This window comes from Panicum virgatum, chromosome 1K (genome assembly GCF_016808335.1).
Source record: "Panicum virgatum strain AP13 chromosome 1K, P.virgatum_v5, whole genome shotgun sequence".
NCBI lineage: Eukaryota > Viridiplantae > Streptophyta > Magnoliopsida > Poales > Poaceae > Panicum > Panicum virgatum.
Window position 1 is genome coordinate 12,194,014 of NC_053136.1, and position 69,566 is coordinate 12,263,579.

Genomic DNA, 69,566 nt, shown 5'->3' on the forward strand with positions numbered 1-69,566 from the left:
AACCACCCAAGAAAACCGTACAACCACAATACTATATGGCTCTGGTCTTGGCTAAGTAACTAGATGATCTATATGTCGTGCTGGGGCAGTGATTGGTGGATTTTTCGGGTTATCGTGCTTTGAGGAGCGGGTGAAGGAAGCTTCGTCTTCTGAGGCACCGCAGAAAAAGGGACCAATGCGTACATATAGTGATTCTTTGGAAAGGCCTCGTAGCGTCCCTATACAATCACACCTCGGAAGTGTGGTATTGTGCCTAGCTAGCACATTGCGTGGTTGGGTTCAAAGTTCTTCGGAACTTTTACGCGAATTGTGGTGAAAGTGTACAACCTCTGCAGAGTTAAAACTAACCGGTTAGCCGTGCTCACGGTCAAGAGCGGCTTGGACCATCACATGATTAATAAACTTAAAGATGGATTTAAATCATTTTCTGGTTATTTCTTGTGGCCTTGCTGAGTACCAACCATAAGTGTACTCACCCTTGCTTACTGCTGCTCAGAAGGAGAAGGTGTGAGAAGTATTTTGAAGATGATGCTGAGTTCTAGGCATGCGCAACCCCCAGTCGATTGCCTATGAAGTTTAGAGCCTTCGTTTCCAGAATAAGCTGTAAAACTCTGATAGTCTTTTATTTGTTTTAGTTCTCTTTTTACGTAATACTGTTACTGATTATTCACTTATAATGTCTCTATATGTATGAAACTTGATCCTGGCATACATATAGCTATGCATTCGGTTTTGTTCTTAAAATCGGGTGTGACAGAAGTGGTATCAGAGCTGTGTCGACTGTAGGACGTAAGCCTAGATAGCAATGGTCGCTTCCTAAAGGGATATTTTATCATAAAAACAATTTCTACTTTATCCTTGACCTCTTTGGTGAATATTCTCACTCCTTAATCATTTCTTTTCTCAATCAGCCTTGATAACTCACCTTTCTCACCTGACCCTCTTTTCATTGGACTTATTAATTGCAAATGTAAATTCTCAATCTTAAATATTGACCTACTCTCTCCTTGTTAATTTTTTTCCTTTTGATACTTGACCCTTGGTCAATTACTCTTCTTGTTTTTCGATACACTCAACCCTTGTCTATTTATTTATCTTTTTCCTGGATCACTTCTTGATTTAGATCATACATCTCCCTTGATTTATCCAGCTCACTTCCCTTCTCATGTGCTGGTGATTTTGCTCCTTGAATTTTTCCCTTAAAAAATAATAATATACATCTTCTTTCTTCCCAAACAAATGCCGCTTTGGATTCATCCCTTGACTTTTGATTCCAAAGTATTTGTTCTAATTCACAAAAAAAAATAGATGATCCGTGCCCCGTGTCCTCATGCTTGTCCAAGTCATCTGAAGAATGGAGCTGCTAGTTCATCAAGAGCAACAATAAACAAGTTGAAGGAGGCACGTGTCATCAATGACGAAGCTGGAAGATATAACCATACTTAGGAGGGTCCCTTGCAGCCCTATTAACAACGTTTAGCATCGTTTCTTGACTGTGTTGACTGATGGAAATTCAGTGTTTGCATGATGATGCCTGTCTTTATGACCTTGTTTGTTTCGCTTCTTTGTAATGACTGTTGGTGTATTGTGGGTCTTCTACCTACAATGACATCAGTTGCCTAGATGGGTTTTTCTTTTAAACCTCCCCCCTCCTTGTTATCCTGTATCTTTTTACCTAACCCTTTAGAGGATGACCAGAAAGGAGTTCATGGCAACACTCGTCTACAATGATCAACAAATGAAAGAAACTGAAGACAAGAATGCTCTCTTTTCCTTTTTGTTACCCCCATGTCTTTCTCCCCTCTACCTTGATTTCTTTAAGTTGCGACCACCAAGAGTTGAAGAGGATATCATGGATTTTGCCTTGCTAATTCGATCTTGCTTTTTCATTCTCCCTACTGACCTTATCCTTACCACACAACTAGATGGTGAGTCCCAGCAAAAAGAAGAAAGAAGACCTCAACATCCCAGCACAAACTCAGGGAGCACAAGCAATGGTTCCAACCAGGGTTAATATCCAACAACATGTTACAGAGCAAGCCTCATTTCCTAGGAGCCACAACCCTGTTAGCAGTGATAATCAAGTCCCAACCGGTCTGCCACCGTTTGATAAAGAGAAGCTGTTAGCTATGCAAGCTCGTGTTTTACAAGGAAAGTTGCAGCCTAATAAAAGATCACCCCATAGCATGGACTTGACCAAAGCAAAGATTCCTACCGGACCAGTGAAGAGGCAAGTAGCTGAAGCATGGAACAATGAAAAGCATAAGAGAAACTATGAAGCACCAAACCACAGATAGAGGAACAACATGAGATTAGTAAGACTTCAGAAAAGTGCCAATGTTGTGAGCATTATGGCCGTCGATGTCTACAAGAAGATAGCTTAATGACAGCAGAAGCAAGGCAACGTTATCATTCAGATATCAATGGAAAGTTATCTATGCATGTTCCAAACCAAGAAGGAGTTACTCAAGCTGAAGATAGAAATCCGACTATAAACCTCGAGGATTGGACTATCACTTTCAAAGAATATCAGCCTAAAAGAAGCAAGCAGCCTAAGAAACAAATTAGTAAAGCAAGCCAAGAAAAGTTGGAGTTACCGCAACCATTGGCAGATAGCCGTACTCAATCCAGTTTCAACCAACCACAGCCTAAAGCTGTTCAACCTCCGCATGACCACTCTATCAAGAAGAATCATGATGTGCAAAGAGTTATGGTGGAGCAGAAAAATAGCCCAGATGGATGTCTTGCTATTTCATGTGAACAGGGGAATATTTCACAACAGTGTTGCAACCGTAGCAAGTTAGGTCATCACACTAGAAGATGCCCAGCAAAGCGAGATGTAGACAATACTCAGTGGTCATGCTACAATTGTGGTAAAGGAGGGCACAATGCCCATAGTTGTCCAACAAAGTATAAGAAGACCAGGTCCCATGATCTTGGGTTGTATTGCCTCAAGTGTGGAGAAGACGGACATCTTGCCAGTTGGTGTGAAAAAAATGATAATTAATGACAGAATTACATGAAGACTTGAGAGGTGATACAAGACTCCAAGCCAGAAAGAAACAATCAAGCTCTATTCAAATCACTTTATCAAGGTACGAAGGATGTTCTTCGAAAGATGTGCTAACGAAGCTGTGGAAAGAATGGAAGTTAAAGGAGGAATTAGACTGAGTCCCCGTGAAGCGTTTTGTATGAGTTACCAGGAATTAAGAAGAATACATTGCAAGAAGGAATAATTGAGAAGGAAGTTAATGTGTGTCGGATGCTACCCACATAAACCTTTGTCTCTTGCTAGCTTTGTGAATCTCGGGACGAGATTCCTTTTAAGGGGGTAGTTCTGTTAAACCCTGAAATTTTTGAATTTCAGGATGTGATTAAAATTAAAAATAAAACAACAATTTTCACATCATTTTTTTAAAATTTTGTCAACATTTATTTTTCGTTACAGGGAATTTAGTATAAAGAAAATAATCGTTTGCCTTTTAAATTAAATGAGGTTGTTTGTTGGTTATGCATTCATGCTGTCCTTGCATAGTTTTATTGTTTGTTGTTCAGTTTGAATTTGAATTCTTGAATTCAAATTTGAATTGAATGTGTTTGAATCCTTTAAAACAAATAGAAAAGACTTTCCTTTACCCCTTCTTCTTTTCAGCCCAGCCGGCCCACTTCTCCTTTCTCCCTCTCTCTTATTTCTTCTTTCCCCGCGGCCCAAAAATCCCACTGCCGGCCCAGTCCCCCCCCCCCCCGGCCCAGCTCGCGCCCCCCCCCCCTCGTCCCTCTGTCGCCGACGCATGGGGCCCGCCCGTCGGGCACGTCCTCGACTTCGAGACGGACTCTGGCTCGAGCCTGTCCGCCGCCCCCGCGCGCGCCTCACCACGCCTTGCGTGGCCCGCACGCCGAGGCCTCGTCCCCGCCCTATATAAGCATCGCCAAACCCTCTTGAACCCTTCTTCGAAGCCGCCGTTGCCTCTCGCGCGAAACCCTAGCGCGCCGCCTCCATTGGAGCCCGAGAGCTCTGTGCCGCCGCCGATCCGCCGTTCCGCCGCCTAACCTCGTCGGCCACGCAACCCCGGAGCTCCGAGTCGTGGTGAGCAACGTCGCTAGCCCCTTTTCCCCTTCTTCCCTCTCTGTTCCGTGCGGGATGGCTCGCCGGAGCGAGCTCCGATGGTCCGCGCCGCCCCTCACCATTGTGCGCCTTCCTCCGGTCTCCCTCTCACCCAACAGAGCACCCAGATGAGTTCACTGCGCCGCTCTCGTCCTCCCCATCCAAACCCGAGCCTAATCCAAGTCCAAATGGCCGATTTTGGCTAAGTCCGGCCATGCGCCGCCGTAGAAGCTCGCCGCCGGCAGCCCAGCGCCGCCACCGCGTCCCCGACCTGATCCCGTCCGCCCGATCCGCTTTCTACGGTTTAGATTAGATTAGTTTCTCCGATCGATCCAAGCCGTTAGATCCAGATCCGACGCCCCAGAACCCTAGATACCGGTTCGTGTGGTTGTTTTGCAAAAGAGACCCTCGGTTTTATGAGAATCAACCCGCGGTCCAAGATAGTTCAAAAGTATTTACAAACCAGTCCTTCGTTTTCCGTTTTAGCCCCTGAACTTCTCCAAAATAGAACCCGCAGTCCTGCTTAGGTGTTTTTACGTGCTAGCCCTTGAAGTCTATGGTTAATTAGGTTTTAGCCCCTAGTTTCTTCAGATCTAACCCCTGGAAGCTCTGTTTCCTCACAAACAAGCCCCTAGAACCTTGTTTTAGCTATAACTTCTTCGTTTTAGCTCCGTTTTCATCGATTCTTGCGCTCACGTGATCCTTGTGACGTGTGCAATAGCTTTATAGCCTTTTTATCCTCTATGAGCACACTTTGTTGTGTCTCACAAATATTTTTTTCCATTAGTCCTTAACCCTTTGGTTAATCGCGACTAAATCTTTACTCATTGTTTATCCCATAGTTTCCACATCCTAGCTCCGTTTTCCGTGTTTCTTGCGCTCTCGTAACCGTAGCAGCGAGCCCTATCCGTTAGTACGCTCTCTTAAAGCTTTTCTTTTGTTTGGTGTATTGTTCTTAGATGTATCTTCTTGTTTACTTTGTATGTTTGCCTGAAGATTATTCCGAGTAGAAGGATCGCTGTTTGAAGATTGAAGATCAAGAGTTCCAAGTGAGCAAAAGCTGAAGAGCAGTAAGAGTAGCTTTTCGTTGGAGAAAGGCAAGTGACCCTAACCATACTTCTATCTATGCTTATTTATGAGAATACTTGATTTAATTGGAACATGGAGAACCACCCAAGAAAACCGTACAACCACAATACTATATGGCTCTGGTCTTGGCTAAGTAACTGGATGATCTATATGTCGTGCTGGGGCGGTGATTGGTGGATTTTTCGGGTTATCGTGCTTTGAGGAGCGGGTGAAGGAAGCTTCGTCTTCTGAGGCACCGCAGAAAAAGGGACCAATGCATACATATAGTGATTATTTGGAAAGGCCTCGTAGCGTCCCTATGCAATCACACCTCGGAAGTGTGGTATTGTGCCTAGCTAGCACATTGCGTGGTTGGGTTCAAAGTTCTTCGGAACTTTTACGCGAATTGTGGTGAAAGTGTACAACCTCTGCAGAGTTAAAACTAACCGGTTAGCCGTACTCACGGTCAAGAGCGGCTTGGACCCTCACATGATTAATAAACTTAAAGATGGATTTAAATCATTTTCTGGTTATTTCTTGTGGCCTTGCTGAGTACCAACCATAAGTGTACTCACCCTTGCTTACTGCTGCTCAGAAGGAGAAGGTGTGAGAAGTATTTTGAAGATGATGCTGAGTTCTAGGCATGCGCAACCCCTAGTCGATTGCTTGTGAAGTTTGGAGCCTTCGTTTCCAGGATAAGCTGTAAAACTCTGATAGTCTTTTATTTGTTTTAGTTCTCTTTTTACGTAATACTGTTACTGATTATTCACTTATAATGTCTCTATATGTATGAAACTTGATCCTGGCATACATATAGCTATGCATTCGGTTTTGTTCTTAAAATCGGGTGTGACAGCTGCCGATGCTAATGGGGGGATCGAAAACGGCTAAGTCCCCGATCCCCCCTTTATTGCAGACAGTTTAGTACCGGGCTTTCTCCTCGCCCGGTACTAAACTGTCGCCACCGCAGTTAAGTACCGGCTAGAACCAGGGCCCGGTACTAAATGGTGCGGTTTAGTACCGGGCCCTGGTTCCAGTCGGTACTAAACTGCCCCAACACGCGAAAAATTTTTGGGAGGCAGTTTAGTACCGGCTGCAACAATGGCCCGGTACTAAACGCCCAAAATGATTCTGCCTTTTTCAATTTTGTATTTGTTTTGTAATTCGTTTAAATATATTTTATGTGCAATTAAATTCAATAAATGATTAAAAAATAAATATATATATTATTTTCACCATGCAAAAATATATTATTTTTGTTAAACATACGTTAATCTTAATAAGTATTAGTCTTTGCACTAAATTCAAAGTATTAACACTAAATTTCAAATTTCAATTGGTTCAAATATGTTTTATGTGCAATAAATTCAATAAAAGCCTAGAAAATAGATAAATTCACAATTTAAGCACTTAATTTATCGTACTGAGATCAAAATTTGTTATATCAGTGTGTCAAATGTGTTTTTAGTGTGTAAAGTATTATACAAATGCATAAAATGCATATATTTAATATTTAAGCACTTAATTAATCGTATTGAGTTCAAAATCTGTTATATTAGTGTGTCAAATGTGTTTTAGTGTCCAAAGTTTTATACAAATACATAAAAAATAAAAAAAATATTATTGTAACTATAAAAATTAATAGTATTATACTTTACATCACAACATCAAATCGAACGTTGATAACATATTAATTACACATCATAGTTCAAAATAAGTTTCAAATATATTACATCAATCACTTTGTCACATAAACATCAAAGTACAACATATTAATCACACATCATTGTTTAATGGAATGTTGATAACCTTTCTTTTTATGAATGTCCCTTGATCATGATCACGGCGCAAGTAAGGAGCATCCTCTTTGGATAACAGGATGCTGGGGTCAACATCGACCGAGAATGGAGGACGGTCATCAAACTGATCAAAGTCTTCTGACTTATCCGAAATGTCTTCAACTCCAATGATTTTTATTTTTCCTGGAAGAACTATGTGGAGTTTTGGCTCATCGTCGGACTTGCCTTGATTTCTCTTAGTTTTGTTTGCCATGTCCTTCACATAGAACACATGCGTCACATCCTTGGTGAGGACGAATGATTCGTCTTTATATCCAATTTTTTTGCAGTCCACTATTGTCATCACATACCGGTCTGTCGTTACGCCGTCTCCAACTCGATTCACTCATTGGCACCGAAACATAGGAATCTTCAATGGCCCATAGTCTGGCTCTCATATTTTCTCTATGACACCAAAGTAGTTGTACTTATTTCCATCATGGCCTATTGCATCAATACGTACACCACTATTTTGGTTCATGCTCTTTTCATCTTGGCCTCTTGTGTAAAATGTATATCCATTGATCTCATACTCTTGGTATTGGATGATTGTAGCCGATGGTCCCCTAGCAAGCCATTGCAGTTGTACATCAATCATGCTATCACCCATGAGTTTCCTTCTAAGCCAAACCGCAAAGCTATCTATGTGATGACGTGTAATCTAGGCCTCAGACTTCCCTATGTTTTAAGACCGGACAATATCCATGTGCTCATCCATATATGGGGCCACGAGGGATGAATTCTGTAGAACGGTGAAATTTGCTCTACGGATTTCACTTTTAGGGATGTGCATATTAGATTTCTTACCTAGTGTGCCCTTTTCTTTCAGTCGCCCATCATAGCGTGATATGGGGACTCCAATCAGACTAAGTTTGTCAATGAAATCAACACAAAACTCAATGACCTCCTCTGTTTCGTAGCCCTTGGCGATACATCCTTATGGCCGAGAACGATTCCGAACGTACTTCTTAAAGACTGCCATGTATCTCTCGAAAGGAAACATATTGTGTAGGAATACAGGGCATAAAATATTTATCTCTTTCACAATATGCACCAGGAGATGGGTCATAACGCGACTGGAAGTAATTGGGTCATCAGAACGTGGCAATCATGAGACTTTAAGTTTGTGAACTTTTTCTCTTTCATATTAATTCTTCCCTGCATATTCGAGGAGTAACCGGACGGTACCTTCATACTGTTCAAGCAATCAAACATGCTTTCCTTCTCCTCTTTGCTAAGAGTGTAGCTAGGAGGACGTAAGTAGTGATGTTCATTTTCTCTCTTCTCAGGACGTAGGTCTTCTCGTTGTTTTGTTTCTTTCAAATCACGTCTTGCTTCAAGTGTATCTTTCGACTACCCATACATACCGAGAAATCCTAACAGGTTCACGCAAAGATTCTTCGTCAAGTGCATCACATCAATTACGTTTCGGACCTCCTGGACTTTCCAATATGGGAGCTCTCATAGTATGGACTTCTTCTTCCATATTGGGGCATGTCCGTTTTTATCATTCGGAACTTGTTTGCTTCCACGGCCCTTTCCAAACACGACATGGACATCCTTCACCATCGAGAAAACACGCTTCCCATTTCGGAACATAGGCTTAGCACGAGTTTCTGGTTCCCCTTTAAAATATTTTCCTTTTTTCTCAAGGGGTGGTTGAGGGGAAGGAATCGACGATGACCCATGTACACGATCTTCTTACAATTTTTTAGATACAAGTTGTCGGTTTTTTCTAGACAATGAGTGCATGCCTGGTATCCCTTATTCGACTGTCCGGATAGATTGCTAAGTGTAGGCCAATCGTTGATGGTAACGAATAGCAATGCTCGCAGGTCAAAACTTTCTTGTTTGTACTCATCCCAAACACGTACACCTTCCTCCTTCCACAGCAGCAAAAGTTCATCAACCAACGGTCTTAGGTACACGTCAATATCATTGCCCGGTTGTTTTGGGCCTTGGATAAGCACCGGCATCATCATGTACTTTCGCTTCATGTATAGCCAAGAAGGAAGGTTGAACACACAGAGGGTCATAGGCCATGTACTGTGACTGCTGTCCCACTCGCCGAATGGATTCATTCCATCCATACTTAAACCGAACTTTATGTTTCTTGGGTCGTTATCAAAATCTGGGAATTCTCTATCCACATTTCTCCACTGGGACCCATCTGCAGGGTGTCTCAGCATCTGATATTGCTTACGCTCTTCTTTGTGCCACTGCATCAATTTAGTATTTGATTTATTTCTAAAAAAGCGCTTCAAACGTGGTATTACTGGAAAATACCACATCACCTTAATGGGAACTTTTTTCTTGACGGGCTCCCCGTCGACCTCACCAGGATCATTTTGCCTAATCTTGTACCGTTTTGCATCACAGACAGGACAAGCATCCAGTTTCTCATATTCTTCGCCTCGATAGAGAATACATTGTTAGGACATGCGTGAATTTTCTGTACCTCCAATTCAAGCGGGCAAACAACCTTCTTTGCTTCGTCTGTTGTAGAGGGCAGTTCATTCCCCTCTGGAAGCATGTTCTTTACGATTCCAAGTAGCTCCTCAAATTCCTTATCGGTGACACCATTATCTGCCTTCCACTGCAGCATTTCAAGTGTGGTACCCAACTTTTTGAGCCCCTGCTTGCAATCTAGATACAATAATTTTTTGTGATCCTCCAACATCTTCTCAAACTTCTTTGACTCCTTCAAAGTTTCACAGTCTCTTTGTGAATCCACTAGAACCTGACCTAATTCATCAGGTGGTTAGTCTTCTGAAGCATTTTCTCCAGCCTCGTCCATTTCTTCAGCATCGTCAATGGGTTCATCTTCAAAGGCTCCCGCTTCATATAGATGAGACCAGTCTGCAATATTATGATCATCATCTTCTTCACCATCTTGCATCACAACTCCAGGTTCACCGTGCTTGGTCCGAAGAGTATAGTTATCCATGAAACCCTTTTCATAAATGTGGGCGTGTAGAGTGCTTCTCTTAGAGTATTCCTTTTTATTTTGGTAAACGCGGCACGGACAACACATAAAACCTTTCGATCACTTGTGGGCCTCCGCCGCATCGAGAAAAGACTTTAGACCATTAATCCACGCTATGGTGCACCGGTCGCCGTACATCCATTGTCGGTCCATCGATCTATAATTTTGAATTAAGTAACAATATTATTTTACTTGTATTCATATCATTTAATTTGGCACATAACATAATGAAATACAAAAGCCATTTATGTGAATTTAACATTGAAATACAAAATTAATAGAAGTCCAAATTAATAGATACATTACACTACATGCTTAAATTACACAACATGATAAATAGAAGTCCAAATTAATATATACATTACGATACATGCTAGCTACCTAATACAAACTACTCATCATGAGATCTTTGGACCAATGCCTCGTGAACTGCCTCGCGAAGTCTTGACACAGAACGGTCATATTCCGCCAACCCCGACTCTTCACGTCTTGCATTATATCGAGCCATCTACTCACGATCATCATCAGTACCATGCAACTCGACATTAAATTCATGATAAAATTAACGGCTTTCTTTGCCAAGGGAGAATATATGAAAAGCTTTCTTAATCAAACAACGAATACAACCGCTAACAAGACCAACTCGCTCTGCATGGTGGAACTCAAGCGAATGACCGGTGCGCTCCAATTGATTGCGTACCGCCGCCCGAGCCGCAGCTCGACACTCAAAGACATCATGTTGCAAAGGCATTTCTAATAAGTAATATTAATAGCAAGTCAATTATATGTCTCATTGAGAAACAAAACTAATTTCAGTCCACTAATCAAATAAATATAAAAATTTGAACAAATTAATAGAATTAAAATGAAAACATAAATTGTAAACCATACTTATTTTGACACTCTTCAGATCAACGCGAATACGTCGTTTCACGCCATAAGGGATGCACAATCAATGTTCGCGGCTTTGTTTCAGGCTCACTTTCTCTAAAACCATCAAGAAGAAAAAAATGTTTGTTTCGAAACATGTCTATGTCGTTAACCTTGACCCTGTGGTGATGACACTGACATTCGAGGCTAGTATTGACATCCACGACACAGTGCGGTACAATAGGACCCGATGAAGGATTTCATTATTAGGACCAAGACTGTACTCATTCATCACGTCCTCATATATACCGCACTGCATCATGGATATCGATTCTAGCTCCAAATAGCAGAGTTTTCACCGAAGGATCAAGGATAACGACATATTCATGATCTGAAACATACATTTTTTAAACTTCTCGATGGTTTCCATATGAGCCCCAATAAATATATCATTAGAGTGCCAAAATAATGCAACTAAATGCATAACAAATACCAAACTAATTAACCATGCCACTTGAAAAAAAATTGAAAAAAATTCCTATAAAATATCTACATTGAAACTATCCAATACACCTTCTCCAAATTTAAGTAATGGGTTCTATGCATCTCAAATCCATCCATAAATCATAGAAAACGTGCTCATTCTATATATTTCTAAAAATCACAAATATCTCAAACTACAGAGCATGAAACAAATAATAAATACCATCAAACAAGAGAGGAAGAAGTTGCAAACCTTTAGTGCACTTGGATGAGTGAAATCTCCACAAACCTTGAGAAAATGGGGCAGCACCTCCTCTCTAACTCGCAATGGGAAGAAAGCCTGAGCTCGGTCAAATGGTTGGCTCGGGCTCGGGGAGGAAGAAGATGAGCTGATTTATAGTGGGCGGATTAGTACCGGCTGGTGGCTCCAGCCGGTACTAGAAGTCGCAATTTAGTACCAGCTGAAGCCACCAGCCGGTACTATATTGGCTTGGCTCCATTTAGTACCGGCTGGTGGCTCCAGCCGGTACTAAGTGGCCACCTAGCCGTTGCGCCCAGCTGTCGGTGGCGCACTTTAGTGCCGGCTGGTGGCTCCAGCCGGTACTAAATGACTCCAGGGGGTTTTGTAGCTTTGGCCCGGTACTAAATATGCACGTTAGTACCGGGCCAAAGTGCGCCCGGTACTAACCTTCGCGGACGAATGAGCAGTTTTCTGGCGGTGGACTTTTGAAAAACACCTCTGAGGCGGGCAGCAATTTCAACCGAGGCGGTTACTTTTTATTAACCGCGATGGTTACAAATAACCGCATCGCAAAATCATTAACCGAGGCAGGCATTATAATACAACTGCCTCGGTACAGCCCACCCAAATTTATACCAACCCACTAGACATCTTCAGTGTATAAAAGTAAGATCAAACCCTAAATCACAACTCCCTCCCCTCACCTGTCACCCCGGCATCCACCCAGTGGCGGGATGGGCAGCCCTCCCTCTCTTCTACCTCACTCTCTTCCTCCCTCTCTCCTTCCTCCCTCCCAGGGATCTCGACGGCGGCGGAGAGATGGGCACCGTGCTCCTCGGCGGCGGTGTGGTGGGCGCCTCGATCCCCGGTGATTGCGGGGCGACCTCGGTGGGGGGGTCGCGCACCCCGGTGCGCCCCGACGGCGGCGTGGCGGGGGCTCACGAGCCTTGCGTGGCAGCGCAGGCCGGGGCTCTTCCAGTGGTGTGGAGCTCCTCCGGCTACAGCTAGCGCGAGGGGGCAACACCGGATCCGCTGCCGCCGGACCGGATTTGAGGGGGCAGAGCCGAGCAGCCTACGGCGGTGGCGGGGTGGAGCTCGCGGGGCAGCGGCCGCCTTCTGCGGCGGCGGCGCAGCCTCCGCCGGCGCGGAGCGGCTGGCCGCAGCGGCCCGGCCTGCGGCGGCGATGGGCTTGGCGGGCTCATCGATTTTTTTATTATTATTTTTTATTTGATTAATCAAGACAGGCAGTAAACCGCCTCGGTTAATGCCACATTAACCGTGACGATGACTCCAAGGCGGTTGCAAAAACCGTCCCGATTAATATTTTTTGCTCGCCTCAGATTTTTATAGTAGTGTCAACTTCAGCTTCACGGCCGGGAAAGCCAGGTTTTGAAGGCTTTGTATCCCACTTTTATGGCGCTGTTCATAACGTGACGGAATGAGAAGCCGGTGAAGCCAGGTTTTGGAGACTTTCACCCGGCTTTGTTATAGTGACCTAGTGTTGCTACAGTCACGAAACCGAAGCTGTCTTAAGCCATGCCAAAAAAAGCCTAAAGCTCTGTCTTACTTTGCGAGAACCTTGTTGAGATTTCTGTCACAACACACGGGATGTGAATATGTGTCGTGCCAATTGCAATACATGTTTGTGGATGTATATTGGTTGTTATATAGTTAAGAATTGTTTTTTGCTGTTAAAATGGTTTAGACTGTCCTGATCCTGCATTTCCAAGTCTCAATGGGAGTTTCATAGAGAGTTTTATAATGTTTAATATCATCAATTTTGCTGACATGGCAAGAAGAGAGAAGGATGGAGTTTCTTGTGATATGAAGAGAATTTTATCACCATGAAGTCCATCTGGCACAGTTACCTTGTTCTCAATCTAGGTAACTGTGCCTATGAAACTCCCACTGAGACCATATGCTAGTGCTCTCAGTGTTGATCCTAAGCTAAGAAAGCTTCTTGAGCTCGTTTTCTAATTCCTTTCACCATTGGCCTCACGCATAAACAGATATGTAATTAATTAACTGAAGCATAAGTCTCCTTCTTGTCACTCCATTTTAGGTAAATTTTTTTGGCAAAATGCAACTTGCAGTTACAGAACGTCCATAAATCACAACATATTTTACAGTTATTTTACCGTCAGATTGATAGTATCGTTCAGTCCAATGCGATTTGACTGAAGTTTGCGGTTTATAGCATTGAACTGAGTCCGCGTACTAATTAAATTTTGGGTCAATTTTTATTGTTTGTCCAGAGGTTTAGTCAGTTTACCTATAAGCTACAAATCATGATCTGAATTCGTATTTTGCATTTCGCTGTGTCATCATCAGTGCTTGCTATCACATCAAATTAAACACGGTTAGTTTCTGATGAGGGGTCGTCTTTATGATTATTTCATTTGAGTACACTTGGTTATTTCTGAAAAAAGCAGGATTACAGGCAAGATAAATTGCAGCTGACATATGGTCTTCAGAATTTCTACCCAATGCTCGATCTCCTCTCCTTGCCTAGCTTCGTTCTTTCCCAAAATCCCAATGCATGTTGATGAATTGAAGCCGAAAGATCTCTAGCTAGTCCAAGGGCAGTTGATCCATCCTATGCCCGGCTCTGTAGCAAGTCCCGTCCTTGGGGTGCTTGATGGCACCATGGCACGCGAAGCAGCAGCGGGCCCCATCAGCACGGCTGACAACTTCCCACGGCTCGTCGTCGTCGATCCCACCGACCCGGTCGTCCTCCGCGTCGAGGGAGCGGAGGCAGGTCGGGACCATGGTGTCCCTGTGCAGCTGCTCGTGCACCTCGGCGATGAAGAGGCGCTCCTTGCCGGCGCCGCCGCACGGCCTGGCGACGAAGTTGACGTGGGCGTACCACTGCTCGGCCAGGATGTAGTTGCTCTCGGTGGCCTCGACGAGCTCGTACTTGACGGCGGTGCCCGGGTCCGCGTTGTAGTGGTGCAGCGCGTACCCGGCCAGCTCCTCCGCCTGGCGCCGCGCCGCGGCGGGGTCCGAGGGGGGTAGTCGTCCTTATAGAAGTCCTCTTACTCGTACAAGCCGTCCGCCCCGCCGCCTCGTCGGAGGAATACCCGGCTGCGGCGTCCGCCATGTCGTCGTCCTCGCCGCCGTCATCTGGGACGACGATGGGAGAGGGACTGCGAAGACTGTATGACGGCGAGGTCGGGAGTTGTGGCCCGTCAGCTGCTGCGTAGAAGGCCTTGTCCTCCTCGTCGTCCTACATGTGGTACTGCACCGGCGGCGGTGGCGGTTCCTCCCCGTGGTCTCCCAGTCCTCCGCCTGCCGCCGCCATTGCTGCTGCTGCTGCTGCTCGCGGTTCCAAATTCCAAATACCTAGATCGATCGATCGATCGATAGCTTGATGGGAACGATACCGCGGCGGCAGACATCCGTTGCGTTCCATTAATAATTATATATATGGGCCCCACGGACACGTCGGAACTAGGATCGATTCGATCGACGCCGAGTCGAAGACGAGTTCGAGTCCGATTCAATGTTGAAACTCAAATCCTAGTGTCAAATAGAGAATTTTGATCTTTCAAGGTCAATAAAGAAATTAGCAATTTTGCTAGTGTCAAATAAGAAATTATAAAAGTAAAGTCCATCACTAGTCCTTCAACTTGTAATGTCGTGTTATTCCGGTCCTTGAATTTAGAAAATAAACATATGACATCTCTAAATTTGCTAATTGTATCACTAGAGTCCTAATTCTTCTACTACTACGAAAATGATTTGTAGAGATAGATAAAAATGTATTTCTAAGAGCGGATGCGATGCCCATCCCCTACCACTTCTCGTAGCTATAAATGTTGTTTATAGAGACGGATAACGTACTCGCACCAAAAAAAATAAATTTGTAGGGGGCGGGTGATAAGGTTACACTCCTTAGAAACCGATTTAAAAAACGGCGCTCGACTGGTTGCTCCTCGACGGTCGCTACGCCCGAGCCCCGTAGGCTGCAGCGCCCGGCCGTTTGACAGGGAGGCGCCCATCTCGGACTACCGTTGCTCGTCCGTTGTAGTGGTGTACTCTGTCTGGCGCTGCGCCGCAGCAGGGTCCGAGGGATATTTCTCATACTCGTACAAGTCGTCGGGCCTTTCCTTCGATCCTCATCGTCCGACAATGAAGATGAATAGGAACCGAGCCATCCCAACAAGCGAATATTTACTCAATATGCGAGACGAACTCGTTCCGAAGAAAAGACCGAACGAGTCCGCTCCAGTCGACCGTCGTCTCTTCTATCTCGTACTTCCTCCATGCACTATCATTCTTCCCCGCGATCCTCTACTTCCCATGACGACTGCCTACTTGGAGCCAGACCTCACGGCTCCTGCCTGCCCGGAGCGCGGGTGCACTGGGCGGCGACAAGCCCAAGCTCCGGCTCAGGCGGGCAGTGGTGAATCGGGTGACATAGCTTCGATTAAAGCGGGGACGTGATGAATCAGGCAGCAGCGGGCCGATTTGGGCTGCGGCGAACCGATTTGAGCAGCGGCCGACAAATTCAGCAGCGGAGGCACGACGAATAGGGCGGTGATGCGCCGAATTGGGTGACAGGGTGACCGATTTGGGTGGCCTCTAACCGAATCAGGTGGCGGCGGACCCTCCCGGCGACCACACCGTTGTTGCTCGAGTAGAGGCCTTGGTGCGGCAGTGGAACAGTTATGTTGCAGTGGGGTTACGCAGCAGGATGCCAACCATGCCCATGGCGACGGGCTGACGGGCAGCGGCGCTCAGGAGGGGAGAGGACGGAGAAGGGCGCCGCAGGCATCGGCACTAAGGCGAGAGGGCCAGAGGGGAGGGAGAAGGGCGCAGCAAGCGTCGGCGTTCAGGAAGGAGAGGATCGTAGGGGAGGGAGAAGGGCACCAACCATCAGTGCTTATGAAGGGAAGGAGAGGGAGAAGGATAGTGTATGACAATGTTGACATGTTTTTTTGACACGTGTCAAGAAAGGTGATATTGTTAAGGAAGGATTGCTGATTTGGAAGAAACCAAAAACATGTACAGGGTCAGGGTCGGCCGATGGTGATGCAGCTGATGGGCTAGAGGAATATTCCATAAAGATGTTGATCCGCACGGTTTGGGAATCGGCCGATGAAGAGTTGCTGATAAATCAGGAAGGGAAAAGGAAATCCGAATTCTGTGAAGATTTTGTTGATTCGGTTGTAATTTTTAATATAGTTTAAATTAGAAAGTCTTTATCTTTTAGGTCAAGTAAAGTGTTTGCCGTAATCGGCTAGGACTTGTTAGCGTCGGCTATATATATCAATTGTACGGGACCGGAAAAAGTTGATACACATCCAATACAACAACTCTTTACAATTTCTTGCACTTTACTTTTTTTTGTCGGCGACTTCGCTATTTTTTCGACGAGTTCTTTCAAGTTGATCAAGGATGTTTCACATTCGAGCGATTTGATTTGCTGGTGAGTTTTCGTTTTACCAAATATATTTGAGCTTTAGCTACCGGGTGTATCATTGTGGCTTCGTTCAAATCTATTCAAAAGTTATCGAGTTTATATATGCTTTGATCTCGGGCGCATCGTTGTTTTCTCGTCTAGGTTTATTCATAATTTATCGATATCGGCTAGATTTGTAGGTTCTTTTCTATGTTTCTAGCCATTATCACATTTATCCACTTTGAAACATATTAGATCGGCTATAAAATTTGCAATAACACCTTGTTATTACAAAGGCCGGTTTAGATCTGTTTCAAAGTCTCATTGTTTAAGTTACACATTTGTAGTTTAGATCGTGTCATACACGTACAATCGGCTGCCTTAAGCTGATTTTGTTGTTTTCTGCATCGGCTGAATCTGCCGACGCGCTCGTTTATCCTGCACCCACATTTAATATTCTTTTGTCCTTTTCCCTATCGGCAGAGTTTGCCGATACGCCTGTGTGAGAGATATTCGAAATCCGAGCCGATACGTTCTCGAATTTGATTTTGTTTTATCCCTTGTCAATTACAGGTCAAATTGACTGGTACATTTGGTTGACTTTCCGGAGCTTGACGAACACTTGCCCTCGAATTCCGGTGTGTTAATTTTTACGTCAACACACAAGCAGGCAACAAAGCGGAGGTTAAGCGAACAAAAGCTAGTTGATCCTCGTCTCCAACTAAAAAAATAAAGATTCGAACTAGACAGAGAGATGGAGCGATTTCATCCCTCTAATCTAGGATGCAAATATTTCATCCTACATTACTCTCCAACCAAATATTACTTATATGTGCAAGAAGCCCGGAGCCAGAACTTGTAGGATCGATGGCCGATACGGTGGCTAGTCCGTTCTGGATTATTCCTCATCGGACGTCGGAGTCCGGCTGGGTCGGTGTGACGCTCGCCTCGAGCACTCCCCGTCAGCAGAGGTGTTGTTTGTTTTTAGGAGATAAAGTTTAGCTCCAGTCATATAAAAAAGAATTTTACTATTTAACAGTATTAAATAAAATATATTTATAAATCTTTTTTGATAGATGATTAGTAATTCGCGAGACGGATCTAATGAGTTTAATTAATTCATGATTTGCTACAATAATAATACAGTAATCATTCACTAATTATGAATTAATATATTCATTAGATTTGTCTCGTAGTTTAGCCTAGGATACTGCAATTTGTAATTAAACTTCACTTAATACTTCTAAATGATAAGATTCTTTTTAATGTGATACGGTCTAAAATTTAATCTCTGAAACCAGACAACACCTGAGCTAAACCCCGTAAACACAAAAAAAAACATCACATCGAATATTTCGACACATGCATGAAGTACTAAATGAAGTCTATTTACAAAACTTTTTGTATAGATGGGTTGTAAATCGCGAGACGAATCTAATGAGCCTACTTAATCCATGATTTGCAACAGTAATGCTACAGTACCATCCGCTATTTATTACTTAATTATGAATTAATTAGCGTCATTAGATTTGTCTCGCGATTTACAACCCATCTGTGTAAAAAAATTATAAATAAACTTCATTTAATACTTCAAAATAATAAGATTCCAACATAAAAAATTTTTGCGCTGAAACTAAACACGGGCTGAGTCAAATCGCCAAAACGTGCCTACACCTACGCGCACAACTGCACAAGGGCAGTTGAAGTAGGAAGCATCAAGCACGAGCACTGATTCGTCCGGCTGAAGTTTGAGAAATGGCATGGCTGAGCTACCACCGTTGAAAGCTCGCGGCACCGAAAACCACAGCACAACGGGTGCAGAACCAAAGAAAAATCTCGTTTTGAAATCCTGCAAAATTACAGCGGAGCGTAGAACTTTTTGTCAGTCCTCTATTCGCGTCCTATCGATTTCTTTATTTTTCAAAGGCTATCACAATCGCATCACCAACATTGTTGAATCCCAAGTGGCCAAGTCCCAACTAATCCATCCTTGCTTAGGGGGCGTTTAGTTGCAAACACAAAATTTTTTGGTTGTCACATCAACCGTTTAACCAGATGTCGGGAGGATTTTTCGGACACTAATTAAAAAACTAATTTCAGAACTCACCTGGAAATCACGAGACGAATCTTTTGAGGCATTTGACCGCATCATTAGCACATGTGGGTTACTGTAGCACTTATGGCTAATCATGCACTAATTAGACTTAAAAGATTCATCTCGTCGTGTACATCCAAACTGTGTAATTAGTTTTGTTATTTAATTACATTTAGTGTTTCATACATGTGTTTAAAGGGGAGGTGAAAAATTTTGGGTGAAAATTTTTGGGAACTAAACGGGCCCTTAGCCACAGCAAGACCAGTGTAGCTGGAGGTGGAAGAAGGCGAGAGGCCAGCAGCAAGACGGAGGCGACGATGCAGCCAAGATTCGGGCACCTCTCTCCTCCTCCTCCTGCTCCTCGCAGCTTCGCCTTGTTCCCCGCTGGAGCAAGAACACAACGCCGCCGGCGCCACCCTCCGCGAGAGCTTCCTCCTCTGCGTCGCCCGCGTCTCCCCGGCCACCGCCGACCCGTCCCGGATCGTCCACGCGCCGTCGGAGCCCTCCTACCCTTCCCTGCTCAACGCCACCATCCAGAACCTCCGCTTCGCCTCGGCGCGGACGCCGCGCCCGGCGCTGCTCCTCACGCCGGCCACCGTCGCCGAGGCGCGGGCCTGTGTCGCCTGCTGCCGCCGCCACGGGCTCACGGTCCGCGCCCGCAGCGGCGGGCACTACTACGAGGGCCTCTCCTACCGCTCGGTCCCGCCCCGCGCCGCCGCCACCGGGGCCCGCCGCCCCTTCGCCGTCGTCGACGTCGCCGCGCTCCGCGACGTGCGCGTGGACGCGGCGCGGCGCGAGGCGCGGGTCGGCCCCGGCGCCACGCTCGGGGAGCTCTACTACGCCGCGGCGCGCGAGAGCGGCGGGGCGCTCGGGTTCCCCGCCGGGATCTGCCCCACGGTCTGCGTCGGCGGACACCTCAGCGGCGGCGGGTTCGGGCCCATGATGCGGAGGCACGGCCTCGCCGCCGACAACGTGGTGGGCGCCGAGGTGGTGGACGCGGAGGGGAGGCTCCTGGACCGGGCCGCCATGGGCGAGGGCCTCTTCTGGGCGCTCCGCGGCGGCGGCGGCGGCAGCTTCGGCGTCGTGGTCTCGTGGACGGTGCGGCTGGTGCCCGTGCCGCGCGTCGTGTCCGCCTTCACCGTCCGCCGCCGCCTCGTGGACCGGCGGCGGACCCAGTCGGCCCTCCGCCTCCTGGCCAAATGGCAGCGCGTGGCGCACGCGCTCCCAGACGACCTGTTCGTGAAGGTCGCCATGGAGCCCGAGCTCGACGCCGCCGGCGAGAGGCACCCGCTAGTGGTCTTCAAGTCGCTGTTCCTCAACAACTGCAACGGCATGGTCGCCGCGATGAGCGCCCACCTGCCGGAGCTCGGCGTGACACCCGGCGACTGCCGAGACATGAGCTGGATCCGATCCATGCTCTACTTCTACGGCTACACCGACGGCGAGCCCGCCGCCGAGGTGCTGCTCGACCGGAGCCTGCAGCCCAAGCAGTACTACAAGGTCAAGCTGGACTACCTGACCTCCCCGATGCCGGCCGCCGGGCTGGCGGAGCTCCTCGACCGGATCGTCGAGGACGGCGGCGGGTCCATCGACATCGACCCGCAGGGCGGCGCGATGGGCGCGACGCCGGAGTCGGCGACGCCGTACGCGCACCGGCGAGGGTACCTGTACAACGTGCAGTACTTCGTCAAGTGGGGCGGCGGCGCGGAGGAGGAGGAGGGGCGGCACCTGGGGTGGGTGCGAGGGGTGCACGGGTTCATGGCGGCGTACGCGAGCTCGGGGCCCCGGGCGGCGTACGTCAACTTCCGGGAACTGGACCTGGGGCAGAACGTGGAGGGGGAGACGAGCTACGAGGCGGCCAGGGGGTGGGGGGAGATGTACTTCAGGGGAAACTTCAGGAGGCTGGCCATGGTGAAGGCCGAGGTCGACCCCGAGCAGGTGTTCTGGAGCGAGCAGAGCATCCCTCCCCTGGTGGCGGCAGATGTTGGAGGGGAGAGGCAGAGTGAGTGAGTGAGAGAGAGTACTGGATTATATTTGAAATGATATTTATTTGACAGCTACTTAAAAAATCAAACGATATCTTACTTTACATGGATGGAGCTTCTGTTCTTGCATACCAAGTCCTAGTAACTGCGAAGGTTGTGTAGTGTATTTATACGACATGAATACATGATGCAGTATCAATCATCTTGATCTGAGTTGTTAGTTTTTGGGATCGTAGCATATTTTGTTGTTACTTGACAAATAATATCCAATCGTGAACTAATTAGGTTTAAAAGATTCATCTCGTGCTAATCAGTTAGATTGTGTAATTAATTATTTTTTTAAACTGCATTTAATGCTTTATGTATGTGTCCGAACATTCGATGTTACGAGTATGGTAGAAAATTTGGCTTCTTGAGTTGTAGGGGAGGCGAAAAAAATGACGTCATCAGCACAGAAGCTGCAGTGAAACTTGACAGCCTCAAGACCAGGGTTGTAGAATACCGACTGCTGCTTTTCTGATCACCCGATCAAGAATGTCTATTGCAAGTATGAATAGCATTGGAGAGAGGGTGCCACCCTAGCCAACTCCTCTAATAAAATGCTGGATCTTTTTGCCGGGAGATACGTTTTTTTTTTCTGAGGGCTTGCCGGGAGATACATTCAGCAGAACCTGGGAAGAAGCAGTAAACAATAGAGCCGATATCCAGCTGCACCATAGCTATCACTGAATCCCCTTGCTCTTAAAACATCCAGTGGAAAAAGGCAAGAAAAAGTATCGAGAGCTTTGGATATGGTCCAATTTAAACAATAATTTGGGAATCTTCTTCTTTTTGAAGAGAGCCGCAGCACATCGGACAAATTTGTAGTTATCCAAGATCAAGCGACCCTTGATGCGGAAGCTCTGGTTGCCGTGGCTTCCAATCGTATCGGGTACCCTGGGTGCTAGGCGATTAGCCAACAGTTTGGAGAGCAACTTCGCAAAGCTATGAATCAAAGCAATTGGTCTGTAATCTTTTGCCTCCGCTTCAGCCGTCTTTGGCAGCAGTACCAGGAGAACACTGTTAAGACAGCTGAAAGCCTGAAACTGCTCTTTGCCCAAGAGAAGAAAGAGTTGATCGCCCACATCACATCACCTCCAAGTAGCTGTCAAAGCTGATGTAGTATCAATCATAAGTTACAAAACCCGACCTGATGATGATTTCTGAATCTCGCGAGAGAGGTCATGCAATCATTTTCCCTTTGTTGCTTGTTCAGTTATCTCGGAACATTGCTAGTTTCAGCATTTCAGTGAGGCATTGCTAGCACTGCAAACTGCAAAGGAGTTCCGAGTTCCAGTTCCAACACTGAAACAGCAGATCCTCAGCTGATGTTGCAGTGGAGCCGAGCCTGCTCAGCAGCCACCTTTCTGTTAGAACAAAGGGATAAGAGAGGATCAGCCGCCATTGGGCCAAATGGCTCTCCCGATTCGAGGTGGCTCCGTTCCGCTTGGCCTCACCTGGTCTGTTTGTTTGAGGCATGTGGCGAGAGCGGCGGCGGAGCCGAGTGACCGCCGCAGCAGCGAACCGTCGCAGCAATCCAAATCTAGTCGCCTTTATTTATTACCACCAGCTAGTTGAGTGCTAAGCAAAACCAGCGGCGCAAAGACCCCAGCTTTCCTCCCCCTCCCCCCTCCGCGGCGCCGCCCAGCTCCTCCACCACCTCCGTCCGGCCCCGCATGGCGGCGCTGTCCCGCGCGGCCTCCTGCCTGACCCGGCGGCCGCAGGCGCAGCCGTCGAGGCTGCAGGCGGCGAGGGCGATGGCGTCGTCGCTGTTCGGCCACGTCGAGCCGGCGCCCAAGGACCCCATCCTCGGCGTCACCGAGGCCTTCCTCGCCGACCCCTCGCCCGACAAGGTCAACGTCGGCGTCGTAAGTCCTCTGATCCCCCGCCCTCGCCGCGGCAGGCGAATCTTGCTTTGCTTGTGCCCGTGGTTCCTGATGAGACGGGGCCGCGCTTTTCGCCGCAGGGCGCCTACCGGGACGACAACGGCAAGCCCCTCGTGCTCGATTGCGTGCGCGAGGCCGAGCGCCGGATTGCCGGCAACCTCAACATGTCAGTGAGATCTCCAACTCCTGCTCCTTGTACCAAAGTTTTTGGGGGCCCTGGTGCGAAATATAAAATGTGGCCCCCACCTCTAGAAATAAAAATAGAAGTGTATTTAGATTTCATTATACAGCTTCGTGTATTTTGCAATCCTAAGAACAATCATAGGAATTCACGGGTTTGAGAAAATTTCAAGTCCATCTTGCTTCTTTTGATTTTGAGGACTACACACTAATCTCTAACTCTAGAAGACATGGCAAAGTAATTCACAAATAGAACAAAGCTAAATTAAGAATAAAGATAAAGTTCATGGTTATTAGTGGACAATTTGCTTTGCTCGTGGTCAAATTTTGATGCAGATGCGATGATGCCAGGTTAATAGAACTGAAGTGTAAGCATCCACCAATCCTCTTGATGAACAGAAGTAGTCAAAGAGATACGAAGCCAACCCAATAACACACTTAGATACCGTGCCACCCTAATTGAGAAATAAAAAATTAGAATATTATATGGGGGCATGACCGCAATGGCAGGATTTAACAGCATCCTTTCCCTTTCAAAAAATAATAGCATGTGGCAGCTCCAAGACAGCAGGACCTGTACTCAGCAGATGGCAACTTGCAGTGGCGGTGATGCGACCCTTATGCTTATTGCCAATCGCATCATGCATCCTGCATCGAAACCTTGAAGGCGAGGCTTTGAATCGCGCTACATTGGTCTGTGAGATTTTGGCACATGTTGAAGTGGATTCGTGGAAAGTAACTGATGCTTAGGTGGGCTAATTGCTGATTATGAGACCCTTTAAATTTGGGGGCCCTTTGCGGTCACGCCAGTACGCCACTTTCGCTGTGCGATATACGGGCCTGCTCCTTGCCCCGGCCTCATGCTGCCAGCCGTTCTTCTTGCTTTCTTCCCCTTCTTTTTCCTTCAATATCACGAAAATGACAGTTTTGGAGTGATGCTGCATGTTTATTCCTGAACGGTCTCTACTGTCCAGCTCCTGGCTTAGCATTTCCCCATTTGTTCCATCTTACTTAGCAGGATGCCAATTTGGACTTGCTCTTAGGATTCTGTAGCACAACAGTTACTTCCATACTACAATTGTGAAATTGATATGTTCATCCAAGACATGGTGCTACCAATTTGTAGATGAACAGGACGATATGGGTTCTGATCGCCCTCCTGTTATTGATACAGTGCAATTTTTTGAAACAGGGAGTACCTCCCAATGGGAGGCAGTATAAAGACGATTGAAGAATCGCTGAAGCTGGCGTACGGAGAGGATTCCGAACTCATCAAAGACAAGAGGATCGCGGCAGTGCAGGCGCTTTCGGGCACTGGTGCCTGTCGGCTCTTTGCTGATTTCCAAAAGCGATTCTTGCCTGATTCACAAATCTACATACCTACACCAACGTGGTCCAAGTGAGTTGGCATCATGATGTGACACTGGTTGATATTTTGTTTACTTAAAATAATAGTGAAACAGAGCTATGGAGATTAGTGCATCCTGTTGCTATTTGTTTGAGAGAGAGTTGCTCTCACTGTAATTCTAGCTGCTTATGGTAGCCATCCAGGATTTTCACTGGATTACCTTTGGCCTGTCAGTATTATTTATAAAATACTATAGCTAACTTCAATCTGGGAATTTCTCCAGCCATCACAATATTTGGAGGGATGCTCAAGTGCCACAGAAATCATTCACATACTACCATCCAGAGTCAAGAGGGCTTGATTTTTCAGGGTTAATGAATGACATCAAGGTGATTAATTTCTTTAGCATTTTTACAAGTTCAATATTGTTTCTTTTGACTTCTTCCACTCTTGCTGCTTCCTGTATCAACCTTTTTAAACATTTTTGTTATAAGATCTCGTGGCTAAGCAGCTACCAACTTAGCTTCTCTTATTACTTTTGTCAGTCTTGCCTTGAGATCTGTTATGTGCATTTATAGTTCTTGGCACAATACAAATACCTAGTCACTTAAAACTTGGAAATTGGGACCCAGAGAGACTAACTATTTTTTGCTTTGTGGCTCTGGCCTGCTGACAGTTTGTCTGAAATTGCTTATGTTTATGTTTTCTCTGTCCTCCCATCTGCAGAATGCTCCAGATGGTTCGTTCTTTTTGCTCCATGCATGTGCTCATAATCCTACTGGAGTAGATCCTACAGAAGAACAATGGAGGGAAATATCCCATCTGTTCAAGGTAAGGGGGACACAAAATTATCAGGCAACAGTATTACCTGTAAGAACTACCAGCCACTACTGTCAAATTTCACTTTTCTTCCTCAACAGGTGAAGAAACATTTTCCATTCTTTGACATGGCATACCAAGGGTTTGCCAGTGGTGATCCAGAGAGAGATGCTAAGGCAATCCGAATTTTCCTTGAAGATGGACACCAAATTGGATGTGCTCAGTCATACGCAAAGAACATGGGACTTTATGGACAGAGAGTAGGATGCCTGAGGTATTTTTTACATATAGCATTATCACCTGCAGTGCTTCTTAGTATAACAACGTGCATACTTGTGTGAGATGAAGTATGGTCACTGGCAACTTTTGAGAAAAATAGCTGTTGGATTTCTCAAGATAAGCATTCAAAAGGAAGGGGAAAATACTTGACTTAGTGAAAAAACTGAAGTTTTTCAATTCGAGTGCTCATTATTCCATTGTATCTGTAGCTAATTGGACGAAATTAAAATACTAGGTGGTCCATTCTTTAAACCATTGATCCAATTGTGACTATAGTCTCATCACATTTATTTCTTTAGACAATGGTAGTACAGCTCAAGCATCTGTGTCGACTAGGTATGCACAACCAGTTCTTGTCACTATAATAATTTGTGTTTGTTAATGACATGCAGTATTTTGTGTGAGGATGAGATGCAAGCAGTTGCTGTCAAGAGCCAACTGCAACAGATTGCAAGACCAATGTACAGCAACCCACCTGTTCATGGTGCACTTGTTGTTTCTATAATCCTCAGTGATCCAGAATTGAAGAGTTTATGGTTAAAAGAGGTCAAGGTAAACTGTGAAACCTCAAACCTACATAACTACTTAAGTTCTTGAATGTCCAAATGCTTAAATCTATTTTATAAGTGTATAAAGAAAGAATTGCATTAACAAGCAATTTCAATCACCATTTATTGCCTCAGGGTATGGCTGATCGTATCATTGGAATGCGGACAGCGCTTAAGGAAAATCTTGAAAAGCTAGGTTCACCTTTGTCATGGGAGCACATTACTAATCAGGTAAAGATAACTCTGAATGTTGTTGTTGATATTATGTAGAGTGACTCAGTGACATGTGTATTCCACCAGTTTACAAGAGCGTCATCTATATTATTAAAGGTCGTTTGGGTTGTATCTTAATGTTGTTGAAGTATGTTCAGCGCAGGGTTTGGATTAGTAAATCATTTACAAATACAAGGCCCTGTTGAGCTGGCTCACATTGGTACTAAAAGTTGGGATTGGAGAATGACACAGAATCCCTAACATTGTGGCTGACATTTTTTTCTGTTGCAAAGGCATCTAGTGTTGCTAGTTTTGGCTTCTCGTGTACCTGATTCTTTTGAACATACCAGTCTAAAATACACCTTTTCACCCATTGATTTTCTAGTGACTTGCTAGCAGGTATTACAGGTGTGTGTTTTCAGAAGGAATCCATCAGTATTGTTCTCATGCAACAAAAATAGTTCATGCATATTAGTGCTTAAAATTTTCTAAAATGTTGAGTGCAGAGTGCATGCATTATAGGCAACAAAGTAGAATGGAAGGGCTATATCCAAATTTTTGAAGTTTGAAACAAAGAGCCAACAATATCAGCCAATTGTGCTTTAAGTATACAGAATTACAGAGTTACCAACCCAGACCAATCTCTTGTTGTCTTATCACATTTATTTCTTTAGACAAGGGTAGTACTTAGATATCCTTAATGTTCTTTTTTCTACCACTACATTTCATTCAAATGTTGTTTCTTTTGAGGTCAGACTCCACATGCTACATTATTATTTGTTATCTGTTGAATTTGTATGTGAATAAATGGTATGTGTCTTTGTACAGATTGGAATGTTCTGCTACAGCGGGATGACACCGGAACAAGTTGACCGGTTGACAAATGAATTCCATATTTACATGACCCGCAACGGGAGGATAAGGTATAACACTTCTCCATTTCTTACATCATATTGATGCCATACCTTCTGTAGAGTGGAGAAAACAAAAGAATCTTACGTAATTTCCCTTTTCAGCATGGCTGGTGTAACGACAGGAAACGTTGAATACTTGGCAAATGCTATTCACGAGGTTACCAAATCGAAATGAGGTTGGCCCTCTGTCAGCGATGAAATGAGGCTTTCAAGTGGCTTTTTTTGGTGCCTGACATATCAACATTATCATTCTCGAGAAATAAGTTAAGCCTATTTGGGCTGTCCAAGGGCGAATTTCACATGGACGAGAACTATAGATGTGAAACTTCAGTCTTGAGACCTACATTAATCCTGTTTCTTTTCTTTTTTCTTTCTTTTTTCCCCAAGCTTATCATGGCAATTTTTACACTTAGCCGCAAATCGTTGTGGCATGATCTACAGTTCTGAAGAAAATAAATATAGCGAAATTGAGAACTTATGTGTTTCATACTTACAGCAGCATGCCCGGCGCTTCAGTTGCGGATTAGTGAAATGCATATTCTGTAAACAGCCTTTGCTAATGAGAGTTTTGACGCAAAGCTGTTGCTAATGACGACGTTGAAGCACTAATCAATTTTGTTTCTACTTCTCAGTGAGAATTTTGACCAAAGCTGTTGCTAATGATAAAAACTATTCAGAAGAAACATTTAAATTAGCTTTGGTTGGGGTGCGCCAGGCCCGGCCAGCAGTGCAACGGCTGGGCGACGCTCAAGGGCTCCAGCAGCAAGCCACTGTGATGAGCCCTTCCCCACAAAAAATAAATTTAATATCAAAATAGGCACATAGCCCACATATCAGATATTAAACTGATAAGAACAGATACTACACTTGATCTTAGCCAAAAGGCCGAGAAAGGTATGAGTTGCAGCCGGGCACCCCTGGCTCATCTTATACCGCGCGTAGCGCTCCGTCGCCGCTCAGCTCGCGAGGTGCTACTAAATGGCTGCTGCGCGCCGTGGTCTAGCAGCCCCACCCCCCCCCCCCCCCCCCCCCCCCCCCGCGCTTTGCTTGTTTGGGCCTAATGCTGGTCTCCTTGCTCCGCCGGCGGCCCAGGTTGGGAGTCTCGTGGGCCGTAATGTTCCAATATTCTATCCCTCTCCAACCTCCTACGTCGTCATGCCCTCCTCCCGTTTGCTCTTGAGAAATCGCATTTTGTTGCCAATCGAGCTGTTGTTATTGCCGATAAAAAAAAAGAGCTGTTGTTATTGAACTCAAGTTCAAAAACAAACGAAAAAAATAAAATAAACAGAGAAAGACCTGTGTTTGGCCTGAGAAAAAAATAAAATAAACAAATATTATTGTGGATTTGTTGTCGATGATTCTGATCGAAACACGAGGAATTACAGCCTGATATCAAGTAGCTACGATTCTTTTTCCTTTTTCTATTTGACTTTGATAGATGTAATGTGATGTTAGAACAGCACAGGTGTTTTATCAGATGGAGTGTCCTCGGTAGCATCCTTAATTTCCTTACAGCATAACCTGCTTGACACATTCTCAAACAACAGGAAATACACCCGGAACTCGGACGATGCTAGGACTGTTTTACAGACAGCATATATTTGTCACGGTAAAAAGTGTTGGAGAAATAAGCTCTCCGTCAATATTTCGAACAAGTCATGGTAAAAATCTGACTACCAGCGTAAGGATGACAGAAGCAAAGCAAAGCTAGGGGTAAACATAGAGATTTGAACTGGACGGATCATGAGACAAAATGACCATGATAATCTCCCTAGTTCCAAGTTCAAAATGGTCTCTAAGGTGCAGCAACCCCCAGCAAACTCTTCACAACTAGAAAGACATCGAGGATATACATGTTTTGTACAATTTCATCGTTTTTCTCTTCCATTCCCCCCCCCCCCCCCCACAAGACCTAGAGCAATAACTGTCATCTGGGACCAGACAGCTCGATTGGCTCTATTATGAAGGACGACGAATCATGAGGATCCTCATGTCGGACAGAGAAACTGTAAGGGCCTCCATAAGGAAGAGGTTCTCTATTCAACTCGACACTGCTCTCTGCCAGTGTGACGTTCGCTTCAAGGGCGTGCAGAACTTCTGACATCTTAGGCCGAAGGATAGGGTTGGTCTGCGTACATTGGATAATCACGTCAACGGAACACTCCAGCTCCGCAACATCAAATGAATCCTTGAGATCCCTGTCAACCAGCTTATCCAGTTTCTTTTCCTCCTTCAGCTCTCTAACCTGGAGAAGAGGAACATGGGTGTTAAATGTCTCCCAAGTGGGAGTTAAATGCAGTAAATAGTACACAAATATGTGCATAGGAGTTTACCCAATCTAGAATCATGCCCTTCTGAGACTGACCATGTCCATTGCTCAAGGTTTTAGGACCAGTAATCAATTCCAACAGGAGAATACCAAACCCATAAACATCAGTCTTTTCTGAGGACTGTCCAGTTGAAAGATACTCAGGAGCAATATGCCCAATAGTGCCCCGAACTGCAGTAGTAACATGTGATTCTTGTCGGTCAAGAAGTTTTGCCAATCCAAAATCCCCAACAATTGCTTCAAAACTTTCATCAAGCAATATGTTTGCAGCTTTGACATCTCTGTGAATGACCTTAGGATTGCATTGTTCATGAAGGTAGAGTAATCCCCTGGCAGCCCCAAGAGCAATGCGCATGCGTTTACTCCAATCAAGAGATGGTTTTCCATTACGATAATCTGAAAATTGTAAGCCCGTATTAGAGCGAGAAAAGGCTTTACAAGCAAAGGATAACAAGAACCAACCAAAACACAGACTAAAAGAAAATATTTACAAGCAATGAGAAAGACTAGCACAGAATGACAATTCTAGACAATATAACAAACATTGAGATGTTGCAGATAGACAGTTCAAGTTACCTCTCAATCGGTCAGCAACACTGCCATTTGGCATATATGGATATACAAGTAACCGCTCTTTCGAGGTCATGCAAAACCCATACAAGCGCAAGAGATTCCTGTGCACAGCAAGACCAATCAACTCAACTTCTGTTTGAAATTGAACTTCACCAGTAACGTCAGGATCTTTTAATCTTTTCACTGCCACTAAAGGTCCATTTCTCAGACAGCCTTTATAAACAATACCAAAGCCTCCTTGGCCTAATACATTCTTCGAATTAAAATTGTCCGTTGCACTTTGCAGATCATGAAATGAGAAATGCTTCAGATGACCCAATTCAAACTCGAGATCTTGATCTACAGATAAACAAAAGAAAGAATTCATCAAATCATGTACTTATTCACCAGTAAGAGAGCATGTAGTTAGATAAGTACCAGCAGAAGCAAAAGGCAAGCGCCATCTGCAGTAACTTAGCCAATAAACGAACAACAAAACTAATACTGTGGAACAGGTGACGCTTAGAGAAATTGCCAGTGCTAATTGATGATGGTTCTTGGCCTTTTGCACCTGTCTAGACGCTGTCCCTGCCATTAATATTTACAGTTAGGTTCCAGTTTCTAAGAATAGACATGTTAAAAATAGGGCATCTGGTAACGTAACTACCATTAGTCATTGCTGTCAAATCCGAACAGCCATGTATAATTGATGAATTGCAAAGGAACCGATTTCCCGCAAGACTGAGAAGCAAAGGAAAGATTGATTTAAAGTGACTTATAATCAGAAAAGAAAAGGGTGTGCTCAGTTTGAGCAAACCCAGTTGAACTGTAACAAGTGATAGTGTCAGAAAGGTAGTCAGGAAGTAATCATTCATTGCAGCTGATCAAATATTCTGGATAATCGAATGGAGCAAAATACAACTGTATTCATTTAAAAAATGTACATCTTACAGTTTTGTAAATCTTCTTCTGACATATAAGGCAGATGTGCAAATTTAATGACCTTTTCTCTCTTCTGCCCTCATTTGTCCTCCCTCTCTTCAATATTTTTTTACTAATCAACTACACTAACTATCCCATTTCTTATTATTGAGAGATTCAAATCATGGATGCCATGGCCTCTACTCCTAGGTGCTTGATCGAATACACTTAAAAAGACATTTTGAGTAAGAGAAACAGAAGCTTATTGTTCACATACTCCTGACACTGACCTGTAGTCGTGTGCATAGATTTTTGGAACTGGGCCACTCAAATTGTTGAATGATAAGTCACTGAAACATATTTCCTTGTCAGTTTAAAGCTAATAGTTACACAGAGGTCATTTACTTATGTGGATAGAGAAAACAAACAAGTAGGAAAGAAACGTACAGGAATGTGAGACCTGGAAGCTTAGCAACATCTACAGGGATCTGCCCAGACAAGTTATTCCTATCAAGGCGCCTGACAAATTGACAATACAACAGTCAATACAAAATACATGTTGCAAACTTAAAGGAGTATTTTGATATCAACTCACAGATAATTTAGTCGAGTCAACTGCCCCAATGAACTCGGGATATCACCAACAAACTCATTGCTAGAAAGGTCAAGAGCGTTCAGATTGGTCAGCTTCCCTATTTCTGGAGGAATATCACCTGATATTTTGTTATTTTGTAGTGACCTGAAATAAATCGGCAAAGAAGCTAAGCTATTAAGCACAGATACTATCTCATTTTCACAAGGATCGATGGTAAATTGATAATCAGTGAAAACCCGCAGCAAGTAAGATACAGGTCCATAATTGAGATGAACAAGTACTGTTTGGAGATCATCAAATAGCCAAATGCCCTAGAATTTTACGATGGGTGAACAATCTAGCATAATTTTAAAATTGGATGGACATCCCACCAACCCAATCAGACAGTTCTGCCCTTCCTGTCTCATTCCAGGTTAATCACCAGTTTAAGCAAATAGTACTGCCAGTAATTCCATAGTAAGAGAACTTGTGAGGTGAATATTCTACATCCAACAGACCAATGATAGGCCCGTGTAGCACAACTATATACTATAAACCCAGGATGCATGGTTGAATGGTCTTATAAGAAAGGAATACTATAATTGAAATTTGTCACATAAGGGGGGAAATCTAGCTTTATATACCTAATTCCATCAAATGCAGAACCACTGAATCATACCTTAACATGTTTCTAATTTAAACTAAAAAGAAAAATAAGCAACAAGTCATCTTCTATTGTGATACATTCAAGCCAATAATTGTAACATGTAAAAAGTATCGACCTATGTATTATGTGACTTCTCGTGCAATTGCACAATTCAATCGGTCTGGATTCGCAAAAGTAGCACACATATAGGCAATCTTCTATAGAGTTAGGAGCCATAACACGTATAGCAGCAATGGTAGAATGCTGGGTCTATTTGCTTTTCATATGATTCCAAAAAGATCTAGGCACAACAAAACCTAACTTATTTCCAATAATAAGGAAAAACAAAAGGTGCCATTAGGAAAGGTTGTGGTTGTGACGTCCATCGTCTCTTGTATAGTGAAATATTATATCATCATGTTATACTAAGTTGTGGTTGTACTGTGTACTGACCTCAGAGAGTTGAGAGTTCAGGCTTATAAGCGGCGTATATATATCCTATACATGATATTCATTATAACTTAATAATAAGCCAAGAGGTTATTGTAATATTCCTGTTATCGTCAATTAACAGCTCTGAAACTGACATGATAGTGACACATCAGTTGCTGTTGGACAAACGAACAAATAAGCTGGAGAAAGTTGACACTCTTGTTGCTACTCACTGTCGTTTTCCTATTTCCAATCACACCCATGAACCATGCAATTCCGGACCAAACCCAGGCCGAAAACACGCCAATTTTACAGTGCCACGAGACAGGCCGTGTGCAAGAGTAGCTGATAACGAATTGATTAAAACAAGCAGCAGCCATGACGGGAGAGGCGAAACCCTTACATTGTCTGCAGGTGGCTGAGGTTCCCGATGCTCGGCGACAGCGTCCCGGACAAGCCGTTGTTTGCCATCTGGCTGCAGCCCCCGCGCGCGAGGCGAAACAGAACGCCGTATCATTGATCCGCAACAGGAGGGAAGGGCGGGATGAAATGAGACGGAGATGTGGGGGAGGGGGTGTTCGCGGAGGGAGCAGGAGCAGCTCACTCACAGCGAGACGACGAACTTGTCGGGGGAGCAGGCGACCATGGACCAGGTGCAGGGGTCGACGGAGTTGATGTCCCACAGCGCCATGACCCCCTTCTCGTCCCGCAGCCGGCTCTTCACCGCCATCAGCGCCGCCACTGCACCCACAAAGCGAAACGGCTCGGCATCAGCAACCCCGTCCCGTGCCCTCGAAGGCCGAAGCAGGCGACCGAACCCTAAACCCTTCGAACCCCAACCTTCGTAGTTGAGCCCCTTGGGCGAGAGCGGCGGGTCCCCTGCCGCGGCCCGACCCGCAGCAGCAGCCAGCACCGCGACCGCCGCCAGGGCCGCGGCGAAGCGGGGGAGCCGCGCCGCCATGGCGCGAGAGCGGGGACGAGAGAGACTGCTGGGGAGCGCAAGCGGAGATGGCGGCGGCGAGGGCGTGGGTGGTGGCCATGGTATATTACCCACCCGCGGCGGCTTGTGGGCTTTGGGGGGCGTATCGAGTGCAGTGACGGAGTAGATTAGTGTGGGTTAATTAGGGTGGGGGGATTTGGGGCGTTGTTAATTAAGAGGGGCGATTAGTGGGGGGCGCTGTCCGAGAGCGAGAGGGGAGTGGAGACGGGTGGCTGGGGCGGGCGGGTGGGGAATTGTGCCCGGTGTTTGGGCGTCCCGTCCCGGGCCGGCCTCGATTCCCCTTCTCTTTTGTCGCCGCGGCTTTGTTTGCTTTGTTTTTCTTGGGGGTGCGACTGCGAGAGAGATCCTCGAGATGGATGGATGGATGGATGGGTGTGGGTGGGCGACCAGGGAATTGGCGCTTCCGGTCTGCCAATTGCGCCATCTGCCTGCTGCTGCTCCGCCTGTTTGTTTGTTTGCTCCTTCTTGTTTTTTCGCCCCCTCTCCTCACACAGTAGTTTGTTTTCTTCTTGGGAAAAGTCCAAATGATGTTTTTTTTCTTAATTCGACTAGAATTATACATTTTTACTAGCACATTATGGTCAGCACAAGTTCATGGCTTTGCCCTCTACACAGTCCATGGTCAGCACATGTCATTGCAATTAAATGATCCTCTTTGCGGTTGCGGAAATTCCCTACTTGTGTTTCGACTTATTCCAGTCTACTTATTAAAAATAGCGTTTTCTGTGAGATAAATTTTGAACTCTATAGTCACAATTATTTTGGAACGGATGGGGTGAGCATGTGCAGAGTGCAACCGTTATCGTGCATGGCAAAACGCTTGTCAGCAGTAGCACCACCTACTTTGCTACGTGGTTATAGCTTCCCATGCCTTGCCCCTTCAAGCTCACAAGTACCATCCGTCCAGCGACCAGCATCTTGGTGGGTTCCGGGGGATGATTTTTTCTCCCAAAAGATTAATGAAAAGGGGAGATTAAAAGTGCCAGTGCTAAGTCTGATCCTACCTCCAAATGACCTTTACTCCTACTCAAATGAGAATCCGTCATGGCTCCACCTTGGAAACCTGCAGCACTGTCGATTTTTCAATAGCAACATGTCAGTACCGGGATTATTGACCATAGAACACTGAAGCAGGGAGCACCGAATCAAATCCAAGTATCAACCAGTGTGAAATCAATGAACCTTCAAAGAGGGGAAAAAATGACATGCTTTTAGCAACTTGGTGGAGTACAGATCAACTCCAAAAGCCATTGAGACAGAAAACTGAGCAGGTGTAGGTGTCGGCGTCGCGATGAAGCGAATAAATGGCGGCCTGCTCAGAGCAGGGCTAATGGATCAGCCGGCTGCCGGCGTAAACAAGCACCACGTCATCCAGCTGGGCAGTAAAAAATTAGTGGTAGTGGTAGAGCCTACACCAATATTCAATGCTCACTTTGATCCAAAAGCGATGTGAAGTCAATACTCCCTCTGTCCCAAAAAAAACTGTAATTCTTTGACTCTTAGAAACTGCGTTTGACCGCTCGTCTTATTCAAATTTTTTATGTATATTATAAGACAAATAAAATATTATTAAAATATCATTAGTGATGTAATAAGTCATAATAAAAGTGATAATATTTGTAAAAGAAAGTTGAATAAGACGAGCGGTCAAACGCATACGGTCTTTTTGGGACGGAAGGAGTAGAAATCACAGAAACAGTGATGGTGACCCCACATAACCACAACACGATGCTATACGCCCGCTGTGAGCCGGTGATTTGTGAATCGCCCATATCATTCTCTCTCTTCGATTCTCTTTCTGCCAACGAGGATTTTTTCTGACGTGTGACCTTCCAGCCTGCCTAGTTGGCATTACTGTACTTTCTCTCAACCATGCTAACGAACAGAATCAATCGCCAGTGGACCACGGCGCGTAGCCGACAGAACCCATTCGCCCTCACCTGTGCCTTTTATTCCCCATTATAGCTTTGTTTGGCTCTCCTGCCTTGCATTAGACACATGCCTATTTCATGCTACTTTCAGGGCAAGTCGTCGAGGGTCATAACATAAACAGTTTAGAAATACTCCTGTTGACAGTAGATTCCGATAAATGCCACTTGCATGATGGCAGCGGAAATAATTACAAACAATTCCGATCCACGTTCAACAAGGGTTGACAATGAAAAAAGGTTACTTGATTCTAACAAAACAGGTTATATGTGAGTAGATTAGCTGAGTCCAAGGATAAACGACTTGATAATTACCATAACACAAGATAATTTCCCATCAATAACATTTACAGAATTACATTGACTGACCCAGGGATACGGGACACTTACAGGCGCACTACAACATTTAGCATTGCAGAATGTAATACGATAGTAGAGATTCCTTCAATAGCTTAACAATACCACCCCCTTCCCTCCCGCTACTTCGGCTAAATTGGATGGAGCATTAAAACAAGTGACGAGGGCTGGCTGGGCGAAACACACCTCTCCTCATGCAACACATTGGCACCAGCTCACGTTTGGCTTTCCAATAATGGTCAGATTCTACATCTTAAATGTGAGGACATGCAGGTTGCCCTTCGGCACAAAGAAGCATCGGAAGCGCAAGGTAAAACACCATACAGCTTCCCTATGGTCCAGTTGCAGGGATTTAAGTGAGCCCAAGATGCCGCCTAGCATGGTCTGGGATCAACCTGTTGATAAGCTCAGGAGAAGCATTTGCTAGCTGCAAATTAACAGACAAATATGTCAGTATCTTTCAAATGTAGAAAAGTATTTACTTTTTAGACATTTCCTTATGTGCCATCGGTGTGTCAATGATACATGGGCCCTACCTGTTTTACTGAAAGTGGCAAATAAGGTACTGTACAAATTTGTAATGGCATGAAAATAATTATTCATTTATTTTTCAGCTGAGCAATGTGTTGACTGCATGCTGAAATTACCATTTCAGTCAAACACAGCTACACTTGCCCACATGGTTTGCCTAGTTTCTCAAATAAAAAGCACATGGCAAGCATTAATAAGGTGTATCAGTCTTGAAACTACTTACTTCCTGTTTAAAGTTAAAGAGTGGAGGGAATGGCCGACCATTTGGCAACCTTGCATGTGGTTCTCGCAACTCATCGAAGAATGGATGTGTGCATGCTTCAAGCTGCCAGCATTACAAGAATTAGCAAAAAAAAATCAACAGAGTAGTAGCAGGAGTTAGGCATCTTGTCCAATTAAAAAAGATGCTCGTCATACAGACATCTTTTCAAGTTTAATAATTATCATTTCCTAATCAAAGGGGAGACGTTCACAACATAGGAAATTAGGAATTAAATAAAGAATAGACATCCAGCCGAGAGTAGTACGAGCAGTGCTGAGTACGAGCAACAAACTCCAGAGACTCTTAGCCTCTTGAGTCCTGGCAAGGTAATCTAGTGAAATCTGTATACATCAATAAATCAACCAAAGACCTCCTTGGTTCCTTTTTAACACGTGGCCGTCAATTTGAAGAGATGAAAAGCTCATTGAGAAGTCATTCATTTTGGATGGCATAAAGTGAAACATTTTCTTCCCATACCATGTTGGCTTGTACCACTCATGAGATAGTATGGGGAAAAACACTATAAAGGTGACATCATAACCAATCATTAATAGTAGCTTTTATACACATGAAACATTTAACAGCTAAATAGAAAGTGATGGGACGAACATGACCGACCAACCAAGAAGAAACAAGCATTGTCATTACTAACACTTGCCAATAATTGATAGGTAGATGGCTTCTATAGTTGACTAGAATTAGTCAAGAAGGAGAAAAGAACTCACAGCAGTGCATCGTAGATTAGGTGAATACTGGAGCAGACGTGAAGCGAGATCTATAGCTTCTGGAGGCATCCGCTTGTGGAAAATCTGCAACAGGAAAGGCATTCAGTTCAAGTTATGCATCATTAGACCATTCAATGAAATAAGCTGATAAAATAAAATTTTCCCATACCTTGTGCCATGGATGAGCTTTGATCTGAGGGAATCTAAATTCAGTGTAGTTCGGGTTCATACATCGGATTTCCTCGCGTGTTGGAGTACCAAGAACCTGCCACCAAAGCAAATTCATTCAACACATGGGAATTAAAGAAAACACCACTGAGTACATTTCTTTAGAACTAATATAACAAAGTACCTTTATTATCTCAACAAGCTGATCCACAGCACTTTCACCAGGGACGAGAGGCTGATAAAATCATTATAACAGAAAGATGTTTAGTTCTAAGTTTGCTGCTCAGATAGATACATAACCATAGCCAGATCTGTGGGAAAAGCAGAGAACAGAACTAACTTGGCCAAGAAGCAGCTCAGCAAGAACACATCCAGCTGACCAGATATCAATTGATGTTGTGTACTCAGTCGCCCCAAATATGAGCTCTGGAGCACGGTAATAACGTGAGCATATATATGATATGTTCGCTTCACCTTTGACCTGACCAGATTGTGTAAAATGGGATTAGGATGAGTAAACAATATAATTCTACATATCACGAAACTTGAAAAGCCACGAAATGGCTTGCATTAAATCAGCAGAAAAAGACGAGGGCATTCAGGTGTGACACTGGATTCTTCTCTCATCCCTCGAAAGCAACTCAAGCAGTTGCTTAATTTGAGTCCCGACTCCAGATACATCCTCAAAGGGATTTTCTCTAAGAAGGCTAGCATCCTAAGTTTGAGAATTAATAGGAACATTTTATAACAAAAAGGAGCTACTTCACCAAAAAAGATGCATGCAATTATGCAAATCAAACTGCTGAGCTACACCTTCTCTAGAACAATAAAGAAAAACTCTGATCAAATTAGCTGTAGAAAAGCTACAAGACTGCATACTGCATTTACTTACCAACATTTTGGCACTCCCAAAATCACATATCTTCACTTGGTGAGTCAAAGGATCAACCTATAACCAATGAAGTGAATATAAGATTAATTAAGGATTAAGATACTGTGATAACAAATTCAAAAGTAGGGAAAGGGCATACCAAAAGATTCTGAGGTTTCACATCCCTGTGGCAAACGCCAGGTACAGTGTGAATATAGGCTAAACCCCGAAATATCTGCACAAAAAGACCAAGAAAAAAATGAAATCACATCCAAACTACTGTTGCTTTCTCAAATAAAGAGCAGTTGAAGTTCCAAAAGAATGTAAGTGATATTTTACCTGGTAGGTGTATAACTTGACATATATAAGCGGCATCCTCTGGTTCATATTGCTGTAATGCTTCAATACACGATACAGTGACTCAGGAACAAACTCCATCACCAAGTTAAGGAAAAGTTCATCCCTGCTTGTGGTAGAGAAGAAGCAATGCTTCAAGGAGACGACATTGCAGTGATCCATGGATCGCATGATTTGCAGCTCCCTATTCTTGTACCGCTTGTCCTGTAAAACCTTCTTAATGGCAACAGTCTCACCAGTCTCCAGACATTTAGCCTACATGTACATGCAACAGAAAAACAATCAGTGCAATCACAAAAAAAAAATCAGGAAGGAAAAAGTATGTGCAAAAGCAACCATCACTTTACCTGGAAGACGATTCCGAATGATCCAGTTCCCACAACTCTCTCGGCCATGTAGCTGATAGTCTACGAAGCACAGAAGCATACAACCAAAGTTAGGAAACAGATCACTGTATGCATAAGGTCCTGCTATTACTAGGTTGTCCAAAAGTTACCCTTTTAAGCTCTCCATTCTTGCCTCCAATCATTGTTGAGATTATGTGACCAGTGACTGGATCACCCCCTTCAATCATAGAACTGGCATGCTGTCACAAAACAAGCACTTATTAACAACCAAGTTTGTGGTATCCAGAGTTCAAAAAGCCTAAGTTTGCGTACATCACCAATGGTCACAAAGCAGACTAGCAGAGGGATCGCTCAATCACAGCCCACCGCACTATAGCTAACCTCATGCAAACTAGGCTTGCTAGAATCCCAACGGGACAAAGCATACATCAGAACTTCGCCACATGTCATCTCACCACACTTTTGCAATAAGAGTAAGATTAACGGCGGTACTCAGCTCAAAAAAAAAGAAAGAGAATCAACTAGTTCGATTCCTCCATTTTGAACACCCAAGTCATGATTAGGTATAGTAAGTTTACAGCAGTACAGGAAGAAAAACTTGCAAAGATGCCCCAAGCCGGCATGCCAAGCCAACCGGTCTGGCGGAAGAAGGCGTCGAGAAGCTTGCATAGCGCGCACGCAAAGACCAGACGGAAGGAAGGCAGTGCATGTCCTCCCTGGCAAGCAACGCGCCTCCACCTCCACCTCCCTAATCGCAAGAGGAGGAATCGCGCGCGAGCGATGGGGGGACGCGGCCACCCCCTACCCTCGCCGCGCGCGGCGCAGATCTACGCGCGGATCGAACGCGGGAACCACCAGATAGCAAGAGGGGAAAAAAAACAAACGCGGGCTCAGACAGAGAGATCCGACGGCCCCGGCGCAACCGCTCCTGGCCGCCGGAACCACCGGCCCGCGGCGGAGGAGAATCGCTCACCTTGGCGTCCGCGGGGGCGGTCGCTGCTGCGGCGGCGGCGGCGGGGCGCGGCTGGTCCACCTGCATCGGGTCCGCGGCGCCGGCGGCGTGGGCCCCACCCGGCGGCGCGGCCATGTGGAGGGTGGGGCTGCGGGCGGAGACGACGCGGAAATGGAACCTCCTCTCTCTCTCTCTCTCTCCTCTGTCCTCTCTCTCTCCTCGGTGAGGAGGTTGGGGAGGCGGCTAGGCTAGCGCCATGAGACCCGCCCCTCGCCTTTTTTCCCCCTTGTTTTTTATTCCCGTCCTCCGCCACCCACTACGCTGCTACGGGGAAGGAGGCGCCGGACGAGCACCGGCAGTTTCGCGAATTCCGCGCCAGCGTCGATGCCTCTGCGATATTTTGCATTTGCGTCCCCAAATGGATGTTCTTGCAATTCGAAGGAGTATGGGGTGGAAGAACGGGGTTTTGCAGTGGTGGGGGAGGGGGACATGGTCAATGTGTCAGTCCGGCTGGCACTTGGGATCTCCCTTGCAGAACGGCTTTTCCCTCGCATCGGCCAGTGGGCCCACCGGTCTGATGAAAATAAAAAACGGAAGGGCGTCACAGGTTTACCGTTCGCAGCCTCATCAATGGTGTCCAGGTGGGTGTGAAAGCTGACGTGGAGGAACCTCCTGAAGGGGGGTTGTATTTCAAGGGACTTGGATGTTGTTTAGGATTAATGATGATGGAGATTTCTAGTTTAGTGCCGCCGGGTTATGGAATTGTTGCTAAAGCGTGAGTTAAATTTCTCTTTTGTTGAGTGAGTGAAAGGATTTTGGATGTCGCCTAGAGAGAGTAAATAAGCGTTTTAACAAATTCTACAAATTACAATACCTAAATCAAACTGTCAGCACAGTGACAGGTCAGACAGGTCTAACACTTAGACGCTAAGCAGAATAGGCAATCGGTCAGACCGATTGGAGTGACCGGTCAGACCGGTCCTACGCAAAACTTGCACAAATATTAGAGTTTTCTTCCCTCCTCGAGCTCTAGCACTAATACAACTTGATGTAGTGTTTCTGCAGGTGATTATGAATGTATTGCAAGTCTCTGCACACACAGAAACAACACACCAAAATAGATCGATGTGAAATTATAAAATAAATGCCAGAACTAAAAGTAGTGAGGCAAACCACAAAAGAGACACAAAGATTTATTTCCCGAAGATCAGATTCACCACCGTGAATCGTACGTCTACGTTAACGAACTCGTGGGGTGTGTCTCTTTCAACTCGATCTCTTGAGTTGGGTCTCTTTCAACCACTTCCTCGATTCCACTATTTTGATCATTTCCACCAATGGGGCAAGATCACGCCCGCACAGACTTGACACTGCTCACCACAACGTTAGGAGCTAGCCGGCGACGCCTAGCCGTCTAGGAGGCAATCCTCCAAGAGTAACAAATGCGAACTTTGAAAGCTTTGACAAATCTCGAGTGCTCAAGCTATAGTTGCTCATTTGCTGCTCAAATTGCAGCTCTCACAATGCTCATCAATCTCACACTTGCTCAATCTCTTAACCCAATCTAAAGGTATGCAATCTAGATGACTTAACTCACAAAAGAGTGTTGGGGGGAGCTAGTTGGTCAAAATAATGCTTCTAAGAGCTCAAGAAAGGTCAGAGCACCAGCAGCCCACACAAAAGGAGCTGAGGGGTATAAATACCCCACTTCTAAAAACTAGTCGTTGTAACTATCAGTACAGACCGATCAGACCGGTCTGTTCAAACTACTAGCCATTATACTCAGACCGGACACCTAGACCGGTCAAACTAGTCTGGGCCAGAAAAGCCCAAATCCTATATTAATTGCTCTACTTGGTCCACCAAGTCAACACTTGATCACCCAAGTAACACAAAGTTAGTTTTCAGGGGTTTTCACTCAGGATTTTCACTTGGAGTAACCTATGAGCACTTTTAACCATGTCAATCAATCAATCTCATCATCTTCTTGTACCAGGTCGCTGCCGCTCCATCAGCGCATACACGTTGTGGGCGATCCGTAGCCGGCAAAGGCTTCCTGCGCGAGATTCGCGGGCTGGTGTTGTTGGGCCGAAACGGAGTGTTCCAGGCCACCGGATCCAGCCTCTCTTTCGTCGAAGGGGGGAAAAATAAGCCCCATATCCAGCCTGCCTGCTGGTCCGTCAAAATTTCTACATAAGTTGTTTCAACTTTTATATTAAATCGTACTCTCTTCTGCCATAAAAAAAATCGTACTCTCTTCATTCTAACACAATGCAATCTTCTTTTAATAAAAAATAATCAAAGTTTGCTAGTTCCAATCAATTACTACTCCCTCTATCCCAAAAGTACATCTACTTTTAGATTTGTCCTAATTCGAACATGTCGATTTTTTTTCTGATACAACATACTCCTATTCAAGAATAATCCACTATAAGACAAAAAATATAGGGAGTAAAACAATTACATGCGTGGTCCTAAATTTATCCATGATTTTCTTATAAACCTATGTCTATTTAAATACTAGCCCGTAGACTGATGGATGCTTAACTTGCATCCATGCATTTTTTTTCACCACATTCTTCACTCAAAAATATCTCACCTGCGGTTCACCATATTTTGTCATCGGATTCTTCATTTGAAAACATTTCACTTCAACTTACTCATGTTTTTTTTCTCTCGAGAAAAAAAAACGGATACAATCTCCTGCGTGCTGAATCAAAAGATCTTTCTGACGATTGGCATTGGGAGGGCACTGGATTCCATTTCTCGTGACGCCATTAATGGCGACCGAGACGCCGGTCGATTATCCTCCGCCCTGGAGGCTGGATCGTGGAAACAGAGCAACTCCGGCTGTCTGTGTGTGCGACTTGTCCTCGAGGCAAAAGTCCTGACGGGACCAGCAGAGCCCAATCATTCGCGTTGGTTGCAGCTGAGAGCAGCCCTGAACTGAAGGAGCAAGTCCCCTGTAGGAGCAAGCAAGATTGCAAGAAGCGCAGGCCGCGCCAGGCCGGCCTCGGCCTGAATCTGCTCCGGCTCTCCGAGCATTGATTTGCAGCTGCCTTCCTTGACAATTCCCCCGCTGATGCAGCACATTGATGTGCCGCTTGGAGACTTGCTGCCGATTGCCGAAGCTGACTGTCAGTGAGCACTCTCGCTGGAGAGCCTCTGCTGCAGGGCATGCAGGTTTTCCCAGCCTTGCTAGCGGCAAGCAAGATGTACATGTGAGATGCGGAAATGCAACGAGGAGCTGTTTCAATGATTTCCCCTCCTTTCTTCTGGTGTCCCTTCCGAGCATGAATTGATAAATGTTCATATAAATTTCTTTCCCTCTTTTTATAGTTATTAGTTAACAAATAGCATGCCTTAACAAATATAATTTTGTGAATATCAGAACTCGCAAGGTCAGGTTTCCGTCCCGTCATTTAATTTGTCTGCTTGCTAGATATACACATACGTTACAAAAGAAAAGGATGGATAAAGCTGTTAGTATTGATCTCCGTCAGTTGGTCCAATGGTGAACTGAGTCCTTGATTCGCGTCCTGATCGGGGATGCCCAGCCCAACACGGTTGGTGGGCTCCCGTCGCGCAGCGCCATATAAAAGAGAAAGGTGGAGACAGCGGCACGTATGACGAGGTTCACCGCCGCCCAATTTCCCCACCGATTACTCTAGTCGCGATCCGATCTCCGCGAGGCGCTGAAGCGACGGGAAGCCCGCCGCCCCTGCACCACGCTGACACCGCCGACGAGACGACACCGCCACTTCTACACCGCCCGCCGCTACCCATGCACAGTCTCCATCAACGAACGTGATGGCGCCGGAGTCATGGGCGGCAATAAGAGTGACAAGGTCTGTCTCACAGTATAGAAAATCCCTTCGATCTACTCCTAGAGGTCTTAAAGAATTTAACAAAAGCACCTATATAATTTGCTTTTACTAAAAGTTGATAAAAGCTTATGCTTCGTCAAGGACCGGGAGAAATGATGGCTACAGGAGGGGTGAATGAGAGCATGAAAAAAATCTTATAGAAAAATGCATATGGGGGCATAAAAATTCTTCTTGAAAAACAAGGTATATGCATCTTAAAATGTGCTTGGCCTTCGATCATTACTACATCATCATAGCTCTTTCCAAATTAATGTAAGGATAACGAACAATGCTAAAAAATGTAAGGAGTATATAATAAGAAAGTCCAATCCATCTAATTTTTGTCAAATGTCATGCATGAACTTTGGCAACTTGTTTTATAGCAAATTAAGCACAAAGTGGATTATACCTTTGCCAAGGATTATACTTTGTAGCGAAAGGGCCTGTAGCCTAGTGATTATAAGAGCCTCGGTAGCACATGAGGTCCCGGGTTCGACTCTCCATAGGAGCGAATATTCTGGGATTTAACGGCGTTGTGCATTAAGTGGTAGGCAACGTTACCGTCGACAGTGAGACGCATGTGGTGACTTCGTCAATCTCGAGAATTTGCCGGCTCAGTCATCGAAGATGCTCATAGAGGTAGGATTTGTGTACGTGTGTTCATAGGAGTATGAGTGTGCGTGCGTTGTGAGTGTTTGAGTTGTACTTTATAATTAAAAAAAAGAATTATACTTTGTAGATCTTTAGTTAAATGAACGATCGAGGACGTCTTTCCTTGAGATTTGTGACTATCCTTCAGGCCAGGATCACTTTGATTTAATGTAAGCCACCACTAGACCTGCATGGTGCACATGCTATACATACAAAATTAGTAACTTGTTGTGCGTACTTACTTGAGATTTGCGGACAAGAAGGAAGATACTTCACCTAATGCGACAAAGGTCCCCTTTAGGCACATGGTAAAAGATTCCCCCACAACTAACCAAACCAAGGCCCTGTTTAGATCACGATCCGTAAATCCCGTAAACACAAAAAAATCACATCGAATGTTTCGACACATGCATAGAGTACTAAATGAAGTCTATTTACAAAACTTTTTGCATGGATGGGCTGTAAATCGCGAGACAAATCTAATGAGCAAGTTTTGTAAATAGACTTCATTTAGTACTTCAAATTAGCAATATTCGATCGTAAATTTTTTTTTGCAAAACATCTAAACATGGCCCAAAGCAGAAAGCATCCCCTTGCTAAGCTACCGCAATGAGACACAGGGACCTGCAACTAACCCCGGCCCAGCCACCTTCCCTCTGCATGCACACCATGGCCACTTGGCCAGACCATTCGCCATTGGGAATTCACTAACAACTAGCTAGAAAGTACTTCCTCCCAGCAAGACCTCTGCCGTGTCCTCGTTAATCTCGCCATCCTCAACTTGTGGGAACCTTGAGCAAATTAAGGTCTGGCCGGCCGTACTCTGGCCGGGAAGAAGCTTAGGCCTGTTTTGTTTAGTTCCCGCCCCATAAACTCTCTGTAAACGCAAAAAACGTCACATCAAATATTTCGACACATGCATGGAGTACTAAATGAAATCTATTTATAAAACTTTTTGCATGAATGAGTTGTAAATCGCGAGACAAATCTAATGAGCATACTTAATCCATGATCTGCAACAGTGATGCTACAGTAACCATCCATTAATTATTAATTAATCATGGATTAATTAGTATCATTAGATTCGTCTCGCGATTTACAACTCATCTATACAAAAAATTTTGTAAATAGACTTCATTTAGTACTTCAAATTAGTAAGATTCCATCGTAAATTTTTTTTACAAAACATCTAAACACGGTCTTATTGAAATTGAAATGTACACAGTGCAGGGCATGGTGCGGTCACAGATCGTCTGCTTCGTCGTCTTCACACGGCCTTATTGAAATGTACACAGTGCAGGGCATGGTCCGGTCACAGATCGTCTGCTTCGTCGTCTTCGCTCGGCCGGGCCACAAGGCTCCAAGCCACCCATGTGCCGTGCCGCGATGCGCTGCATCTGCATGCAGGGTCGTACGTTCCACTCCGCCACCAGCTAATACGAATCCAAGTTGATCGAGAAACGCAACTGCTCTCTGCAGCATCGGTCCTCATGCATGTTTATCCATGGCTATTTGCTGCAACATGCACGCACGCACGCATGCTCATCCATGGCGTCTGCTGCTTTTTTTTTTGGGAACCATGGCGTCTGCTGCTAGCTTCGTCAGGTCGGGAGCCATGCGTGTGTTGCGGCGAGAAGATAGAGGCCAGGAAACGTCAAACGGGCACCAGCAGCTAGCGTTTCACGCACGTACCGCACGCCGGGGTCTCTGTCAGGACCTCAGGGGGGCATGGTCGAGCCAGCGCACTCTGCCTTGGCCTCTTCTTTCTCTACCAAGACAGTTGCAGGAGACCTGTTACAGATCCACAGCAGGGTCATCATTTTGTGTTTGATTAGTCCTAGGGCTCCTAGCTATGGCCGCTGTACAGTGTACTGCCAACTGTCAATCTGTCACGATGTCACTATACTACAACACTAAATTAGAGTCGTCAGATACTAGTTGGTAAAAATCAGTTATCATGGATATTGTCGGTTGTTGCAAGTGCCATCCTAGTCAGAAATTCAAGATAACCAAGTGATGATCAGTCGATAAAAGTGACTTATTATATACACCGACAACAGTGTAATCACTATAAGTATTCAAGACAACTGTGGTATAGTGTATATATTTTCTTGTCAATTTGCTTCCAAATGGTGAATCACTCGATCAATGTATAGATGAACAATATTTACACTATATACCACAACACTAGATTAGTATCAGACGTGAGTCGCTAAAACTCGATCATTAGCGACACACAGTTGGTTGCTATAAGTTCTCAATGAACTGCCAGTCAGACGTCAGTCGGTATATGTATGTCTGCCGGTATTTCTCGCTCTAGCATCCAATAATCAGTCGGTATAGGGCTGTCCGTCGATATAAGGTTATAGCGATGCCACTTTCAACGACCAAAGACGTTAGTCGCTATAAGTATCTATAGCGACTGATGGTCAGACGCTGATTCAATCTTTGCCGAGCAAATTGTAGTCGGCATTTGGGGGGTTGTGGTGTTTAGCATATTACACTGGTATGGTGCTCCTTAATTAGATCATCTACCACATCATCGTGATTCTTTGTAACCATACATCCCCGCTGAACCGCTTGATTGTTATTGACAATGGCACGCGGATTAGATCGCTGGTGAGCACTTTCTCTTTTTGAAAGATACCACCTCCCGTATACTTATCTTTGTATCTTAGGTTGTGGTACATTTTTTTAATCATGCGAAATGTCAACTTTACTTGAATCGAGGTAGTACGTCTCTTTAGTGCCGATACGATAATAAGAGATAACTTACAACAATAATGATCTCTTTCCTTGTCTCTCGCACTTGGTTTCACTTTCACATGCATATATAGGAGTGCGAATATAGAGCTAGAAGATAGATCTTGAGCTGAGATCATGTCTTCTCGCTCTCCTTCATGTTACCAATTGTGCTCCGGCGTTGGGCATATAGCCCATTGTTGTACTCTTGCTCTAATCTTAGTTGCAGCAGCCGTTGGCTAGCTTCAAATTGCCACAATGACCTTCAACTTGTCCCAATTAGCCTCGGAAAAGCAGGGATAGTGGAGCTTAAAAGGAGGTCAAGCATGAGATGCGCTTCATGATTAACGACCCAGCTAGTCTAATCGCAGCCTGATTATTCACAGCAACAGCTCACATGGCCATGGGGGAGAGGATGATAGCGATAGCGCCAGCCCAATCCCAACCAGCGGCTGCAAAAGCAAAACCCCCCATCGATATCCTCTCTCTCCAAGCCAATCATTCGCCGTTGGATGCGGGGGGTACGTACGGCATCCTCCCGCTGGACGCCGGTCTGCAGGTCAGCACTGGCCGCTTGATGGATTGGCGCCAGTCAGGTCAGGTCAGCCCCTCCAAAAGTGTGTGTTTGGGGGTAGGGCAGGGCACAGGGGTAGGCCACACACACACCCTGTGCCTACCTAACTAGTATACTCAGGCTGTGTTTAGTTCCAAAATTTCTCTCTTTAAATTTCACTATTCACCTATCACATCAAATTTTTTGCCTTATGCATGGAGCATTAAATGTAAGTAAATAAAAAAACTAATTGTATAGTTTTGATGTACACGACAAGACGAATCTTTTGAGCCTAGTTAGGTCATGATAGGACAACAATTACCACAAACAAACGAAAAATACTACAATGTGCTACAGTGTCCGATATGACTCTTTTTACCACTATTTTACGGATCTAAACACAGCCTCAATTGAAAAGAAAACTAAGAACATTTCAGAAAGAAAGTAAGAAAGAAAGAAAGAAAAAGAGAACTAGGAATGTAGTGGTTGTACATATGCCTTTTGCAAGGGGGGGGGGGATATTCTCACTTAGCTAGTGGTTGGATATTATTGGAATAAACAGAGAGTTATGTACTTTTAATTTAAATGTGGTTGAGTACTTAGGCCAGCTAACATTTGCTGTTTTTCTGTGTGGAAATGTTTTGGCACCTTTTGGATTTATTCACAATATATTTATATAGTAACGAAACTTTTGAGTCCACATTGCATTGAACTGAGGGTGAGAAACTTCCACTTGGGTTTCAGATTTTTGACGTGTTAGCTAGCACATTCAGATTTTCAGAAGGAGATACAAATAAAATTTTGCAATTAGGAATTGAAACTTCCCACTCGGGTTGAACTCATTGTTGCTACATCCACAGAGGTGGCGGTCCTTCTCTCTCCTGAGTTATTAACAGCGTGTGAGCACAACATTGCATTGACCTCTCAATCTACTGAATGCTTGCTCGATCATGAGCGATTTCAGAAGTTCTACATGATGTGCATGCCATACTGAGGCGAAAGCTAGCATTCTCATGAGGGACAAAAATAGGCCGGTTACTCATCTGAAACATCGACCTATTTTTTGCTCGCGTTCTCTGTGTCTCTTTCCTCTCGCACAAGGGAACCACGCACATCGTCGATCTTTCCAGCAAAGGAGAGAGGAGCACACCAACCACCTACGACTGTAGAGGGCCCAGGGACTCCAGAACCCTGCGATTATATGCCTAGTTTTATCTGCTCCTGCCGTGGATGCAGTGCAGCTAGCGCATCGGCTCCAGTTCAGCATTGCCGATAGATGCAGACTCGATCGTACGTCCCACGCAGCCATGATTGGCAATTCGAATGATTGTGATTTTTAGATGCTAGTTACCAGCAGCAGCCAACTCGAGGTGTCGCCGACTTTAGAGTTTTGGTCGATCCGGCCGGATGATTAAAGCTCCTTCTCCTTTGGTTTACATGATGATACTACGTTCTTTGATATATATGAGTACGTTCTGTTCATTGTTTTTTCTACACCCACGCACCCAATCGACAATGCCGTGCTACTGAATCTCGACGAGCAGGCAGAAATCATTGGAATTTGATTTGGCAGGGAAATTATTGTTTTTTGCATGGATGTATGTTTTCTCCTTTGTGTTTATCCCCCGACAACCGTCGGTCCAGAATATTTGGCTACTGATAAGCGTGCACGTGAACTTTGTCCACTTGCAGCTGCATGTTTTAGGGACAAATTATTAGCTTGGCAGAGTAAAACAGGATCACTGCCTCTCTTTATCTTGCTTTGCTGAATGCCAATAACGTGAATCACAAGCCAGATGAACTCCTAATTAAGTGAGAACACCCACAATAAAGGCATCAGTTGTTTAATAATTTTTTTCCTGTAGGAAACAGCACAATATTTTCAACAAAAGACGATGTTCCAAGTAGCCTAAAGTAACCTCTAAGTTTGCATCTAAAATACCCACATCTAACATTACGAACAACAGGACCTCCTAAATCTACATCTAAATTATCCACCCCCATCATTATAAAAAAACCTAAAATATCCAACCAACCCTAAATTTTCGCATTTAGGTTACTCACAGAAGAAGTAATCCTATGTATGCTTTTCAATTATCCTATATTAATATATGATTTTTTCCAAGATGACAAATAAATAAAATGTTTCCAATTTTATTTCACGTTCAAGGGATGAATCCAAGTTGTCGGACTGCTAACCCAGTGGTCATAAAAGCGGCAGATTATTTCACTCATGAAATGGGTCCGCGAACTAAGCGTAGCTCAGCTGGTAGAGTTTATTGTGGAAACTTGCCCACTAGAGTTTGAGTCCTTGACTCGGCACTAGTGCTTGTATTTTTCTGAATTTATTCTTGGATTTAACCGGCGGTATTCTTTCAGTGGTAGGCGACGTGCCCGTCGATAGCGAGGCGCCAGTAGTGACTTCATGAATCTCGAGAATCTGCCCGCTCATAGTGGTAAGTGTACGTGTCGTCTGCGTTTTGCAAAAAAAAATGAATAGGTGGTCCCGGCCCAAAGAAGAAAAAAAAGGAAACAGGGGGGCATCAAAAGATTCGAGATGATCTTAAGACAATAAAATTAAGCTTAATTTCGATACTGCGCCTACTATGAGTTACAATTTACAGTTAGTTTATTATCCTGTTCCAATCGCATTTGTTCTTTTCATACCTTTACCGCTGTCATTATTTGGTTTGCCCTACGCTGTTCGTCATCCACCGTACCCCTTCCTCTCGACGCCGTATCTGTACACTCTTCACACCCTAGCACCGCATCTTGACAAAACAAGTGGTCTATACTACGAGCTATCACGGCGCAACACACGCGTGCGCATACGCCCAAGCTACGCGTACGCACGTTCCTACGCGGCTCTTGTACGCCATCGGTATGGCGCGAGACGATGCTTGGCATTCGCTGGCCGATGGCGACACGTCCCCGGCCCGGCCGGGACCGGGTCCCAAAAGGTCATCGACGACAGTCGGGCACACGCCCACAGGGGCCGGGGCCGGGCGACGCAGCAATGCCCACTTCCGCCCTGCTATGCCTGCTAGGTGTGTCCCCCAGGCCCCAGCTCGTCCGGTACGCCGGCCGTCGTCGCCGGCCGCCCGTCATCATCCGCGTTACCGAACGCCGCCGTAAACACACGCCGCTGCCGGCACATGAACGCATCCATACTTTGCTAGCTTGTACTAGGCAAGGCAAGGCAGTTAGTGACTCGAATCAGCTTGCACTTGCAGCAGGAGGATCGACCGATCGATAGGGTCGTCGTCGGTCCAGCTAGCGGTCCAAGTGTTTAATAACTGATGAGCAAATTGATCCGTGCGGGGCGCCACTCGGTCACGGGCGGGAGAAACTCGGTGGCTCATGTCTGCTCTGTTCCGTGCCAACACCCCACGGGTACGTGTAACCACCGCGCGCGCGGCCACTGGCCTGGCCACTATATAGCTCAGGGGGCGCCGTGCTGGCTCGGCACCAGCTCGGAATTGAAGCGGCAGCGTACTGGCTGTAGCTAGCAGCTAGTAGCCCTACTACCTCGATCGACCGATCGATAGATTGATCGATCTCGTTCCTTCCCCCGAGTCGAGGAAGCAGAGGCGGCGGCTATCCATGGCGGCGTTGAGGCGGGCGGCGGCCGTGGCGTGCGTGCTGGCGCTGGCGCTCGGCGCGGCGGCGCAGCTGACGCCGACGTTCTACGACGGGAGCTGCCCGAGGCTGCAGTCCATCGTGCGCGCCGGGATGGCCGCCGCCGTGCAGCAGGAGCCGCGGATGGGGGCCTCCATCCTCCGCCTCTTCTTCCACGACTGCTTCGTCCAGGTCCGTATCACGTCGCCGTCGCCCAGCTGCATGCCCACTCAATTCGCGCGGTTGCAGCTGCCGGCGTGATCTGAATGCGACGCTGACGCCTGCCGCCGCGGCGCGTGCGTGCGTTTCCCTTTTGCTTGCTTGCAGGGGTGCGACGCGTCGGTGCTGCTGGACGACTCGGCGACGCTGACGGGGGAGAAAAACGCCGGGCCTAACGCCAACTCCCTCCGCGGCTACGAGGTCATCGACGCCATCAAGTCCCAGGTCGAGGCCGCCTGCCCCGGCGTCGTCTCCTGCGCCGACATCCTCGCCCTCGCCGCCCGCGACGGCGTCAACCTGGTCGGTGAACTTACTAGTACTCGTACACTGGAGTAGAAAGCAGTAGTAGTAGCACTAGTCTAGTACAGGTACAGCACCACCTGCCGACACCCGTACCACCTGCTGCCACCAATCACCATGCATGCTTGTCGACCGGTAAAACATGCATTGAGCTCGATCATCTTGCATTGCTCACTTCACTTTACTTCACTTCACCGTGCACGCACTCGACATGGACTCGATCGGTCGGTCCCCTCAAACATGCTCGATCCGGGCGGCATGGGGGGCCAGCCAGAGCCAGCCTTCTTCACCAACCGCTCGGGCCGGTTTGTCGCCGAACGCCCGCTGAGCATGTGCCCACTGTTCCTAGTAGCTGTTCCGTGGCACAGTACCAAGCAAGTTGCAGTCCATGACATGGCACTCGAGATTTCTCCAAGCATGCATCAGATCAAATACTCCAATGCCTGCCTGCAACCTCATGCGAATAATAAAACAAAAAAAAATTTGCGCAGTCGTTCATGCACAATTTGATCATCAGTTCACGTTTGGAATTTGAATTTGGTTCCATTCCATGTGCTTACCAACCAATGCAATGCACGCATGCAGCTGAGCGGCCCGACGTGGGCGGTGCCGCTGGGGCGGCGCGACACGCGCACGGCGAGCCAGGCGGCGGCGAACAGCAACCTGCCCTCCCCGTCCTCGAGCGCGGCGGCGCTGGTGTCGGCGTTCGCGTCCAAGGGCCTGGACGCGCGCGACCTGGTGGCGCTCTCGGGCGCGCACACCGTGGGGTCGGCGCGGTGCGCGAGCTTCCGGTCGCGCGTGTACAACGACACCAACATCAGCGCCGGGTTCGCGGCGAAGCGGCGGCAGATCTGCCCGCCGCAGGGCGGCGGCGCCGCCGACGGCAACCTGGCGCCGCTGGACGCGCTGAGCCCCGTGCGCTTCGACAACGGCTACTTCCGCAACGTCGTGGCCCAGTTCGGCCTGCTCCACTCCGACCAGGAGCTCTTCGGCGGCGGCCAGGTGGACGGCGTCACGGCGCAGTACGCGCGCAACGGCGCCGCCTTCGCGCGGGACTTCGCCGCGGCCATGGTCAAGATGGGGAACATCAGCCCGCTCACGGGGTCCAGCGGCGAGGTCCGCGCCAACTGCCGGAAGCCCAACTGAGGATGGGGGTCGCCGACATGGCCAGCTAAGAGGAGTGCGTGGGGGAAAGTGTGGAGTGCGTTGGAAGGGAGCGGCGGCGGCTGATGGTCGGAGACGGTGATGATTGAGGTGGGATTTGGTGGGTGGAGCGGCGCTGTCGGGGGGGGGGGGGGGGGGGGGGGGGGGGGACGAGTCACGAAAGGTGTGGGTGGGGCCCAGCGTGCCGTGACACATCGAACGCGCGCTGCATGCATGCATGGCCTGGCCACTGCGGCTGCTTTTGGTTTGGTTGCATTCTTTCCTTGTACCATATACACGGTGGCGACGACGGTCCGGTCCGAGCTTGTAAGTTTGTACGTACGTGGTCGATTCATGATTATTTTTCAGGGAGGCGACACGAATAAGAACGTGTATGAAAAATGAGCTTTCTTTTCCAAACAAATTACAAAAAAAATTTGTAGATGATGCGTGTGAGATATTTTAGGGGTGCAAATAAATAAGTGATCTTTAGGTGCATCTACCTAAGGATCACTAATTTGCACCCTTGTGTGGCCATCATCTGCATGCCACGCCTTTCCATTCCATCATGACCGAGCTTGTCGATCGCAAGAGAAACAGAGGGAGGCATGACAATCTGGTTTATCATTACAAGAGCTGCTTGTCACTATTACAAAAAAAATTTACCGAGACAGACAAAAAGTATTAACCGAGGCGGTTTTTGCAACCGCCTCGGAGCTATCGCCACGATTAATTGTGACATTAACCGAGGTCGTTAATCAAACAAAAAAAAGAAAAGCCCGTCGAGCCCTTCTGAGCTGCTATGTGCGCCATCGGCCGCCGGTCACTGCTGCCGCCCGCCGCATCCGCTCGTACTCACCGAGTCCGAGGGCCAGTGCAGGGGCAGCCCGCTGCGCTGGCCGCCGTGCCAGGGCAGCTCGCCGCACAGGGGCCGCCCGCCGTGCCATCTGCTCCCGCTCGGTGCAGCCTTCGCCGCGCGGTGCCCCCGCTCAGGGCTGCCGCAGCCATGCCGCGCCCCCGCTTGGGGTTGCCGCCACCGGGCAGCGCCGCCATGCCGCGAACCCACTCTGGGCTGCCTCCGCCGCGCCGTGAACCGGCTCGGGGCCACCGCCACCGCAGGTGGGGAAGGGGCCGCCGGATCTGCGAGGGAGAGGGTGAGGAGCACTGGAGGGAGAGAGGGAAGGGACAGAGGCCGCCGCCGTGCGGGGCGGAGTGGAGGGTCGCTGTCGTGAGAGAGAGAGAGACTGCGGCTGGGAGAGGGAGGGAGTGAGGGGGAGTTAGGGTTTTGCTTTCTTGTATACCCCTTCTCAATAATTGGGCTCATATGGGCCTTGTCTGGGCTTGGTCCATTAACCGAGGTGGACCGTTATAAGGTGACCGCCTGTCCATTAACCGAGGTGGACCGTTATAAGGTGACCGCCTATGAAAATATTAACCGAGGCGGTTATTTTAATGGTGACCGTCTGTTGTCGGACGAAACCCACCGGCGAGCAGCGACAGGCAACACGAAGAGCCGGGAGGTCGCCGGGGCGCTGGCAGGCACTGCTCCCTCGTCGACGTCCCGCAATTCCGTCACGCACCCGGAGATTCCGGAGAATGTCGGGCGTGCCACCTGACCTATACCCGATCAGGAAGGTGCGAACGTGCTTGCAACGATTTGCCAGCATACACAAACACGTGGAAACATAAGTCCGAGCCGTGGTCGGCTCCCTGGGACGACTCTTGCATCGGCTTTAAAGAGCCGATCGAGTCCCAGTGTCAGATTGGATCTGCATCTATCCGGATATTGATAAATAAAGCAAGTAAGTGTAAAGCTGCTTCAATTAAATCTAATTAATCTAATCCACGACGGTAAAAGCTTCACTGCTAGATCGGAACATCCTACACGTGATTGGGCCTAATGAACGTAATAAATAACTAAACCATAACAAAAAACAGAGGCTTAAGAACTAGCAAGAGCCGATTCCCGGATCAATTCCCTGTTAAGACTAAGGCAAAGCATCTAACACGACACCGGATCATCCAATCCGTTTGCAAGGCCTAACCTAGCAGATATCACGCCAACTCTTATATACAAGAGCAAACTGTAACAGATTGGATCTACTAGACGGAAAAGACGCAGGGTGTTGTCTCCGTGCAACTAATTCTACACAACAAGAACTAGCATAGGATTGAAACGTGACTGCACGAAAAACAATATGATATTCGTAGATGATAAGCAACGAAGCACAATAGATCTACTAAAAGCCATGCTACGAACATCAGGATAACTAGCATTACTCACCATAAAAAACGCTTCAGTACGAGCAATACCATGGTAAAAGCAAGAACAACGCTGCCCTAATCGCAAGAAGCGATCAGGGCAGCATGACGCTTATTTGGATGAAACCCTAGAATTAGGGGTGGCGATGCGCCGAGAGTTGTTGTTTGCGAGACGTGATGACGTTCTTCTTTTTCATGAATAACATAGGGTATATATTTATAGTCCGGAGACTTGAGAAACAATCTAAACTAATATGTCCATATCGGACTCTATCTCTAACTCAACCTGAACTAAATCTAAGGATACATGGCCCAAATGCTCACACAGGAGCCAATTCGTAAGCCTTCTTCAATCTCTTCATTAAGCCCAACTCACTCGCGGCCCATTAATTAACCCTGTTAATTTATGGCGATAACACATGCCCCCTGGTTTTGGAATGATAATTCCAAAACCATTTCGTCGCTCCATCTTCCCGTTAATGCTCATTAAAACACACTGCAACCACCAAGGAAGACGCAACGTCTCTGCAACTGGCTCCTCGTAGAATGTGAAACTGCCGATCCGTCTTCCAACCTTTTACTATTTAACCTCACCCGAATCGGCTCTTCTTCACAGCAAACTCATCTTTCTCCAAAGCCAAGTAGCACAGAAAAACCCCAATCCTCCAGTAGCCAGTAGCCATGGCGATCTCCTCCTCTTCCGGCTCCAACTCCTTCTGAGATTCTTCCTCCTCTTCTCCTTCTTCTTCTTCCCTCTCCGCTTCTTCCATCGACTCCATCCCGAAGAGCCGAGAACCGACTCCTGAGTGGGATCCGACAGCAGCGTACGAGGCGCTGGCTCCTCTGCACTGGGATGCAGAGGAGTTCGACTTCAGGACCGTCTCCGAAGAGGACGAGCCCGAGACCGAGGGGGAAGACCTCCAACTCCTGTTCCAAGAGGAGTTGGAGAGCGACGAAGAAGACTCCTCCTCGGAGGGAGCCGATTCTTCCTCGGAAGAGGAAATCGGCTCCTCTTCCAGCGACGAACCGATGGACGGAAAGCCCTTCCGGTTCCTCGGGTCCTCCGAAGAGGACAGCGAGGAAGAGAGTAGCGGCGGCAGCGGTCGGAGCAGCGACTTCGGGTCTGAGGGTGGCAGCAGCGCCTTCGGCAGCGACGACGACGACGACAGTGACGACGACGGAGATGCGCCGGCCCGGAGTCCCAAATTCCGTAGGTACTAGGTACCTACGAGCAATAGGAGTAGTACTGTAGGAGTAGGATTGTAAAGCCGAAGGATTATTCCTTTGTCAAATCGGCTTTCCTCTGTGAAAAAACCTTTCCTTTTAATGAAGTCAATTTCCTTCAATTACTGTGTATTTGATTTGTTTTCCAAAAAAGCCGATGGCAACGCATCAGGCTTCTATAAATATCCAAGAGCCAACGAAATTCAAACTAGAAGCAATCCACACAAGAGTAGAGTATCACTTCCACCTTGAACCGAACTCGAAACAAACTCTCAAATCCGAGCGTAATTCGAATATCCAGCTCTACAAATTCGAGCAAGAACTTCTCCAAGCATCCGGAATTCGAATCAGAACCCACAGCAACCAAAATCTAATTCAATAGATCTAAACCATGGCAGACTCTGTAGCTCAGACAACAAATTCTTCAATCGATGATGCGGCAATCTGCGGCCTGAAGGTAACATCCAGCCCAATCCTCTTAACTTTCTTCAGCTTATTAAGCCTCTGAACAAATTAAACTCTGAAATATGACACCATATGCAAATTTCTGAATCTCCGAACTTCAGGTGTCAGACATCCTTCTGCCACATCCTTTCAATCCAAAATCTTTTTGTCTTGGCCCACGAGCTTACGAAAATCCCATAGATTTAATCTCTTGTGAAGCAAATAGGATTCCTTTCGTGACTCAAAACATTGATTTGAACCTCTGGGCTGACTGCTTAAGAGCCTGGCCTAACCCTCCTGAGAGCTGGATTACATGGTACAATAGAGTAGCAAAAGTTTATATGCCCTTGTGGCAGGAATTGAACATAGCCGATGCACTTAGCTTATCATTATCACCCCTTGACAAAGATGAAGACCTTCTGAAAACCATCGGCTATTTTTGGTCTGATGCTCTGAAATGTTTCCTCTTTGGCCACAGTCCCATGACCCCTACTCTGCTAGATGTCACCATGATCATTGGCCTAGACATTGGATCTCCTAATCCAGCTGCCCACAAAATGACAGAAGTCCCCTTTAAACTTTCATCCAAGGAAAATTGCACAAATTGGGGCACTTACATAAACCAGCACATGAAAACAAGAGGTCCAGTGACTGAAAAGGAACACACAGCCTTTTTAAATCTTTGGTTAGAACATTTCATCTTCTGTGGCCCTTCTTTAGCTCCAACTAAGAATTACCTTCCTTTGGCCTACCACCTGGCCCATGGCAATCACACCGGCCTAGGCAAGCTTTTTCTTGGAGAAACATACAGATATCTCCATTTGATGACATCTAACTTGCTTAACCAAAAGAAACTGAGAATTGGAGGCCCATGGTGGTTTATTCAGTTGTGGGCATAACTGTACTTTCAGCACCAGATCCCAAACTTCCAAAGCCTGACCAAGAATTCCTTTCCTGATGAGAGTGGCAAACCAATTAGATGTACTAGCTATGGCCAAGCCTTATTCAGCCTCCCCGGTAGCAAACTGAATCCAATAGATGCAGCAAACTGGTTCAGAGTTTTCTACAAAGGCTTAGAGAATCCCCTCTATTTCCCATTCACTGAATCTTAAGCTTGTGAGAACCCAACTGCCTTTAGACTAGATAGCTTTGCCGATGACAACAGCACTCGGCATCTGTATTCTTTAATGATCCGATCTGGTTTCCTCCCTGTTGGCATGAGTACTTCCAATAGAATTATCAAACCAGGCTATGAAACCTATCAACCAGTCATAGTAGGTCGGCAATTTGGCTTAGGACAAGCCCCTCCCCACTTCCATATTAACCACTTGGTGGAGAGTAGAGCCGATCTGCCTGATGGTCTCACCAGCTCAAGATGCTACAGCATGTTTGACAACCTCCACATTCCAACACCAGCCGATCTGTCCTTCACTTCCTCTTCAATCGGCTTTAACACTTGGTGGGAAATGTGGAAAACTCACATTTTCAGAAGAGCTTTAGGCCATCTACTACAGCAAATTGATCCTGAATATGTAATCCCTGAGGAAGAGGTACTGAATCTGTGCACTTTATCCCTTCTGAGTCCTCTATCCTTTTACTTGCCTAATCCTTGCTCACCTCTCTTATAGCAACAAGATGGTCCAGCACCTGTGACCAGTAACGGGGAACCATTCCACTTTCTTCCAACTGCTCCTGATGTCCTCTTTTGCAAGGGATCATCATCAATGAAGAAAGTAATAATGGCTGTTCAGCCAGACTTACTCCAGTCGGCTTCTAAACGAAGACAAACTTCTGCAAGTGCTACCCCCCGAGTGCCAACTAAGAAAAGTAAGATGATCACGAGGCGAGTCATCAAGAAATCAGCACAAGCTTCCCCGAGTCCATCAGAGTCTAACACCAACCAGGTAACTCATTTTTCCAAAACCTCTTCTTTATTGCGTACACATGTACTCTGGTTGACTATAATTTTATTTCCAGGACACAACTGAAGACATCCTTGAAACTAGTAGCCCAGCACAACACGAAGTCATCGTTCATGAAGCTGACACTGGAGCAATTGAAACTTTAAATGCTCTGACGGATGTGCATGACAAACAGGTTGACATAGTCGAAGCCCCTGTTGTCACCTCCAATCCAACCGGATCGGCTACACCTGAACCGATCATCACTTCTTGTTCAGAACAGGTAACTTTTATGAGAACCAATTCTGAACCAGCCGATAGCTTCATAAATGCACCTTGCTCTAACTTCAGATATGTCCACAGGGCTTTGACATTTCAAGTTTGCTTTTCTTTGACCCGGCATCAATGGGTCTGACTGCCCCTGGAGCAAAAACACCATCTTTGCAGCAATCGGCTAACTTGGCAAATCAGCTTCATCTCATCAAGGATCTACTATCTGCTCCAATCACTGCTCTGGTTGATGATTCCAGCAAGATAAAAGAAATTCTCGAGCAGATAGAATCCCAGCTTCCAGAATCACTTCGAGTCAAACTTTGGCCAGCCGGCCATCTTCCTTTCTTTCGGGCGGAGGTGAAGGCAGCACAACAGAGAATAGAACTGCGTCATTCTCAAATCCCTCTGAAAGCTGACATCACTCAGAAGTGCAAACTACTCAACCAAAAGAAGGCAACTCTGGATGCTAAAGCTGATATCTCCGAGAGCACAAGACGACTCAACCTCTTGGAAAATGAACTGATGGAACTTGAAGAAAAGGTCTGCAATACCCAAAGACTAATCCAAGAGGAGAAAGCTTCGATCGCAAACTCCAAGCAGGAAGCCCAAGAAATGACTGAACAAATACAGGCAGAGTTTGCAGAGATAAGCACCTTGAGTCGACAGATAATATCAGGCGATGACAAGGACGACGAAAAAATAATTGCAAGAGCTGACGTTGTACGTGCAGAAGCCATCTATGCCATAGAAAGATTCCTGAACTAGTAGAACCATTCAGAAAACATTTGATGTTGCCTGTTAAACCTAAAACTTGTACTCATTTAAAACACCTTAAGTAGATGGTTACACATCGGCTATCTTGCTTCTCATATGTATTTTTACTAGTCAACTCAACGTGTTGGCCTCTCATTCATTTTTTTGCCGGCCAACTCAACGTGTTGGCCTATTTCTTTCTCTTTTTTTTACTGGCCAACTCAACGTGTTGGCCTTTCTCTTTCTCTTTTTTTTACTGGCCAACTCAACGTGTTGGCCTTTCTCGGTACAGCCAGATGGATCTGATCGGCTCTTGTTACTCGCTTTCCCACATGCTTGGGAAATACTTCTTGAGGTGTTGGCCATTGACAACAACAGGAAACTTGACGCCGTCCAATTCCTCGAGCATGTATGCATTCCCAGGCAAAACCTGATCAATCTTGTACGGCCCGTGCCAAGTTGGAGACCACTTGCCATACTTTTTATCTTTAGTTCCCAATGGCAATACTGCCTCCCAAACCAAGTCTCCAACCTGGAAATTCTTTGGCTTGACCTTCTTGTTGTACGCACGAGCAACTTTAGCCTTGTTTTCCTTAATCTTCTCCAATGACCAAAGTCTTAGCTCTGTCAGGTCCTCCACATTGTCATTCATCAAGGCTGCATATTATTCAGTTGTCAGATCGTTCTGGAACTCGACACGCCTTGATCCAGCCGTGATTTCCCATGGCAACATAGCGTCTTGGCCGTAGACTAAATGGTACGGTGATGTCCTGGTGGACCCGTGACATGAAATACGATACACCCACAAAGCTTCTGACAACACCTCATGCCAGCGCCTAGGATATTCATCAATCTTTCTCTTTATGAGCTTGATGAGGCTCTGGTTGGATGCTTCAGCCTGTCCATTAGCTTGGGCATAGTATGGAGATGATCTTATCAGCTTAATTCCCATGTCATCGGCGAACTTCCTGAATTCCTCTGATATAAAGACCGATCCTCCATCGGTTGTAATAGTTTGAGAAATCCCAAATCTGTGAATGATGTGCTCTTTGACAAAGCTGATCACATCTCTTGACACTACTGACCTCATGGGCACCGCTTCTACCCACTTTGTGAAATAATCTGTAGCAGCTAAGACCCACTGGTGACCCTTGCTAGATGACGGCTTGATCTGACCAATCATGTCCATGGCACAACCTCTGAATGGCCACAATTTGATGATATGATTCATTACTGATGCTGGCACTATCTGAATTTTGCCAAACCTCTGACATGCCTGACATCCCTTGTAATATTTGAAGCAATCTTCAAGCATAGTGGGCCAGTAATAACCCGATCGCCTAATCAGCCACTTCATCTTATGAGCCGATTGATGAGTACCGCAGGTTCCCTCGTGAACCTCATGCAAGAGCCGATTTGACTCTGAAGGTCCCAGACATTTAACCAGTAGTCCTTCCAAGGTTCTGTAAAACATATCATCCCCTATCAGAACATACTTCACAGCCTTGAGTCTTATCCTCCTGGGTGCCCCCCGAGCTGAATCCTTCAAGTAATTGAAGATATCGGCTCTCCAGTCTCCAGGTTCTAGAAACTGAACCTCTACGTCGACCCCATCGGCCGTTTCTTTGTACCCGGAAGCCATCTGTGCCAAATCATTGGCTTCATTGTTCAGAGTCCTGTGTATCCAGTGGAAATTGATGTACCTGAATTGTGACATCAACTCACGGCACTGCATCCATATTGGAAAAAGAGCCTCGCTCTCACATCTATATTCTTCCGTGAGCTGAGAAATCACTAGCTTCGAATCTCCAAATATTTCCACCGCTTCTGCACCAGCTTCGAGGAGCAGTTCCATCCCTTTGCGAACAGCTTCATATTCCACCAAATTATTGGTGTATGGGGCAGTCATCCTGATGGAAAAGGAGTAAGTCGCCCCTCGAGGCGACACCAACAGAATTCCCACACCCCACCCATCATCACAAGCCGATCCGTCAAAAAACATAGCCCAAGCATGAATAAATAGTGCAGCAATATCAGTGCTGATCCTGTCTACAATAAGATCGGCCAGTGCCTATCCTTTGACTGCTTTTGCAGGCTGATAACGAATATCGAACTCTGACAATGCGAACATCCATTTTCCAAGCCGGCCTTTCAGAACAGGAGCCGACAGCATATGCTTTATGACATCCGATTTGCATATGACAATTGTTTCCGCTGAGAGCAAAATATAACGAAGCTTTGTACATGTAAAGAATAAGCAAAGGCAAAGCTTCTCGATTTCAAGATACCTGGTCTCGGCATCTAACATGCGCCTGCTGAGGTAGAAAACCACCATCTCCTGGCCGTCGTGCTTCTGGATTAACACTGAAGCAATGGAAGTGTCACCCACGGATAGGTACACATAGAATGGCCTATCTTGCCGAGGAGGAACCAACACTGGAGGCTTTGATAAATATTCTTTGATTTCATCGAAACCTTGCTGCTGCTCTGCCCCCCACCGAAACTCATCATCAGATTTGATATTCACTAAACCCATGAATGATTCAATGCGACCATACAGATTAGAAATAAATCGTCTGACAAAGTTAATTTTACCGATGAGCTTCTGCAACTCTTTCTTCGTAGTAGGTGGCTTCATTGTCTTCACAGCTTCTTGACTCTTCAGGCCGATCTCGATTCCCCGTTCATGCACCAGGAATCCCAAAAATTGACCGGCCGACACGCCAAAAGCACACTTCTTTGGGTTCATTTTGAGCCCAAACCTTCGAGTCCGCTCTAAGACTTGACGCAGATCTTCTAGATGCCCCCCAGCTGATTTGGACTTGACCACAACATCATCAATATAAATTTCTACCAGTTTGCCGATGAGATCATGAAAAATGTAATTCATGGCACGCTGGTACGTTGCACCGGCATTTTTCAATCCAAAGGTCATAACCAAGTACTCGAACAAGCCGACCGCGCCTGGTACTCTGAATGCAGTCTTGTTCATGTCTTCTGGGGCCATGAAGATCTGGTTGTAGCCGGCATTACCGTCCATAAAACTCATCATTTTGTGGCCCGCAACTGCGTTGATCATTGTCTCTGCAACAGGCATCGGGTATTCGTCCTTTGGCGTCGCTCTGTTGACATCTCTAAAATCGACGCAGACACGCCATCGGCCATCCTTCTTTTGTACAGGTACCACGCTAGAGATCCATTCTGCATACCGGCACGGCCTGATGAACCCAGCATCCAATATTTTCTCCACCTCTTTCTTCACTTCTTCTAGGACTTCGGCCTACATCTGATGTGCTCGTTGCTGAAGCGGCCGAAACCCTTTCTTGAGCCGGAGCCGATGCTCGGCGATGCTTCTATCTAGACCGGGCATTTCAGTGTAGTCCCATGCGAAACAATCCCGGTACTCTTTCAGCAGTGCAATCATCTCCTCACGCAAGACCGGATCCAACTTTTTGCTGATAAATGTCGGCCGTGGCTTATCCCCAGGACCGATGTCAACCTCTTCCAAATCATCAGCTGACGTGAACCCGTATCCCAGCTTGCCGTCGTCTGAAAAACCAGCTGCGAACGCAGGCGAGTCTTCGTTATCCACAAGATCAGCGGCAAACACAGAGAGATGACAAGAAAAATTATTTGGCCGACCGCATAGGCTGGCCGTTTCTATACTTCCATTATCATTCGAAACCAAATAGTCAATGAGTAGCCAACTACCGGAGCAGGCCATCGTATGATGTAAACATTTTTTCGGGCCGGCCGCTGGGACCGGCCTCTCTAACTCTATTACACCCCGTAGCATGCCAAGACGTGTTTACTCTGTGAGGCCGATGGATAAGACCAGCCTCAGTCCGTTTTTTGTCGCCTCGATCCGATCACAGTCTTCCAGTGAAATCCCAGAGATCGGCTCTTGTCCTTCTGCGTCCCAGGCGTTCATATCTGCGAGCGAGACCTCGCTGTAATCGTCTGCAGGGACCACTTCTACTTCATCGCCATCCCATTGGACCAGATACTGATGCATTGTGGAAGGGATACAACAGTTGGTGTGAATCCAATCTCTCCCAAGCAACACCGTGTATGTACTCTTGCTGTTGATGACGAAGAATGAAGTCGGGATCGTCTTGCGTCCCACTGTCAACTCCACATTAAGAACCCCCATTGCCTCTGATGGTTGCCCGTTGAAGTCATTGAGCGTCACGTTGGTCTTGATGAGGTCGGTAGAAGAACGCCCCAACTAGCGCAGCACTGAATATGGCATCAGGTTGACTGCAGCATTGGTGTCAACCAACATCCTGTTAACGGGTTTACCGTTGATGAAGCCCTTGAGATACAGCCCCTTCAAATGTTTGTAGCTTTTTTCCTTTGGCTTCTCGAAGATGATCGGCTGGGGGCCAAGATCCAACTGTGCAATAGGCAAATCCTTCGGTTGGGGTGCCCGGAACTCTGATGGGAGCATGAACACCATGTTCACATCAGCCGATGGCTTCTCATCGGCTTTTGCCTGCTTGGGGCGCCACTCTTTTCTTGGAGGGCGCCTTTCCACCCTTCGCGGGTGTCTGACCTGTTCCGCGAGATCCGGACGTGCCTTCCTCAGCACGTCAAGGTATCTTGCTTCTGCTTCTTCTAGATTGCGCAAGCGCTGCACTCTGCGCTTCTGCGAGCGATTAAGCCCGTCAGGACACCACTGTGGGTGATGGTACCTGTCTTCTTCTTTTGGCTCGAAATCACCCTTGGTTGGCCGCCCAACGTGTTCGTCGTGACGCACTTTGGGCCCCAAGCGCCGGAACACCGATGTCTCGCCTGACTGGCGTGTCCGAGGCCTGCACTCCAGACAATCATCTATAGTGGGAAATCGGCTCATGCCGGAATTCCAGCAGTACCTGAAGAACGGGCAATGCCAGTGGTCGCGTATATCCTGGCGCCTCCCCAGCGTCCTCCCTGTGCGGTACTCGTACTCCTCTTCTTCCAATTGATATCGGCGACACAGCTTGTGCTGATATTCATATTTTTCCAGTAGCCGATCAGAAGCTGGAAGCTGATTACGGATGTGCACACTTGCTCTTCAGTAATATGCTGTATCCCTGGCTTATTTTGATCCTGGGGCCGTTTGCCAGAAACGGCCTCTCTCCTTTGCTCGTCACGACGGCGTACAGGCCCCGCCGTGTTGATCTGGAATGAAAAATTCTGGCTCGTAGGAGCGAAGTCTGACAACTCTACCACGTTGGCTTGTAGGAAGGGCTTCATGTCGACCTTCATGGTATGTTGAGCCAGAATTAATCGGCCTTGCTTGATAGCCGATTGAATCTGACGACACAGCTCCTTGCATTCACCCGTGGCATGAGTGAACGAATGATGTCATTTACAGTATAGCGTCCCCTGCAACTCTTGTGCGGTTGGCAGCTTGTGATTCTCTGGGAGCTTCAGCTGTTTTTCTTTGAGCAGCAGATCAAATATCTGCTCTGCTTTGGCTATGTCGAAGTCGAAGCCCTTCACAAGCCCCTGCTGTTTGATCCATTTGCACGGGACGGAGTTTGCCCCCCCGAGTCCACTCTGCCACGGCCACTTCTTGTTCCTCGCCAGAGTCATCAGATTCATCCGCTTGGGCCATGTTCACATGGCGCTTGAACTTGTCCTGGTACAGCTCAGGATGGTAAAGCTCATACGCGGTAAGCTTCTGCGCCAGAGATGCGAACTCCAACTGGAAAGCCATATCCTTTATTGGCTTAGCGAGTCCCAGAACTACCAGATCGACTGCCTCCTTCTCCGTAATGTGTGATGAGTAGCATCGATTCTTGACCTCTCTGATGCACTGTATGTATTCCGACACAACCTCTCCTCGCTTCTGCCTGACTTGGGCGAGGTCGGCAATCCCAGCTTCAGCAGCCTCTGAGTGATACTGGGTATGGAACTGATCTTCCAGCTGCCTCCAAGTTTGAATCGAATCTGGAGCCAATGATGCGTACCATCCAAAAGCTGGGCCTGTAAGAGATTGGCCGAAGAACCGGACCCTCAGCAGATCCGATACTGAGATCATCCCAAGCTGCGTTAATTATCGGCTCACATGCTCAATGGAGCTGGCTCCTTCTGACCCGTTGAACTTGGTGAACTCAGGGAGCCGATACTTGGGTGGCAACGGGATCAAGTCGTAGTCACTTGGATACGGCTTGGAATAGCCGATCGCTTTTCTCTTGGGCAGGATGCCAAACTGGTCTCTCAGTATTGCACTGACCTGCTCCACACTAAGAACTCCTGGGGCCGATGGCTCAGCACTCAGCCCGGTAGCGTACTTTGGCAGCCACGCTTGTTTTTCCGCGTCTGCTCCAGAAGCTCCTGGGCTTACCAATTGCACCGAGCGTGTTGGATTGACGCTGTCAGGGATGTATGCGCACGTGTAGCTGTACGGGATCTCCTTGGGTGGCTCGGTCAGGAATTGGCCTTCTCCAGGATCATCGTCGATCTTGTGAATGACATAGATCGGCGAATTCTGTTGTCCTGCTGCCGCGAGCGAGTAGGACACTGGCGGCCTATATTGCAGTGCAGCTTCCCCCTTGTGGCTCCCCAGGACTGGTCCCGACGGGGAGTACTGGTTCTTGATCACCTGCTGGACAACGCGATGTGCCACGCGCTCAAGTTCGTTCTCCAGGCTTTCTGAGTGCCGATGAAGCGTATGAGCCACCATATAGTTCATCTCCTGGCGTAGGGCCCTGGTTCGCTCCTCTGATGGCACAGACAGATCAACGTTGTCGAGAGCGCCTTCTGGTGAGAACCCCTTCCACCTGATGCCATGGTTGCGGGTCCTCTCAAAAGAGCCGATGAGATAGGCTTCGAACTGAGCTTTGACCTCATCATATTTTTGCTTATGTTCCAGAGTCAGCTCTTCATACGTGACAGGTTTGGTGACCGGCGGAACCGGTGCTTGGTCCTGAGCTCCTGTCATCTCTGCGGCGGGCGTTGTTGTTGATGAAGGTCCCACCGGGTGTGCCAGAATGTGTTGTCGGTCGAAACCCACCGGCGAGCAGCGACAGGCAACACGAAGAGCCGGGAGGTCGCCGGGGCGCTGGCAGGCACTGCTCCCTCGTCGACGGCCCACAATTCCGTCACGCGTCCGGAGATTGCGGAGAATGTCGGGCGTGCCACCTAAACTATACCCGATCTGGAAGGTGCGAACGTGCTTGCAACGATTTGCCTGCATACACAAACACGTGGAAACGTAAGTCCGAGCCGTGGTCGGCTCCCTGGGACTACTCTTGCATCGGCTTTAAAGAGCCGATCGAGTCCCAGTGTCAGATTGGATCTGCATCTATCCGGATATTGATAAATAAAGCAAATAAGTGTAAAGCTGCTTCAATTAAATCTAATTAATCTAATCCGCAATGGTAAAAGCTTCACTGCTAGATCGGAGCATCCTACACGTGATTGGGCCTAATGAACGTAATAAATAACTAAACCATAACAAAAAACAGAGGCCTAAGAACTAGCCAGAGCCGATTCCCGGATCAATTCCCTGTTAAGTCTAAGGCAAAGCATCTAACACGACACCGGATCATCCAATCCGTTTGCAAGGCCTAACCTAGCAGATATCACGCCAACTCTTATATACAAGAGCAAACCGTAACAGATTGGATCTACTAGATGGAAAAGAAGCAGGATGTTGTCTCTGTGCAACTAATTCTACACGACAAGAACTAGCATAGGATTGAAACGTGACTGCACGAAAAACAATATGATATTCGTAGATGATAAGCAACAAAGCACAATAAATCTAATAAAAGCTATGCTACGAACATCAGGATAACTAGCATTACTCGCCATAAAAAACGCTTCAGTACGAGTAATACCAAGGTAAAAGCAAGAACAACGCTGCCCTGATCGCAAGAAGCGATCAGGGCAGCATGACGCTTACTTGGATGAAACCCTAGAATTAGGGGTGGCGATGTGCCGAGAGTTGTTGTTTGCGAGACGTGATGACGTTCTTCTTTTTCATGAATAACATAGGGTACATATTTATAGTCCGGAGACTTGGGACACAATCTAAACTAATCTGTCCATATCAGACTCTATCTCTAACTCAATCTGAACTAAATCTAAGGATACATGGCCCACATGGCCCAAATGGTCACGCAGGAGCCGATTCGTAAGCCTTCTTCAATCTCTTCATTAAGCCCAACTCACTCGCGGCCCATTAATTAACCCTGTTAATTTATGGCGATAACATCGTCTCGGTTAAACAATTTTGCGAGGCGGTTTTCTTGACCGTCTCGGTTAATAAAAAATGACCGCCTCAGTTAACCGCCGGGTGATTGAGAACTTTTTTTTGTCCAAACACGCAGAAGCTTTGAGGAGGATTGATCAAGGTACGTGCAGAGCACTGTGAAGTGTGACCTGGGGGGTTCATAATTTTAGTTTAATGCTAGCTCAAGTTTTTAAATAATTTTAATCTACTTCAGTCTACAATAAATGCTCAATATATCATTCAGTTGTTTGGAAGCCCACAACTCACCTGATCTCTAACCCAGAAGTTCTCTCCGTCCCTTGTATTGGTTGCTCACTAGTCACAGTGCATCAGTGTCTTAGCGGAGGGCGCCAAGCGGACTCCACGTCGCACAATCGGCATTGTGCTAATGTACAACAAGCCTCAGCCAACAAGCAGGCAGGCGCCCATAGTAGAGATGAATGGCAACAGCAAACCCTCCTGCTCCACTAATGCGATCGAATTAACCATCACAGTCATGGCTTTCGTCTATACTTCTACAGTTTAAACCTATATAAACATAATATTATTAATACGGTATACTCTGTAAAATATTGTTGACTTCGTATCCCATAATAGAATAGAATTCTTTTAAATTAGGCCTGATCTTTGTAGAAAATCAAAGGCAAAACTAAAATGAATAAAATATATTAACTTCGCTCTTATTTCCTTTGTGAATTGTCATTTGCATGATTAAATAATATATATCATCACTAGCTAGTAAATATTAACACGGTTAATAAAAATTAGTGCAAATTGTTAAATTCTTGTATCTACAATATTATCGGTGCTTGTTCGGCCCCTTAAATTTTTTTTTCCAGTTCCGCCATTGGAGCTAGTGTCCGCACGAAGACGATGCCGGAGAAGAAAAAGGGATCTGACAACGACAACGAGGAGGCCAGAGCGGCTAGGGCAACTAAGGCGGTGCTACCACCGCTGCTTCCTAGCTACTAGAAACAGGGCACGGCATGTTATTGCACACGATGCGAATCTGACGGTAGTTGGAGCGGGTGGTGTCAACAAAAGGAAGGAGCGAGGGAGACGATGAGGTGCCGTGACAAGTCGATCACTGCATAGCCATTGCTGCTCTGTCCTGGTTGCATTCTGTCTTTATAGTTT

General features: G+C 46.4%; 5 protein-coding genes and 1 non-coding gene across 7 annotated transcripts; 3 read left to right on the plus strand and 3 right to left on the minus strand.

Moving 5' to 3' along the window:
• Window positions 1-17,862: 17,862 nt before the first annotated feature.
• LOC120652682 (berberine bridge enzyme-like Cyn d 4) lies at window positions 17,863-21,277 on the plus strand. Its single transcript, XM_039930572.1, has 2 exons — window positions 17,863-17,925; window positions 19,361-21,277. Exons 1-2 carry the CDS (start codon window positions 17,863-17,865, stop codon window positions 21,098-21,100), a joined length of 1,803 nt encoding a protein of 600 aa, XP_039786506.1. The 3' UTR covers window positions 21,101-21,277.
• A 1,257-nt stretch (window positions 21,278-22,534) lies between these two features.
• On the plus strand, window positions 22,535-27,790 carry LOC120695260 (aspartate aminotransferase, mitochondrial-like). The gene is made up of 10 exons (XM_039978553.1): window positions 22,535-22,982; window positions 23,081-23,166; window positions 24,373-24,579; window positions 24,812-24,917; window positions 25,255-25,359; window positions 25,449-25,621; window positions 26,019-26,178; window positions 26,310-26,405; window positions 27,216-27,310; window positions 27,404-27,790. Exons 1-10 carry the CDS (start codon window positions 22,791-22,793, stop codon window positions 27,474-27,476), a joined length of 1,293 nt encoding a protein of 430 aa, XP_039834487.1. The 5' UTR covers window positions 22,535-22,790; the 3' UTR covers window positions 27,477-27,790.
• Window positions 27,791-28,002: 212 nt separating this feature from the next.
• On the minus strand, window positions 28,003-28,199 carry LOC120658290. The gene has a single exon (XR_005668574.1). It is a non-coding gene; the product is annotated as a U2 spliceosomal RNA (small nuclear RNA).
• A 671-nt stretch (window positions 28,200-28,870) lies between these two features.
• Window positions 28,871-33,819, minus strand: LOC120695268 (probable LRR receptor-like serine/threonine-protein kinase At5g45780). 2 transcript variants are annotated; one of them, XM_039978564.1, is made up of 11 exons: window positions 33,596-33,819; window positions 33,364-33,496; window positions 33,159-33,230; window positions 31,699-31,842; window positions 31,551-31,622; window positions 31,394-31,453; window positions 30,850-30,923; window positions 30,621-30,764; window positions 30,207-30,542; window positions 29,635-30,026; window positions 28,871-29,546 (listed from the first exon to the last, which is right to left on the minus strand). In XM_039978564.1, the coding sequence occupies exons 1-11, from the start codon at window positions 33,714-33,716 to the stop codon at window positions 29,229-29,231; spliced, it is 1,866 nt and encodes a 621-aa protein (XP_039834498.1). In that variant the 5' UTR covers window positions 33,717-33,819; the 3' UTR covers window positions 28,871-29,228. The 2 variants fall into 2 exon arrangements, with proteins under 2 accessions (XP_039834498.1, XP_039834494.1); XM_039978560.1 differs by having other exon boundaries at window positions 30,621-30,770; window positions 33,596-33,803.
• Window positions 33,820-35,967: 2,148 nt separating this feature from the next.
• On the minus strand, window positions 35,968-40,571 carry LOC120695281 (shaggy-related protein kinase eta-like). The gene is made up of 12 exons (XM_039978570.1): window positions 40,275-40,571; window positions 39,451-39,540; window positions 39,302-39,361; window positions 38,937-39,209; window positions 38,758-38,832; window positions 38,619-38,675; window positions 38,067-38,207; window positions 37,911-37,961; window positions 37,728-37,823; window positions 37,559-37,642; window positions 36,795-36,896; window positions 35,968-36,467 (listed from the first exon to the last, which is right to left on the minus strand). Exons 1-12 carry the CDS (start codon window positions 40,386-40,388, stop codon window positions 36,393-36,395), a joined length of 1,218 nt encoding a protein of 405 aa, XP_039834504.1. The 5' UTR covers window positions 40,389-40,571; the 3' UTR covers window positions 35,968-36,392.
• Window positions 40,572-51,389: 10,818 nt separating this feature from the next.
• LOC120695322 (peroxidase P7-like) lies at window positions 51,390-53,787 on the plus strand. The gene is made up of 3 exons (XM_039978603.1): window positions 51,390-51,875; window positions 52,011-52,202; window positions 52,788-53,787. The coding sequence occupies exons 1-3, from the start codon at window positions 51,669-51,671 to the stop codon at window positions 53,346-53,348; spliced, it is 960 nt and encodes a 319-aa protein (XP_039834537.1). The 5' UTR covers window positions 51,390-51,668; the 3' UTR covers window positions 53,349-53,787.
• Window positions 53,788-69,566: the final 15,779 nt, after the last annotated feature.

What these genes read in the sequence shown, in the direction of transcription:
- LOC120695268 (XM_039978560.1), bottom strand. Translation starts at nt 33,716, where the DNA reads ATGGCGGCGCGGCTCCCCCGCTTCGCCGCGGCCCTGGCGGCGGTCGCG. An exon ending in GACAAGTTCGTCGTCTCGCT is followed by an intron (nt 33,231 to 33,363) that starts GTGAGTGAGCTG and finishes CGGGGGCTGCAG; the next exon opens with CCAGATGGCAAACAACGGCT. An exon ending in TTGACTCGACTAAATTATCT is followed by an intron (nt 31,623 to 31,698) that starts GTGAGTTGATAT and finishes TCAATTTGTCAG; the next exon opens with GCGCCTTGATAGGAATAACT.
- LOC120695322 (XM_039978603.1), top strand. Translation starts at nt 51,669, where the DNA reads ATGGCGGCGTTGAGGCGGGCGGCGGCCGTGGCGTGCGTGCTGGCGCTG. An exon ending in TCCACGACTGCTTCGTCCAG is followed by an intron (nt 51,876 to 52,010) that starts GTCCGTATCACG and finishes GCTTGCTTGCAG; the next exon opens with GGGTGCGACGCGTCGGTGCT. An exon ending in CCCGCGACGGCGTCAACCTG is followed by an intron (nt 52,203 to 52,787) that starts GTCGGTGAACTT and finishes GCACGCATGCAG; the next exon opens with CTGAGCGGCCCGACGTGGGC.
- LOC120695260 (XM_039978553.1), top strand. Translation starts at nt 22,791, where the DNA reads ATGGCGGCGCTGTCCCGCGCGGCCTCCTGCCTGACCCGGCGGCCGCAG. An exon ending in ATTGCCGGCAACCTCAACAT is followed by an intron (nt 23,167 to 24,372) that starts GTCAGTGAGATC and finishes TTTTTGAAACAG; the next exon opens with GGAGTACCTCCCAATGGGAG. An exon ending in GGGAGCACATTACTAATCAG is followed by an intron (nt 26,406 to 27,215) that starts GTAAAGATAACT and finishes GTCTTTGTACAG; the next exon opens with ATTGGAATGTTCTGCTACAG.
- LOC120695281 (XM_039978570.1), bottom strand. Translation starts at nt 40,388, where the DNA reads ATGGCCGCGCCGCCGGGTGGGGCCCACGCCGCCGGCGCCGCGGACCCG. An exon ending in CTGAGCTGCTTCTTGGCCAA is followed by an intron (nt 37,962 to 38,066) that starts GTTAGTTCTGTT and finishes TGATTTTATCAG; the next exon opens with CCTCTCGTCCCTGGTGAAAG. An exon ending in AGCTTGTTGAGATAATAAAG is followed by an intron (nt 37,824 to 37,910) that starts GTACTTTGTTAT and finishes CTTTGGTGGCAG; the next exon opens with GTTCTTGGTACTCCAACACG.
- LOC120652682 (XM_039930572.1), top strand. Translation starts at nt 17,863, where the DNA reads ATGGCCGATACGGTGGCTAGTCCGTTCTGGATTATTCCTCATCGGACG. An exon ending in GGACGTCGGAGTCCGGCTGG is followed by an intron (nt 17,926 to 19,360) that starts GTCGGTGTGACG and finishes AGACCAGTGTAG; the next exon opens with CTGGAGGTGGAAGAAGGCGA.